This window comes from Aegilops tauschii, chromosome 4 (assembly GCF_002575655.3).
Source record: "Aegilops tauschii subsp. strangulata cultivar AL8/78 chromosome 4, Aet v6.0, whole genome shotgun sequence".
Taxonomy (NCBI): domain Eukaryota; kingdom Viridiplantae; phylum Streptophyta; class Magnoliopsida; order Poales; family Poaceae; genus Aegilops; species Aegilops tauschii.
This window is the reverse complement of record NC_053038.3, coordinates 507,653,767-507,725,577: the sequence shown is the minus strand read 5'-3', so window position 1 is coordinate 507,725,577 and position 71,811 is coordinate 507,653,767. Positions and strand designations below refer to the sequence as shown.

At 47.4% G+C, this 71,811-nt stretch overlaps 3 protein-coding genes and 1 pseudogene across 3 annotated transcripts; all 4 read left to right on the top strand.

Moving 5' to 3' along the window:
* Window positions 1-4,187: 4,187 nt before the first annotated feature.
* On the top strand, window positions 4,188-6,001 carry LOC109776993 (phragmoplastin interacting protein 1). Its single transcript, XM_020335657.4, has 3 exons — window positions 4,188-4,656; window positions 5,334-5,380; window positions 5,472-6,001. The coding sequence occupies exons 1-3, from the start codon at window positions 4,291-4,293 to the stop codon at window positions 5,815-5,817; spliced, it is 759 nt and encodes a 252-aa protein (XP_020191246.1). The 5' UTR covers window positions 4,188-4,290; the 3' UTR covers window positions 5,818-6,001.
* A 9,957-nt stretch (window positions 6,002-15,958) lies between these two features.
* LOC109776994 (protein FIZZY-RELATED 2) lies at window positions 15,959-20,212 on the top strand. Its single transcript, XM_020335658.4, has 10 exons — window positions 15,959-16,672; window positions 16,844-16,966; window positions 17,060-17,164; window positions 17,688-17,867; window positions 18,105-18,167; window positions 18,274-18,468; window positions 19,026-19,127; window positions 19,215-19,277; window positions 19,409-19,477; window positions 19,574-20,212. Exons 1-10 carry the CDS (start codon window positions 16,094-16,096, stop codon window positions 19,631-19,633), a joined length of 1,539 nt encoding a protein of 512 aa, XP_020191247.1. The 5' UTR covers window positions 15,959-16,093; the 3' UTR covers window positions 19,634-20,212.
* A 4,217-nt stretch (window positions 20,213-24,429) lies between these two features.
* Window positions 24,430-25,096, top strand: LOC141022022 (uncharacterized). The gene is made up of 2 exons (XM_073497898.1): window positions 24,430-24,519; window positions 24,650-25,096. The coding sequence occupies exons 1-2, from the start codon at window positions 24,430-24,432 to the stop codon at window positions 25,094-25,096; spliced, it is 537 nt and encodes a 178-aa protein (XP_073353999.1).
* Window positions 25,097-44,975: 19,879 nt separating this feature from the next.
* Window positions 44,976-51,687, top strand: LOC120962629 (uncharacterized; annotated as a pseudogene).
* Window positions 51,688-71,811: the final 20,124 nt, after the last annotated feature.

The following is a 71,811-nucleotide window of genomic DNA, read 5'->3' as shown; positions in this document are numbered from 1 at the left end:
GTCGTAGATGCGGACCCAGATCGGCATATGGCCAACATCGACGTCGCCGGGGCTGACACTCCCGTCAACCGCCGTCATCAGGAAGGCGTCCCCCTTGTGAGTCCAGGGGCCGCTGTTGAGGATGAAGCGGAGGTCTCCCTGGCGCTCGAACTCGACGAGGAAGCGGTTGTTCTTGAGGGGTGTGTAGTTGACACGCCCTCTCAGTCCCCACTTGAACTTGAGCTCCTGGAATAGCCCCACGATGTTGAAGACCTGCATCGAGAAGAACAGCCCGACGGCTATCCACCTCGATCGCATGGCCGCCCTCTCTCTGGACGGGTTCAGCTGGACCAGATTCCACGCCTGCATCTCCATGCTGACGGGAAAGACAGGAGCCACGACATGATCATTCACTCCGTACCTTGCACTTTGGTTGGCCCCCACTCCTTGACCTTCAGGAGTACGGTATAGATCCCCGCGGTCCCGTGATGAACCGCCGCGAGCTAACGCCCTCGATCCCAGGCCTGGAGTCGACCTGCTCGCCGCTGTCCATCGGGGCCTTGTTCTTGCCAGTGCCTTGGTTCGCCATTGCAGAGAAGCACACGATCTCAATGCTCTGTGGTGTTTGGTTGTGGTTGGACGTCTCCCTCAGGCAGACCTTTAAACTCCCGTGTTGCTCTCCCAATCTTGGGATCGCCTTCGTTGGATTTGACAAGATTTGATCCTCTTCCTTAGGCTGTGCTCTATCCGTATCAGGCGACCGATCCTCACATATTCCTTTGTCCGGTGGATCTGTTTCCTCCCGGCCCCTTCTATTCCCATCCGTGGTACTGCCTTGACGGCAAGCAGCTGGCGCTCACGGCCTTTCACGTCGTCGCTGCACGTTGCCGGGCTGGTGCCGTCCGCCGCTCGTGGCCAGCTGCATGCCTGCATCAGCACCGTCAAGGCCATTGGACGTCAGCGCATCATGCTCATGGGCGGGGCGCTCTTCCTCGCCGGTGGCGCCATCACCAGCGTGGCCATGCAGCAACATCGCCGTGCTTACCGTCGGGTTCACCAACCAGGTAAGTATAAATCGCCATCCCCGGTGCAGTTATTTAATCTATCTACGTGCATACCACGCCTGTGCCAGTGAAGTCAAGTCTTCGGTTCACATATACACTGCGTATAAATCCAGCCGTTGTTCGCTGGACTCAGTCGATCTTGCAGTGGACTTTCTTTTTTTGAAACGAGGCAAAAGATTTGCCATTTTCATTGATTAAGAAGAAGAGAATTGCCTGGTTAATTGACGGAAAACCGGGCTAAAACCGATACAAACTCAACCCACATGGCATGGGCACCACCGGCCAACTTGGCCACCGACATGGGACACAAAGCTGCAAAGAAGAAAGGCATTCGCCAAGGAGTCGCAAGCGTCATCTTCATCACCGGTTGCCTCGAACGAGCGACTCCGACTTCACCATAGAGCTCCAACCTCGAAGCCAACCCACAAACAGCTGCATAGAAGCCACGACGGCACATGCCACCGGATGGCCACACGCGCAAGCAACCGACAGCTCCGACTTTGACGACGAGCCTCACCAAGGAAATATGCAGGACTTGCGCCGACCGTGCCCTAAGAGCACCTCGGACACGCCGGGAAGAACCGACTACCAAAGTCCACGCCGCGACCCGAGCTCCTTTTGACGCCATCATCGTTGCCAGATAGAAACCAGCGCGCCGCCTCAGCAAACCACACGGCGAAGATGCCGCCATCCACCAGTCTCCCAGTCGTAGCCGGCTCCGAGACGATGCCCCCAAGGAGGAGAAAGACGCGAAGACGCCTCCATCGCCTGATCCAGCGGATCTGAGGTTTTCCTCCGAAGCCCAAGCCGTGGGGAGGAGGAGCCAAGATATCTTCGGCGCCACTAACCTCGCTTGCTTAATTTTAAGTACAAGTGGAACCATGCATGGCTGGACTTGACCCAATAACAATAGATTGAGTGACGAGCCTTCAAAGTCTCTAGTTGACCTCGTGGCACAGCTGGCTGTTTGGTCTCAGTTCCTAGTACAAACATGACTCTTTTAAATTCAATTGATTCTTATTCTCTTTCCGGATGCACTTGAAATGATTCTGTACTTACGCTGAACCTCAACAAGTTCCAACTGATACCTCATATGAGGAATCATATGACTATCGAATAGCAATGGACCGCTTGGCGAACTATATAATACTCCATCCGTTCCTAAATACAATTCTTTTTAGGCATTCCACTATAGAGACTGCATTCGAATGTATATAGACATCTTTTAGAGTATAGGTTCACTCATTTTGCTTCGTATGTAGTCTATAGTGGAATCTCTTAAAAGACTTATATTTAGAAACGGAGGGAGTATAAGTCATTGCAATGAAATAAAAAGGAACTATGGGCAAATGAATCGTCAGCAATCATGTCGTCGATCATTGTTCTGATCGCTTTAGAGTTTTATTTTTCATTTTCCTTTTCCTCCGCTAAGGCAGAGATGGTGTCTTGTACGACTTTGCTCTTTGCTGGTGTGATTCTTCATATATGTGTATGTGTTTGTTATAGTATTGATTGTATGCATCCAAGTCATGCAGAGCCCGATTGTGTGCTCATTGAGTTTGTATTACTTTGATGCTTCATTTTAAGTTCATAAAATCCACATTTTATCTAAAGAAACACCATTTCGTAGTGCAGAATGTTTCATGTGCCTTCGGCAATATTTCGCGTTGGAGCATAAGAGCATCTACAACCGGTTTTCTTTGTTTCCTTCTCGAGTTTGACTGTTTTCATTCTTTTGCATTGGTTTTGTTTTTTTTGGGAGGGGGGGGGGGGGGGGGTATTAGTTTCTCCGTTTTTCTTTCATTTTTTGTATCATAGGTTTCTTTTTTTTAACACATGTCTACTTTTTTTCAGTACACAATGGACATTTTTAGTGCATACATGACTTTTTTTATGCACGTTCAACATTTTTCGAGTACATGATTTACATATTGCTTTTCATATATGTTCTGAACACCTTTTGAATATATGGTCAACATTCTTCCAAGTATATGTTGAACATTTTTATGGTAATAAAAAAATTAAAACTACATGAAACTTTTATTGCATGATATAAATATCTTTTAAATGTTTTCAGTAGACAATGTACATTTCTAGTGTATACGCGAAATATTTTTTTGATACACATTGAATTTTTCAAAAATAAATGATGTACATTTTTATTTATTCATGTTTTGAACACTTTATTGCATACATGGTCAACATTTTTTCAAATACACGTTGAACATTTTTATTGTAATAAACATTTTGTAAAACTATGCAAGTTTTTTTACATTGTACAAACATTTTTAAATGTCACATTGTTTTGTGCAACACGAGAATATTTCTTTAAAATATCGTGCACACTTTTTAATGGTAAGAAATATTTATGCATTTTTTTACATTGTATACACATGTTTCAGAAATTTCACACATAGCTTTTTGAAACGCAGGAACGTTTTTCATTGTCGCCAACATTGTTTTTGAAAGCTATCAAGATTTTTTTTAGTTGTGCTAACATTTTTTTACCGTGTTAACATTTTCAAATTCATGGTTTTATTTTAAAAATAAATTGAACTTTTTAAACTATATAAAAAAGAAAAAGAAAATTAGGACGTCAACATGTCATCAGTGTGGGAGACCCCTACTGGGCCAACCCAACCCCTACGCGGCTGCCTTCCACTTGCTATAAGCGAGGCATAGGCGCGCGGGCCCATCTGATCGAAGGAGTATTTCTTCAGGAAAAGGCAATCCTCCTCATGGCCCATGTGACCCCGTTGAACCTGGCCCTAATGACACCTGAGGTATGAGAAAAATAGAAAATGCTTAATGAAACACCAGACCATAAGAGTGTCCGAGAATGTTACAATTATTGACATACCGCGAGAAAAATATGCTGCACCGATAACATTCAGGAAACCATTCAGCAGGAAACTTGTATGCTGCAATGTCAGGTGTTCGAGATCTTACGTCTAAATGAGATCAGACGACGAATGTTGATATTTTTTTTTATAAATTTGGTCAAACGTGAGAAGGTTTAACGGAAGGCAAGCCGAATATGTTAATGAAATGAAGTTACCATAGTGATAGTGTCACCCGAAAAAAAAAACCGCAGTGATAGTGATTGTTTTAGTTAGACAGCTTAAACTCAATAGACGGTGGAGATTTCATCTCCTGCCGCACTGCCGCGGACCACCCTGTCCAGCAAAAGCACTTCTTTCGGCGGCGGCGGCGCGAAGGCAAAGCCGGAAGAATTAGGGTTTAAGCCATGGCGGCCGAGGACCAGATCCCGCGAGCGCAAGCCAACCCCGAGAAGACCAAGAAGCGGAAGAAGCCCAAGAAGGACAAGTGGGGGCAGCCCATCGCCGCCGCGGCCGACGAGCCGGCCGTCGAGCAGGTGCAGGAGCAAGAGGCACCTGAGGAGCCTGTCGCAGCGGCGGCGGCGGCGGCGGAGGGTGGGGAGGGCGCGGGGAGCTATGAGCGCGGCAAGGTGGTGGCGAGCGGCATGCCGTACACGACCACCGAGGAAGAGATCCGGGAGCTGTTCGACCAGTTCGGCCCCATCCGCTCCCTCCAGCTCTCCCGCTTCCCGGACTCCGGCAACTTCCGCGGCCTCGCCTTCGTCACCTTCGAGGTTACTACTGAACTTATTCTGCTATCTTGTTGTAGAATCGTCTTTCTGTATTTGCTCCTGGTACAAAGGTTAAGAAAGTACCAGTAGCTTGTTTGTACCTTAATCAACATGTTGTAAGACAAATTGGATATTGCACTTGTTGGCACTACCCTGCTAACCATTTTGTTTATGCCACACTGTCACCTTATTCTGTCAGTTTGTTGAATGGGCTATGTACAATACAGTGGTGTATGTGTTTGCCCGTGTTCGATCCCTGATCCTCAATTTTAGTTGTGGACTCCCTTTGCATGATTCGTCACCATATATGATTACCAATTGCAGACTGGTAATCATTTGACGGCATTTAAAATTTTGGAATTCCTTCCATCATACAAGTGATATTCCCTTATCTTGTTATCGAGCAAATTTGCTGTTGCTGCTCTATGCAAGTACTACAAAGTAAACTGAAGACGTTTTAGAATTTGGAACATGTAATTAGTTGGCTTCTTAGTTCGTTTAACTAAAGCTACTTCACTGTATTATGTCATTTACGTCAGCTGAAATGAATTTACCATGAAATCTCTGTGAGATCTACTAAGAAAACTGAAGAAGTTTTAGAAGTCAGAAACAGATAACTAGTTGGCTTTTTAGTTCGTTTGAACAAGGCTGATTCATTCTGCTTTATTATGTCATTTCAGTCAGATGAAGTTGCCATGAAATCTCTGGAGCTTGATGGATCCAAAATGTAAGTTTCAGTCTGACTATTGATTTGTGTCTTACTCATGTCATCGCACAGGTGAATTCCCTTGTCACTGACACATATACTGCTTGTACAGCGGTAACAGGTTTATGAGGGTCGAAAGATGCAGGGTAACTGCTAGCTCGAAGAGGCAAAAGAAGACAGAGTTCCAATCCGATCCTGAGAAGCCTGATGGCTGCCTCTCAGCTTATGTCGGCAATCTCTCATGGAACATCACCGAGAAGGACTTGAGGGATTTCTTCAAATCATCAAGGATTGCATCAATAAGATTTGCCATCGACAATCGAACCGGAGATTCTCGTGGTTTCTGCCATGTTGATTTCGAGGACGATGAATCGCTCGAGAAAGCTGTTGGGATGAATCAATCTGAACTGCGGGGAAGACCTGTGAAGATAGCGTATGCTATCATCAACAGGGCTTGAAGGCTGGCTAGCTGGTGCTCAACATTTCGCATTATTGAGCTAGTGAGATTCAGTTGTAAGGTCTTGCCCCCTTCACTGTTTCCATTATGTTTCTATAGACCAAACATGCCATATATTGGCCAGAAGTAATGATCGTGTAACAAATACTTTTGGGCTGCATCTTATCAATCTATCTTAAAAATCATGCTGCTCGTTGTTCTGTCCAGCACAGTTGCAATGGCTTTGTAGTAGAGTTGTGTAAACCTGTCTGTCTTATGTTTGTATGAGAAAACCTATGTCTGCACATCCTCTTAACATGTACTCCCTTCGTCCCAAAATAAGTGTCTTAACCTTAGTACAACTTTGTACTAGAGTTAGTACAAAGTTGAGACACTTATTTTGGGACGGAGGGAGTACCTTTTAGCAGGGGATGTCTGTAGAGCGGAAGAGCGGAACCGGATTCTCTAACATTGTGAAGGAAAGTCATGGTGCTACAGTGTTTGTCTAGTGTAAAATGAAGAAGAAAAGTTAGGGACTGTTAGTAGGTAGGTTGTTTACTGTTGGTATTTACTGTAAATATAAATAATTTAAAATTAATTTTATGTCACCGTCAATTTGTTTGTATGTAATTACTATAAATGTACACAATAGATCATCAATTTGTAAATTAATTTAAGTCATTTTAGCCATAATCATATGGATAGAAAGAAGGAAGTTAGGGTATTGTAGCTTCTCTAACTTTCCTTCTCAATGTTAGAGGATCCGGTTATGATGTTTTTCGGTTATTGTTGAGAGTTTATCTCTGATGCTCCACTTTGACAATACCTGTAACCATTCATGTAGGGGGCATATCGTGTCAACAAGGATTATTCAGTATAGGATTAACTTATTAAGTAGGGTCATGCTGGTTATGCTATATTTATCCTGGTGGTCCTAGTGTAGGAAAGAAAATAAGGCAAGTGCATTGGAGACCACTGTCACCTTTTTTCAGTCTGTTCGTGGATCAAGAAGCTAAGAACTACTCCCTCTGTAAAGAAATATAAGAGCGTTTAGATCACTACTTTAATAATCTAAACACTCGTATATTTCTTTACGGAGGGATTATATATGCATTTGAGGTGATCAGTTTGCGTGTTATTGTGAGGGCCTAAAGGGGCTGATGACTAAAAAGGAAGAGGTGCTCGGCGTTTAGCATTAGTCTGCTACGGAGCTTCAGTATTCTGACTTCAGTGTTTGGTTTTGGCCCCCTCCACGGTGATGTTTTGTTCACCAAATGTAATGCTTGTGTTTCAAACAATTGGTGGCTACATTTTTACAAGTCTATCAACGTTCTCTGCTCGCCGTTTAAAGTCTAGCTGATACACCACGCTGTTCATGTTCAGCATGGTTGCGACGACTTAAAGTTTGCACAGCTGCTGAAATGCTTTTCTTTTTTCTTTTGAGAATATAAGACTGTTCTTTAATCCAAGTCAATCGTAGAGTTATGTAAACCTGTGTCTGGTAGGTTTTTTTAACATCCTCCCTCTGTAGCTAATTTATTCACATGTTTGTTTGCAAGAATGTCTGTCCCTGTGATGCACCTGCTGCCCAGTGTCCGACGATGACATTTTCCGGTTCCTTTCAAGAGACATCACATCTCTGGTATATGCAGCACCTAGAGCATCTCCAACAGCCGCGCTAAACAAGCGCCGCGCCGCAAATTTGGTCATTTTAGCGCGCGCGAAACCGGTAGAGTGGCTCCAGCGGACGCGCGCGGCATATGGAGTTGGACGCGCGGTCCGAATCGCCAACTCGCGCTGTGTATTTGGGACGCCCGCTTCCGCGCGCGGCACATACGAGCGCTCGCGCCGCACTCTCTCCTCCCCGCCACCTTCGCCCTGCGCGCGCCGGCGCCGGCGAACTGGACCCGATGGACGCACGCGCCGGCACCCCGCTCACCCCATCCTACAGCCGCGACCCCTCCACCGCTGCCGCCGCCGCCGCAAACCCTAGTGCGGGGAGCGTTGGCCTCGCCTCCGCCGGAGCTCCTCCGAGCATCGGCCTCGCGCGCGGCCTCTTCATGCCGTGCCCCCCCCCCCCCCCCCCGAAGCTCCCCAATGCGGCGCGGCCGAAGAAGGGCAAGACATCCGCGAAGAAGAACAAGGCGGCGGACGGCTCCGGCACCTCGAAGGCGAGGAGGAAGAAGCTTGCAGGGCGCGGCGGCTACCGAAGCGCCGGCGAGCTCACTCGTTGAGCCGGCGGCCGACACGCACAACGTGTTCGACGATATGCCCCAAAGGTAGAAATTTTTTCCAACTTTTCTTTTCTTGTTATTTTTTGAATGCATTCATATAGATAGCTTATTTGCATTGTTCTATATATTTTGTAGTCTCAACGATGATGCATACATGTCGACTATAGGTGTTGGCTCCAACAATTCGCATTGTCTCAAACCAATGACATGCATTTCGAAGACCATGAGTTCGAGGTGGACGAGGATGGTGAGGGCATTGTCGACGCGCCGAAAGGAAGAGCGGGCAATTACACCAACGTCGAAGACATCTTACTATGCAATACTTGGTTGCAAGTGTCGAGGGATCCATCCGTTAGAGGTGATCAAAGTAGGATGCTTATTGGGGGCGGATGAAAGAACACTTTGATGTTCGCAACGTGGGTGGAATTGACCGCTCCGAGCGATCTCTTCGGTCCCGGTGGTCGACAATCAACAAGGATTGTCAAAAGTGGGCGGCTGCACAAAAGGCGGTTACAAGTTGAACCCAAGTGGCACCAATGAGGACGATAGAGTAAGTGGCATTTCATCCATGTTCATCATACTTGTTGTTGGTGTTTAAAGTGCTAACTTGTTTTGTTTTCATGTAGTACAACATTGCACAAAACTTGTTCAAAGGAGAGGAGAAGAGAACCAAGAAGGGGAAGATCAAGAAAGGAAGGATATTTACCTTGCCTCATTGCTATGAAGTGTTGAAGGATGATGAGAAATGAAAGAAGCATGATGATTTGGATGATTTAGATTTGAGCAACAAACGCAAGCGAACAATTGAATTGGATGATGATGAGGAGGATGATGATGCATCAAGTGATGACGGCAAGAGAAGCCCCACACACAACTCGGTTTCATACTCGAAGCCAAAACGACCGGATGGGTGCAAGAAAGACGCAAAAGAAAAGAAGAAGAGGAAAGGAGATGATGAGCTCAAAAATGCTATGGAAGCTATTATGAAGGCAAGAAAAGAAGCCAACGAGGTGAGGAAAATGGCAAGGAACCAAGATGCCGCGGCCGAGGAGAGGAGGTTGGCGGCCGAGGAGAGGAGGGTGGCGCCCGAGGAGAGGAAGGTGGCTTTGGAGGAGAGGAAGGTGAGCAATGAGGAGCGAACTAGATTGTTGGAATGGGAGAAGCACTTGTTCTTCTTGGACACATCTATCCTTAATGAGGCGCAAAAGGAGCGGGTCAATCTTGCCCGTGAAGAAGTCTTGATCCAAAAAAGAGCCATGATTCGCGCAATGGGTGGCGGTGGCCTTGGCACCATGGGAGGCATGGGTGGCTTCGGAGCTACCGTGGGCGGCTTAGGTGCCATGGGTGGCTTTGGAGCTACCATGCATGGAGACCATGGGAGCCATGGGTGGCTTTGGAGCACCGCCCGGCGCCATGGCGGCCATGGGAGGCATGAGTTTTGCTTCTCTCATGGGAGGCATGGGTGCACCTCCGGCCGCCATGGGCGGAATGTCTTCCGCTGTGCCTCATACACCTTCCCATGAAGATGTCGTTTGCCAACACCGTCCGAGCTTCACGTGATGCGGTGCGCGACAATGATGATGAGGAGGAGGAAGAATCATCTTCGGAGGAGGAAGAATCGTCTTCCGAAGATGAGGACGAAGACGAGGACGAGGCTTGATGTGTCTTTCGTTTGTGTCATGAACTTGGTTTGCATTTTGAATTTGGTTGGATGAACTTGTGGGCATGATTTTGAACTTGTGGGCATGAACTTTTATTCATCAACTTGTTTGTGTGAAATTTATATGCCATGTTCATCGTATTTTGAATGTTTGAAATTCATTTTGTGTCTAAAATGCAATATATGGCAATGTCCCGGCGAGTCGCGCGCGCTGCATTTTCTGCACGTGCGCTGCATTTTAGCGCGGCTGTTGGAGCCAACGCTGCCGGCCGCGCAAAATCAGGCGAAGGGCGCGCGGGAAAGTGGTTTTTAGCGCGCGGCGCATTGGGCGGCTGTTGGAGATGCTCTTAGACACTACATCTAACTATTCATGTTAGGAGACGCGCCATGTCACGTAGGGGTGGTTATGCCGTCTTTATCAGATTCCTGGCTGTCACTTTGTTCTCAGTTTTCTGGTCCCTCCATCATGAAGCTACAATGCATTAGAATGAGTATGTTCGTTGCTCCAGTCAAGCCCATCCTTTATAGTAAAGCTAACGTGTGATTTAGCATCTATCTATCTTTTTTCTTTTTTGCGGAATTAGCATCTATATCCATCTGACCGCGCGGCTGAAGCATCTAGCTTTAGGCTTCGTTTGGTACTGCAATGAACATTGGTAAGCTTGTTGGTCGAGGTACATTTATTTTCTTTCTTTCTTGCGCTTATAATAACATTGCTATTATCGATGATCTGAACATACATGTTGATCAAGATTGTATTCATTTCCGTGAATGCAGCTGAAGAGTAGTCTTGGGTACCTTTTTTTTCTTCGAAACGGAGGCATAAACTTTGCCTCGTACGTATTTTAAGGGGGAAAGGAGAGTTGAGGTTACAACACGACCCAAAAGCAAATGCAAAAGAGGTCAGGCATGAGTTGAGCCAAATGCTTTGCGCCCGCGATGACCCAAAGTCTTGCTTCTTTCTTAGAGGATAATTGGTTTGATGCCAATATTTGGCATTGCCAATACTTGACAAGCCAACAATTGGCAATATCAAAAGTTGCCAATAATTGACAACTTTTTGTGAGGTTGGCAAGTAAACATGGTAGCCAACCAAGCACTAGCCAATTTTTGGCGTCAAACCAATTATGCTCTTAATGTCCTCCATAAGAATTGTCGTAGGGGAGGATTTGATGTCGAAAGACCCTTGTGTTCCTCTCATTCCAAATGGTCCAACACATGAGCATGTTGATAGATGCCATTGCACTCCTATTGGGAATGCTGCTTTCGGACATTTTGATCCACCAATCTTTTGTGGACCTCTCCATAGCCCAAATGGTGGTGTCAAGGTGCACTAGTTGGACCCAATATCTAACCATATCCCAAAACCTCAAGGTGTAGCGGGATTTGTAGAGCGAGTGGGAGAAAGTTTTCCGTCTCTCTTTTGCATAAAGGGCAAAGGCCACAATTTGGCCAACCACGCTTGGCTAGCCTATCTACCGTTCAAATCCTACCTTGGATATCCAACCACGCAAAGAATTTGGCCGCGGGGGGGGGGGGGGGGGGGGGGGGGGGAGGGGAGGGGGGCAGGGCTTCCAGACAGTGTTGTTCATAGTGGTGCGGATTGTCCCCAAGAATTTCGTCTTGTACGCAGAGGCTGCCGAGTAGCACCGAACTATCATGTGCTTCCAAGAGATGGCATCATTGATGTCCACGAGGAGATGGATGTCACGGAGCTCCAACCAAAGGGAGATGCACTCGCGAATGTGATCCATGGAAACTGTGTTGGGAATTTTAATCTTTAGAACCCAATCATTGTCCTTCACTGCATCCTTGACCTTCCAATTCTTTCTAGTTGAGCATTCATAGATGAGTAGAGCAATCTCCTTAAAATTTCTTGCCATTCAACCATGGCGAGTCCCCAAGATGGGTGCGGTCGCCATTTCCCACGGGGATGGTGGTGGAGGCATGAAGAAATTCTTGTCTTCATCGTCGCACGGGTTGCCCAAGCCCACCCAAAGTTTGAAAGGCTCCTCCCCACTCAAACCACAACCACCGCAATTTGGGAGCCCGAGCGAATTTTTTGAGGTTGAGCACTTCGAGGCCCCCGGTGGCACAATGTGTGTGTGCGTGCGTGTGTGTGTGGGGGGGGGGGGGGGGTGATGTGGTAGATTGTTTGCGAGGTGAGGACGGACTTGACAAGGGCTGCCCTGGCAATGGTGGTGATATTTCTTCCGCCCCAAACGGCGACCTTGGAGGCAATGTTCTCTTCAAGATATTGGAAGTCCACCCTTTTGAGTTGCCAAACCAAAAGGAGTAGCCCCACACACTTGATTGGGAAGGCCACCCTATCTGTCGGCAAGCTAGAAGGACTTGTCTCAAGGTTTTGATGGCCACACCGGATTGGAACAACCACGCTTTCTTAAAAATTTGCGGGCAGCCCTTACATCCCCAAGACGCCCCCTCGGCCCTGAATTTTGTATAGAAGACCGTGTTGAGTGGTCGACTCAAGGATTTTTTGCAAGGTGCCAATTGCAATGATGAATAGGAGCGGTGAGAGGGGTTCCCCCTGCAGGAGGCCCCTATCATGCGTGATACGCAGCGCGAGGGGGGGGGGGGGGGGGGGGGGCACTCTGCTGAGCAGAATCCGGGACGAGGACATGTGTAGCAAGGGGGCAATCCAGTCCCTAAGTTTGGCCGGGAAGCCGCGGTGTTGGAGAAGATGAAGCAAATACTCCCACTTCACCTAGTGAACCAAAAGCCTTTGGAATGTCGAGCAGGGACGGATTTTTTTGATGTTGTGCCTGTTAGAATGCTACTAAGAGAAAACAAACCGCGAATAGCAATACTGTCTCATCTCACTGAAATGGTTGGTGAGCTCATCATTGCCAGCCAGCAGCCGTGCGCACCTACGATAAAGGTGAATCGAACCTCAGGCTGCCGGTCCTTGCAGTCCGCTCCCAGCTGAGGCGGGGCTTTGAGGTTTCCTCTTCCCCTCCTGTGCATTCATTCATCACTTCACACAAGGCCACGTGGGCGGAGCAAGCCAGCTACCCGTAACTGACGTTGATTTACTTTTCAGGTTAGGAATGATGGTGGTCTCTCTTGTTAGAGGAGGCGTCACCGACCGAGTTAATTTACCGTCTTTTGTCTCTGCCTGCTTTCAAGGTCAGAGCTGCTGCCGCGGCCAGTGACCCTTGCCGGAAGTGCTCTTGTGCCGTGTCCGATCCAGATCTCCCTCCGTACCCCAACCCACACCGCACGCAAGACAAGTTGAGGAGGCCTGGATGGACGCATGCACGCATGCATGCATGCGACATGATCGACCCCCCGTCGCCACGCCACGTTGGCCGGACCTCCTTCCAGGCGACTCCACTCATGATGATTCGATCGATCTCCATCTCCACGGCTGTTTTTGGCCGATCTAGATCGGGAGGAGGACTCTCGATCAAAAACAGCAACAAAAGAAAAGATTGAGAGAAGAAGAATCGGATCGTGCCCCCGAACATCGCGCCGCAGCACGCGTCCGAACATGCATGGGACGGGACGGGAGCAGAGCGAACATCCCCTGATCGGCCGGGACTAGGCACATGCACGGCGGACTACGTGGGCTCACGGTCACCAGATTGATCGATCGATAGATAATTACCACCGACACAACCGTGGAAGAGTGTACTACTGCTAGTACTGGACCATGCACCGGAGCGCGCTGCCTGCCTGGTGAAGGACGACGTGGCCACCGCATTCGCCTTGAATGGGTCCGGATCCCCACCAATCAATAATCCAGCTCAGACTCATCACGTCTCGGGCCCCGGCCAACGCCAATTCAAGGCCTACTTTGATCCGATTCTACGGCACACGTACCACGTATGCCCCCAGGACATGCACCGGGCGTGTGTGATCCCAATGTTTCCGAACCGAACCTATCTGGGCTTCACCCCCGTTCCCAACAAGGTAAAAGTGCCACTGTACGCTGAATGTCAACGCTGTGGTCTGGTCATGCGGTTCGCAATCACCGGGAGGGAAATCGCATCGTGTTTCGTCGGCAACGCACCTGAACCTGAACCTGAGCTGACTGTGCTCGGCGTCGGCGTCGGCGTCGCGTTGGGCCGCCTGAACCTAATGTCTAACATAAATGTGCCTTGCCAGATGACCGTGCTCCAGCTGGCGCCATCAAAGAACAAAAGCTTCCATTTCAAGAAAAGAAGGAACAAAAGCTTCAGAGCCAAATTTTGTACTACCCCTCTCTCAGTTTACAAGGCGTGCGCGTACCCCTAGGTCGTTAATTTGACCAACCTAATACAAATCATATATTACAAAAAATATAACAACAGAGTGTCGGGATCCACACTGAAATGAGATCGAACAAAGGAAGGAAACCGTGCGGAGGAAGCCAGATGCAGATCTCTTTTAACCGTCACCACGCTGCTACGGCAGCACGAGCAATTAAGTGCGGGCACCGATGTCACACCATGCCATGTTCCCCTGTGAGACGCTCGATTGACTGAATGGATGAATGATGAGGAGCTAATTTTGGAACGGATCCAGATCGGACGGAGGGATCGCCCGACCCTCGTAGCCCCATCGCCATCGTCACGCTACACACCACGAGTGAGTGGGATGACGGACATCCTCGTCTGCTAGCATGGACGGATGGGCATGCCTGCAACTACGTGCACTTAGATCTTTTTTTTTTTCGGTTGAACGTGCACTTGGATCTTGCATATTAGGCCAACTCCAACGCAGTGATCCTTTTGTCCGCGCATGTTCGTTTGAGTCCAGACGACCAAAAACGATGACCCGACGCAACAGCCAGCGACCCATCTCATTGTTCTTGTCTGTTTTGTGTTCGGTTGGACCTATTTCCGTCTCATTTTTTGTCGGATTTGGGTCTGAAGTGGAAACAAACCGACGTTTCCTACGTACTCCTCATTCGTCTCTGTCCGCTGCATGTCCGACCTGGCCCACCTGCCATGCACCCATCCACCTTCTTTCTCTCCTTCCCCACCATTTGCTCATCCAATGAGCCGCTGCCTCTGCGCGTGATGTGTGGGAGACATGGCAACCGCGACATCGTAGTAGCGCCGTTGGAGACCCTGCACTGTCGTGCTACCAGGAGGTGGGTCACCGGCCTGCTCACTGGTGCCGTCGGGGGCGTGCCGGCCGCTCCTCCTCCTCCAGCACGAGGAGCTGGAGCTCCCGTCAAAGACAACCATGACACCCGTCGCCGCCGCCGCCCCATGCTTCTTCTCCGTGCGTTGGGCAGCTAGAGCACGGGGCGTGAACTTGGTGAACCGAATCTCCCACGTTGAGTCTCTGTGCGTTGGTTGCAGGACAACCATGGCACCCGCCGCCGCCGCCGCCCCATGCTTCTCTCCGTGCGTTGGGCAGCTAGAGCACGGGGCCTGAACTTGGTGAACCGAATCTCCCGCGTTGAGTCTCTGTGCGTTGGTTGCAGGACAACCATGGCGCCCGTCATCGCCGCCGCCTGCTTCTTCTCGAACAGGACAGCCATGGCGCCCGTCGAAGCTTGCGCCACCTTGCCTCACAATCTCGACGCCGGCTACCCTACACGTCGGATTCGGCCTCCCGCTCGTGTGGAGCTCGGGAGCCTATTGCCGATCGTGTAGAGGCCTTGCTCGTGAGGGAAGAAGGTCGCGCTCACCCTCGCCGCTCGACCCCAAGACGCCATCGCTCCGCTCGCCGCGCTCTGCCTTGGCCGTGCCGCCCCCACTTCGTGTTCAGCGAAACGCCGAGGCGGGCATCTCACCAAACGAAGCAGCATCGTTGAGTTCAAAGGCTCTGTCCGGACGCGTCCATCTGTCGGCTATCCGTTTTGCTGATCCAAACGTACAAAACGCGGAGAAAAGCGGACGCGATTTAGGTCTTCCGTCGGAGTTTCCCTGATAGGACTATATATATGTAGTAAAAAAGCTGTACATATAACCTCCACTCGTTCGTTCAGATACGATCAACGTGCTCGTTGGAGACAAAGAGCGTCCGTTGGGTCTGCCCTTTTTCGACCCGAACAAACAAGGCGTCGTATTTGCGCCACTTGGCTCCACGCCGCTTCCCACCCGGACCGGGCCGTATCGCCACTAAAGCAAAAAATTTGGTTTTTTAAGAGAGAAGAGAACAAAAACGGTTGTGATATCTGCTAGAGAACAAAATTTCCCCGGGTGGCCCACGGCGCAGCGACGGTGCCAGTACGAAACCGAGTAAACAACGCCAGCCAGCCAGCCAGAGTAATAATAAATAAATAAATAAACCGGCCCAAAAATAGCACCCTTACCCGTGAGCGTGAGCGTGAGAGAGGAGAGAGAAAGCGCGCGAGAGAAACGACGCCATCAACAGCAAGCGGCGCGAGAACCCATCACACCCCACCCCCCACCCCTCCTTCCCCCCGATCCCCAATCCGCCTCGCCATGGACCACCACCAGCACCAGCAGCCGCCGTCGCCGGCGGACGCCAATTCGAAGCCGCCGACGCCGTCGAGCACGCACGCCTCGCGCCACGCCTCCGGAGCGGCGCCCTCCTGGCCGCCCTCCTCCGCCGAGGGCGCCCCGGCGCGCGGTCCGGCGTCGTCGTCCGCCTCCTCGGCCCCGGCCACGCCGGCCTCCCGCACCGTCTACAGCGACCGCTTCATCCCCAGCCGCACTGGATCCAACCTCGCGCTCTTCGACCTCGCCCCCGCCCCCTCCTCCTCCTCCGGATCTGCCGCCGCGGCCGCGCCCCCCTCGCCCTACTGCGCGCTCCTCCGCGCGGCGCTCTTCGGGCCCGACACGCCCGACCGCCTCGCCTCCTCCGCCGGGGCCTCCTCCTCCTCCGCGGCCTCGCCCGTCGGGTCCCCGGCCGGCGGCAACATATTCCGGTTCAAGGCCGAGGTGCCGCGGAACGCCAAGAGGGCGCTCTTCGCCGGCGGGGACGACCAGGACCTCCTCTTCCCAGGCATCTTCACCCCCAAGGGCTCCGGCCCCAGGAAGATCCCGAGGTCGCCCTACAAGGTTGGTCGCTTGCTTGCTTCCGATTTCACTTCTTTATTTGCTTTCTTGGTGTGGGGAATTCCTCTTTATCTTCCTCCCTGGTCGCCAAAGGTTCGATTTTTCCTCATAATTTTCATGCGCAAAGAGAGAATCTCACGGGAATGTGATTCTCCTGCCTTCTGTTGATGCCAGGTGCTGGATGCGCCCGCATTGCAGGACGACTTCTACCTCAACCTCGTGGATTGGTCTTCGCACAATGTCCTCTCGGTCGGATTGGGGAATTGCGTCTACCTGTGGAATGCATGCAGCAGCAAGGTGTGTGTGCGCGCAACCAATGTCATCCTCGCACGATTCCTTTTCTGAGGATTGGAGAGAGAGATCCTAATAAACAAGTTTATGGCTCCGCAGGTCACCAAGCTCTGCGATTTGGGGGCGGACGACACCGTTTGTTCCGTCAGTTGGGCGCAGCGTGGCACCCACCTTGCTGTAGGGACTAACCAAGGCACCGTCCAGGTTTTCATCTTGCTCCCATCTGAAATTGATCAAATGACATGTTCAGGATCTGTCAGAGTTTAGGATGATACTTCAATTTATTTTTGCCGAAAGCTTCAATTCAAACACAAAATAATACAGTAGTAAACCTTGCATTGTGGAAACGACATCGAAGTAAGATTGTGGGAGTTTCAGAAATTTGCAATACTACTACAGCTCACCAGCAGGGTACTTTCATCAGGGGTTACTTAGTTGATGATAATATTTCTTCCTGCTTATACCAATTTCTTCTAGAAAAAATCATGACCAATACGTCAAGTCAGTGCTGCGCATATACCACCAATGAACGAGGGAAACGATAAAGTTTTGTAAATAACCTGAATTAATGTAAACATCATCTTTATCAATGTGTACTTTAGCCCATATTTCGGTTGGTAAAACTTAGTAATCCTGTTAATGTTTGGTATTGGTATAACAATTTGACATTCCAGGGGTGTCTAAATTCTGAGTTTCTGATTATCATCTTCGATGTTATCTTATTTAGATATGGGATGCAACACGCTGTAAAAGAATGAGAACCATGGAAAGCCATCGCATGCGAGTAGGTGCTCTTGCCTGGAACTCTTCATTGCTTTCTTCTGGCAGTCGTGACAAGAACATCCTTCACCATGATCTCCGTGCTCCGGAGGACTATGTTAGCAAACTCACCGGGCATAAATCTGAGGTAATATTCCCCTGACTATTCATATAATATGGCGTGTTATGTATTCCCCCCGTAAAGAAATATAAGAGTGTTTAGATCACTAAAGCAGTGACCTAAACGCTCTTATATTTCTTTACAGAGGGAGTACATCATTACAATCTTTTACCAGTCTGTCCAACGTTTGGATCACCATATTGGTCCTCCATTTTGCAGTTCCAAATAATTTATAATTTACTTACAAATTTCTGAACTTATCAGGTCTGTGGGCTCAAGTGGTCTTATGATAACCGCCAGCTTGCATCTGGTGGAAACGACAACAAAGTAAGATTCATACCAATAAGTTTCCATCACAGTAAAGTGCATGGCACATGGTATTCAAGATCTTGTCTTCTTTTGCTCATGCTATTTTTTTTCTTTCTTTTACCAGCTTTTTGTTTGGAATCAACATTCAGTACAGCCAGTGCTGAAGTATACTGAGCACACAGCAGCTGTGAAAGCTATTGCCTGGTCACCTCATCTACATGGCCTTCTTGCATCTGGTGGTGGAACTGCAGATAGATGCATAAGATTTTGGAATACGACCACAAATACACACTTGAGTTCCATGGATACAGGGAGTCAGGTAATAATCTAGTTATCTAGTTCATCTATCAGCTACATGCATCCCTTGTTTGTGTTTTTGAATTAAATTGATTTCTTATTTGCACTTCAAGTTTCAAGTATAATCATATCATATCTACTCTTAATCCGGGAAAGTCTTGTAGCCTTTTAGCACCGTTACTGACTGAATACTTCAGCCATACCAATTCACTAGTTACCCTGCAAAAATCAGAAAAGATCTAGACTGGCTGAGCTCTGTTGTACAAAAACTGAAGTTTTAGATCACCTGTACAGCTCTTATATAATGCAACCGAATTACTTACAGTTCCATCCTCCTAAAAAGCGCAAAATTCATATAAAATGGTATCATGGATTCCTTTTGGAAATAGTCCATGGATATTTTAATTGCTATGCTTTAGTAGCTGTAGACAAAATTGATTCTTTTAGTTGTTCATGTTAAGAGACCTGCACAGATATCATGTTTTCTGAAGGCACGGGATTGCTTATGTAGAATTGTGAATGGGTAGAGTTAAACACGCTGTTCTTTACATGTACTGATGATGCTAAATGTCTTAACAGGTGTGTAATCTTGTGTGGTCAAAGAACGTGAATGAGCTTGTTAGCACCCACGGATACTCCCAGAATCAGATAATAGTGTGGCGGTATCCAACGATGTCAAAGGTATGTCACAAGCTTACACTGCAGCTCATTTATACCATACTGTCTCTCATTAGTTATTAATTGTGTCCATTCTCTCTATTTGTATAGCTTGCCACGTTGACAGGACATACATTCAGAGTATTATATTTAGCCATCTCCCCTGATGGACAGGTGAAATACTCCCTCTTTGATCCCTATACTATGGACCTGACATTTTTTTAGTTCTGTTCTTCTGTTTGAGGTATCTAGTGTACTTTGTTCTCACTGTTTTTTTTTTCTCTTATCAATATCGACATCAACAGACAATTGTTACTGGTGCTGGTGACGAGACGCTCCGGTTTTGGAACGTGTTTCCGTCTCCCAAGTCCCAGGTACTTGCTTGATCTTTGAAAATATGGTTTTCCTGTCTATATAACTCCACTTCAGGCGGCGTTCCTCTTAACTGTCTTCCTTTTCCTGTTATACAGAGTTCCGACAGCTTAAGTAGCATTGGAGCGACATCATTTGTTAGGAGCTACATCCGGTGACTCGACGAAATGTAGTTTCATCGAGCTTGTAAGTTATTGCGGCAAGTGTTGATGGTGATCAGCACCATTCAGTTCCCACACGACCTCCTCCGGTCCATCTGCCGCCAAAGCCAGCACCATTTTAGAGATTGCACGGCAGGGGATGATTGACTGGCTGGCTTGCGCGGATCCGATCCCCTCCCCCCGCGCCGGAAGCGGCGCATATCTATTGTTGTAGGATCGAAGTTGGGAAATGTTCATGTCAGGGAAACATGGACCTTATAGATCCCCACAGTTACGCGTCGAGAAGACCATGCACTCCGTCCTCCTGTTTATGCTCCTTATGTTCCCCATTGGAACTGCCCTGCGAACCAAACTGTTCCTTAACATTGACTTATTCATGAAGCCCTTTTGATTTCATTTGTTCTGTTCTTTAGAGGGAAATTCTTGTTTTAGGAACTGAGAAATCTGTTGGTGTGTTGTTTCCTGCACTTGGCTGATGATATACAAAGCTGTAGCTCTATTCAGAACGTCATGAAATTCAGAACTGGACCTCAGTGGCCTGTGTCAAGGCCTGTGGAGGAATTCAGAATTTGGCCATGTCCTCTGACGGATGCAGTGAGTGAAAATTACCAGTCTGGGTGAAAATCCACATGTTGATCCACCGATTTTTCGGGTACCCCCTAGTGGTGGCAGTTACTGTTGTGTCCGTGAATGTGAGAGTGATTGGTTTTGGTAGGACGTCGCGATCGGACAGTGCGTGACAGCATCTCTTCCTCTTGAAGAGGCGAATAAAAGATGGGGTTATCCGGTTAGCAGCAGCTAAGGTCCCCTCCGCTGCCCGTCAACACCAGTACCAATCTATCTGTCTATTTTCTGAGGTTCTCCACCTGGTCTAGTCGCAACTTTGAGAACATCAGCACAGTGCACAACTAACAGTGATACTCCATGGCCATTGCACAGGAAGATGGTGTATGATTGGATCACTGAGGAAGTAGCACAGGGCCGAAAAGTCCTACTCTGAGCTCGAGCTCAAATGCTACTGGCATGAACAGTAAAATCAAAAATATATATGAAAAATAATCTGTTTTTCTTTTGGTGACAAATATTAAGGAATGTTTTGAGTGCTTGCAAATTTCATCATGGAATCACATTCGTGAAAGTCGTGGCAAAGATAATATATATTAAAATCAACGCTTCAAAATGCTTTCGAAAGTAGCATCTTTGGAGCATCGATTTTGTTTTCTTGCCATGACTTACACAAATGTATTCCGTGATTAAACTTTGCAAGCACTCGAAACATTTCTTAATGTTTGCCACAAACAAAGATTGAATTTAAAAAAAATGTTTTATGATTTTACTGTTCATCCAGGATCATTTGAGCCTGGCCTAAGAAACTCCATGTCCCACAGGGACACTTCTCTCTTGTCCTAGTGACCATTCATCACGTATTGTATGTGGCCTCGTCGATCCAGAGATGCTAACTGACCGAACCAGACGTGACTCCACCATCATGAAACATGGTTTTCGACGAACAGCTGCGAACGGAAACCATGGCGTCGTCTCGTCAGCAAGACACTCATGGGAGTCAGCAAGACTGCTTTCTTTCTTACACGATTACGGCGAAAGCAACTCGTGTACCAGCACGAGCCGTGTTGTCAATCGACTAACAACCAAAGCAGGTCGTGTTGATGGCTCGACCTCGACTCAATGTGGTAGTTTACATATGGTCCCTTTTGGCGTTGTACCGGTGGTGACATCTTTGGTGTTGTGCTCTTCTCTCTATGTAATTTGTAATGGATACACACACAACTCTCCTGCGTGTTTTGAAGAAAAAATGGTCTCTCTCCCTTGACTGAGAATCGAACTGGTTGTCCAACCAAATGTGTGATGGAATCTCTGTCCCTTTCCTCTTTCTTTTAACTCTCCTACCATCTTTTCGTGGCGAGCCTCCATCAAATCAAATATATGTGGCCGCTACGAAACATGCTAACCAATCAACTGTAGCATCTTCAATCTCCTTGAAACATGGTTTTTGACAAATAGTTGCAAAGCCATCGTTTCGTCAACAAGAAACTCAAGCAGTGCCAAGACTGCTGTTGTATAGTAAGTGAGACACAAGCAATAGGCGCGAACGGTACGTCTTATCACTGAACAACTAACCAAAGCAAGCTGCGACATCATGAACGGCAGGACAATCACAAGATGACAATCAGAAAAGGATGGATATATGCAGTGGGTCTTCTCTCTGGACCGCCGTGATGGGCCGCGGCGAACGTCGAGGCCTGCCTGGTTCTTCTTCCCAAGGATGATGATGTGTGTAGAGTGTAGAGTAACGTTGAAGCCCACGGCTACAGGGAATGAAGGAAGGAAGGAGAATCAAGGGAAATGTGGGTGGATATATAATGGGTGTAGGTGGACCAACCAGGCGATGGGGATTGGCAATTTGGCACCCTTCTTCTTCTTCCTCCTCTTCTTCTACGCCCCCAACCAACACCTCTCTATCTCTCTCTCTCTCTCTCTCTCTCTCTCTCTCTCTCTCTCTCAACAACCGAGGGATCATTTTCCTCCTACGCCATTTTCGGCTGCTCGTCGCCGTCGACACATACTTCCAATACAATGCTACATACGTCCATCGTCCACACGCAAGTTGCTGAATTGATCCGTAAGCTAAAGGACCCGGCCGAGCTTGCTTCAGACTTCAGACAGTAGCTAACAAAACAAAACTATACGCGTTGCAATGAGTCTGTAAATTAAGAGTCAATTACACTGGTGGTGCCACAACTTGGCGCAAACTGTCACTTTAGTGCTACAACTTGTGGTGTACATCGAAGTGGTGCAAAAACTTGGCTTGAGCGTGCAAATACGGTGCTAATCGCGTTTGTATACGAATGCGACGGTGACGAGGCATGGCGCGTGGCCCGCTGGCAGCGACTCAACAATGAAGATGGGGCGTCTGCGTGCTCTTTTTTCGAAAAATGCCTCATTTTTTTTTGTTTTTTCACGCAAAAGCACTTGATAAGAGGGTCCCAGCTGTCAGCAGAATAAATTTTAGTTGAGCAAAAAACGATCTTCTCAGGCCTCGAACCTGCAACAACGAGCTAAACACGAGTGCAGCTACCCACCTGAAGATACACACGCTTTATATCCATTAGTTAGACAGCATAAATTAATATTTGAATTCGAGAATAGAGATGCAGTAGCTGGGATCGAACCAGCACCTGAGGTAAACAAGCAGGCTCGCCAACCATTCCAAACCAAAGTTGTTCCATATAAATAAAGGATTGTCACTCTTTATGTCTATAACACAATGTGGTCGTGGGATAAAACGGACAGAAGCTAGTGCGGCCCATTTACAACATGTTACTTTTTTTTTTCATTTTGTGAAGTTTGTAAAAGGATTTAAATTATAACTATAAATAATAAGTAATATACATATAATTGTAAATGTGTATTAGAGGAATTGCAGTCTGATGGTACAGTACGGCCATATTTATTTCTCCATACATATATTAATTTTTATGGCCTGGATAATTTTATATGCTATACTCATTCCAAGGGATGAATATTTCATTGAAAACAGCTTGAATTTACTTAAATATAAATATGTATATATAGAAATTGAATTAAAATACTGAATTAATATGGAAACAGTTTCTAAAATTAGTTAATACTTTTTATATTTCATAATTTATTTTTTCGATTTTTATGAATTTAATAGGTGAACATTTTATGAAATTATATGGAAATTTAATAATGTGATTTACTTTATTTATATGGATATTACTTAAAATTTTAATTCAAACATTTTATGTAATTTCTGAAAAACTAACATGTTGAAAATTGGCTGCACTAACTGAATTCCGTTTTAGCCCATGAGCGCGTTCTGCTATAGACATAATACATGACAATTCTTTGTAAACATGTAATTACAATTGTTGGTGTGGTAGCTCTGCTCGTTCTTGACCTAAGGTTGCATTTTCGAATTTCAGCGGCTGCATACGTTTTTTTCTTTGAAAAATTTAAATTCTTAATTTATGTTGTCTAAGTGAAGATATATAAAAGTTGTTTCTATTCTATACTGAAACGACGACCTTGATGGGGTAGTTAGCTGCACACACAGGGTACTAGAGGTCCTCGGGTCGGATGCCCACCGCACCATTTTTGTCGGGGGCATTTCCGTGGAAGAAATAAAAAACCGAGGTGTTTTTTTGTCAGGGGCTTTTCTATGGAAAAAAATAAAAAAACCGAGGTGATTTTCGCAAAAAAGCATTGTATTGTCAGGCCACCCCCAGAAGGTTGTGCCGGTTCCCCCAAAACCTATTGTCTCACATGGTATCACGCTAGGTTACGATCGCTTCTGCTAAACCCTAATACCCGCACCGCCGCCGCCGCCGTCATCACCGCTGCCGCTCCCGATCGCGCCGCCGCCATGTCGAGCGCCGCCACGTCTGGTTCCGCCGCCGCGGGGTTCCTGCCGGCCTCCCTCGCGGCGCCTGTCCCTCCCGCTGGACGCCGCCGCTATGCCGGCCCCGCTCGGGACCCGGAGCGTAGGCTCCTTCTTCTCGACTCCTCCAGCGTCCTCGTCGTTCGGGCACGAGCTCGCGGTGCACACCGCTGGTGCGTCGTCCGCCTCTTCTGCTGCGGGTGCTGTCCCGTCGCTACCGCCGGTGGCGCCCGAGTCCGCCTTGATGGCGGGGCTGTCAGCGTCGGGCCCGGCTGCGACGCCATCTGCCCCCGCGCCCTTTGTTCCTCCGGCCGCGTCCCCGGTCATGCTGACGGCCTCTATGGTGCCCTCACCCTAGGCCGTCTCCTCGATGGGATCGTCGCCGCCGCCGCCGTTTCACTTTGGCCACCTCATCACCATCAAGTTGTCGTCGGACAACTACATCTTCTGGCGTGCGCAGGTTCTTCCGCTCCTTGGGAGCCATTACCTGCTTGGCTACGTCGGCGGCTCTCTCCCTTGCCCCCCCCGCGCCGGTGGACAGCGTGCACGGTCCGGTCTACAATCCGGCCCACCGTGTTTGGACGGGGCAGGACCAGGCAAACCTCTCCTCCATCCAGGGGTCGCTCTCTCCGGTTGTCGCCGGGCTTGTTGTCTTCGCCAAGACGTCTCATGAGGCCTGGACCATCCTTGAGCGCTCGTTTGTGGCGCAGTCTCAGGCTCGTGTCTCTGCGCTCCGTCGTCAGCTTGGCGAGTGCGAGAAGCTTGACTCCACGGCCACGAAGTTCTACAACAAGGTCAAGGGTCTTGCTGACACGTTGGCCTCCATTGGACAGCCGCTCACCGACTCCGAGTTCAACTCCTTCATCGTCAACGGGCTCGATGAGGAGTATGATGCTTTGGTCGAGATCATCAACGAGCGGGGCAACTCCACTCCCATGATGGCACATGAGGTCTACTCCCGCCTTCTCCTCACCAAGCAGCGTGTCGAGGCGCGCCAAGGCCAGTCACGGCTCCCTCTCCGCGAACGCCGCCACTAAGGGTGGCCGCAGCTCGTCCAAGGGGCCGCCCCCGGCTTCGTCTTCGTCATCTTCGGCTCCCCCCGCGTCCGCAACCCTACCAGGGGCCGGTGGTCGACGCGTGTGTCAGTTGTGTGGCATTGAGGGGCACTGGTCCTCCAAGTGTCACAAATGCTTTCGGCGGAGTTTTCTTGGTCTTGGCAATGACGGCAAGGACACACGCAACTTTGCCCGTCAGGTTGCCATGGCTGATCGTCCGGTGCCGCAGAAGCAACAAGGACACACTCAGTCCTACTCCATCGATCCCCACTGGTACATGGACTCTGGGGCGACGGAGCACTTGACAAGCGAGATGGGGAAGCTTCACACTCGTGAACCCTATCATGGCTCCGACAAGATCCACACCGCCAATGGAGCAGGTATGCACATCTCTCATATTGGTCAAGCATCTCTTCTCACTAGACATGCCAATAGGAGTCTTCATCTTCGCAATGTTCTTAGAGTTCCATCTGTGACGCGTAATCTTCTTTCAGTTCCTAAACTCACACGTGATAATAATGTGCTTTGTGAATTTTATCCTTTTGATCTTTTTATTAAGGATCGGGGCACGAGGGACATTCTTCTTAGTGGGCGTCTGTGCCAGGGCCTCTACCGTCTGGAGCATCCTGGCGTCGCTCGCGTTTTCAGTGGAGTTCGGGTATCTCCGTCACAGTGGCATGCTCGTCTTGGTCACCCGGCCACACCTATTGTCCGTCATGTTTTGCGTCGTCATGAGCTTCCTAGCTTGTCTAGTAATAAAGATGTAGCAGTGTGTGATGCTTGTCAGCAGGGGAAGAGTCATCAACTTCCTTTTTCGGAGTCCAGTCGTGAGGTGAAACATCCTTTAGAACTTGTGTTTTCAGATGTATGGGGTCCTGCTCAGACTTCTGTCAGTGGTCACAATTATTATATTAGTTTCGTTGATGCTTTATCTTATTAAATGTAAATCTGATGTGTTTGACATTTTTGTTCAGTTTCAAAAACATGTTGAACGCCTTCTCAAGCACAAAATTGTTCATGTCCAGTCGGACTAGGGGGGGGGGCGAGTATCGCAACCTCAACTCCTTCTTTCAGTCGCTTGGGATTGCTCACCGTTTGGCATGTCCACATATACATCAGCAGAATGGTTCAGTAGAACGTAAGCATCGTCACATTGTTGAAGCTGGTCTTACTCTTTTGGCCCATGCATCTGTTCCGTTTCGGTTTTGGAGTGATGCTTTCACCACTGCATGTTTTCTCATAAACCGTACTCCCACTCGTGTTTTGAACATGAAGACTCCCATTGAGGTTCTCTTTAATGAACAACCCGATTACACCTTCTTCAAGGTTTTTGGGTGCGCTTGCTGGCCACATCTCCGTCCATATAACAAGCGCAAGCTTGAGTTTTGCTCCAAGAAGTGTGTCTTTCTTGGCTATAGCTCTCTTCATAAAGGTTACAAATGTCTTCATGTTCCCACCAATCGTGTCTATATATCTCGGGACGTCGTGTTTGATGAGCATGTTTTTCCCTTTGCCAAACTTCCCGTGTCCACCGCTGAACCACCATCCATGCATTCATCCTCTATTGCTTCTGACAATTTGATGATGTTGCATACTCTCCTATATTGCTGCCTAACCATGGTGCAGGCACTGGACGTGGGGCTCGTTTGGAAATTTTAGAGGCGCCATCGCCTCCTTCGTCGTCATCGCCTTCCTCGTCGGCACCACCAGTCATGCACGATGACCCTATGGCATCCTTGCATGGTCTCGGTACCCGTGCCCATGCACGACCAGTCGATGCCCCGGCGCTCTCGCCCGCTTCGTCGCCCGTTCGGCCCGCGACGCCGGCCACGCCAACGACGCCTGGGCCGGTCTCGCCCGTCCCTGTCTCATCGCCCACGATGGCTGGGCCGGCCTCGCCGTCCTCGCCTCGCCGCCCACGGCGACTGGGCCGGCCTCGCCGTCCTCGCCTCGCCGCCCACGGCGACTGGGCCGGCCTCGCCCGTCCTCGCCTCGCCGTCCACGACGACTGGCCGGCCTCGCCCGCCCTCGCCTCGTCTACGGCGTCTGGGCCTCTGTCACCCGGGCCGGCCTCTCCCGGGCTGTCTTCAGCACCATGCAACCCGGGGTTGCCTGGCACTGGGACGCCTCCGTCGCCCTCGCCTTGTTCTGCTGCTGCTGGCTCCTCTGGCGCCGCTCCATCGTCGTCCTCGACTTCGCTGGCTCCTGCTGCTGCTCTGCGCCCTCATACACGCAGTCGCAGTGGTATTGTTCAGCCTAAGCAGCGTCATGATGGCACCGTTTCGTGGTTGGCTGCATGCATGACTGCAGCGCTTGCGGATCCCTCATCCGAGCCGCGCACGTATCAAGCTGCTATGCACATTCCTCATTGGAGAGAGGCCATGGAGCAAGAGTATCAAGCTCTTATTCGCAATAAGACATGGACCCTTGTTCCTCCACCGTCACGGGCTAAGAAGCATTGGGTCCATTGAGCGCTACAAAGCTCGTCTTGTTGCTCGTGGGTTTCGACAGCGCTATGGTCTTGGCTATGAAGACACCTTCAGTCCAGTGGTCAAGCCTACTACCATCAGGCTTCTTCTCTCTCTTGCCGTTACTCGAGGTTGGTTTGTTCGTCAGCTGGATGTACAAAATGCCTTTCTCCATGGTGTGTTGGAGGAAGAGGTTTATATGCGCCAGCCTCCGGGTTTTTCTGATCCGGATCGTCCTCATCATCTCTGTTGTCTGTCCAAGGCGCTTTATGGTTTGAAGCAAGCTCCCCGTGCTTGGCATGCTCGTCTTGGCATGGCTCTTCGTGCTCATGATTTTGCATCGTCGACTGCTGACTCCTCACTGTTTCTTCTACAGAGGCCTGAGGTTACTATGTACTTGTTGGTCTATGTGGATGATATTATTCTTGTCAGCTCCTCTCAGTCGGCTGCTACAGCTCTTGTTTGCTCACTTGGTACTGATTTTGCGGTCAAGGATCTTGGGAAGCTTCACTACTTCCTTGGTGTGGAGGTTACTTCTCGGGCTGATGGTCTTGTTATGACGCAGAAGAAGTACTCCTTGGATTTGTTGCAGCGAGCTGGGATGCTTAAGTGCAAACCGACGACTACACCCATGTCTACCACTGACAAGATCACTGCTGTTGATGGTGAGCTTCTGTCTTCTGCTGATGCAACGGAGTACAGGAGTATTGTTGGTGGTCTTCAGTACTTGACGATCACACGACCGGACATCTCTTTTGTTGTCAGCCGAGTTTGCCAGTATCCGCAGTCACCCCGTGACACCCATTGGTCTACTGTTAAGCGCATCTTGCGCTACATTCGATTTACGGTGTCTCACAGCTTGCATATTTGACCGACCTCCTCTGGATGTCTCTCGGCGTATTCTGATGCGGATTGGGCTAGCAGTCTGGATGACAGGCGATCTACGGGGGGGTTATGCTGTGGTCTTTGGCTCTAATCTGATCGCCTGAAGTGCTCGGAAACAGGCTACTGTCTCACGTAGCAGTACTGAAGCTGAGTATAAGGATGTGGCCAATGCGACTGCGGAGATTATCTGGGTACAGTCTTTGCTTCGGGAATTGGGTATATCCCAATCACGGTCTCCTTTTCTTTGGTGTGATAACATCGGTGCTACATACCTCTCTGCAAATCCGGTATTCCATGCCTGAACGAAACACATCGAAGTTGACTATCACTTTGTGCGTGAACGTGTCTCTCAGAAGCAACTACAGATCAAGTTCATCTCTTCCAAGGATCAACTTGCAGACATCTTCACCAAGCCATTGCCTCTACCACAGTTTGAGGCTTGTCGGCGCAATCTTACCCTTCTAGATTCTTTAGGAAGTACGTGGCTAAGATTGAGGGAGGGTGTTAGACGGTATAGTCTCTGTATTTACACGTGTATATTGTAACGTTGTATTCCACTCATTATATATATATGTGATAGGCCACCCATAGAGGGTTGTGCCGGTTCCCCCAAAACTTACTGTCTCACACTTATCGATTTCCTAGCCGTGCAAATGCAACCCAAAGTGTAATGCCATTGTTGCACAGTCTAGCTACCACCTTAATTTTGTGATGCTTTTCAAAATATGGCGTTCGCGTACACACTAACTAATTCGACGTGGCGACAGGACCAGACGGGTCCACTCGTGTCACCATTTATATGTCTGCTTATGGTGGCGGCATTTGCGCGGCTTCAGTTAGCGTCCGGTGTGAGGTTTTTGGTCAAGTGCTGCTCCTTTCAACTGTTCGTTCACGTAACGTATTGGTGCATGAAACTTTCTCTGCCTAGCTGTTGATATAGTACTGTGCAAGCAAAACACGTCTTCAGCCAGAAACATTTTCTGTAGGTGGTGTCTGAAAGTCACCGCAGAAAACAATACAGATGGAGCGACCTTGTCGGTCAGCCTCTCAACCATTCTTAACGTAACGTATTGATGCATAAAACTTGCGCTGCCTAGCTGTTGGACAATTCAATTTGATACTATATAACAATGCAATCGAAAAGCTGATATATGGTGTACGTGGTTTGCTCATCTAGTATGAAGAACCGAACACATCTTTTTTGTTTTGTTTTCTGTAAGCAGTGTCAGAAAACAGGACAGATAGAAAGACTGCCGTGCCGATCAGTGTAGCTAACAGCCAGGTATGATTGCTGAAATCATGCATGTATGGGCCAGTTCTCATAAACGAGTGCTTTGTATTTCACCTCATTGTAATTAAACAGCAGGTTCAGAACCCAGAGGATACAAAAGACGCTGATGATTGCCAACCGCTGGTCGTCCTAAACAATATTGAAGAGCCTCTTGCATACAAGATCTCTAGTATTGATGCGTATGGGCGTCTCTGTCAACCACCTTTCTCCTAAACATTTCCTCCTAGAACGATCAGAGAATGTAATGAGCTTGTCAGGGAGTTTTAGAACAGACATGCCATAAGAGAAAAGAGAGGACAAAGCAGAATTAATCAACTGCGCACAACCATCATATGCTAACCAAATTGCAGTACCAATTAATCTTCATTCAATGATGTCAGACCAAGGGCATGAGCTCTTGCGCATTTGCCCTACCGTTCCTAGAGGAAGGCCTACATAGGTAAACGACATGGAGCCAATTTGGCACCGCAAGACTCCAACGAGCTCAATTTTTGTTACACAGATATTGATAGGGATAAGTTGTGATTGTGATAATTGATTTTAGCCAGTTGCTTTAGCATTAGAATCAAACAACTGTCTGACAGTTAGGAGCTTAGAAGATTTAGTAGGGAGCGAGGATCAAAATTGCGCTGCCGGCATATTGGATAACCAGATAGTCATCAAAAGTAGGCTGATTGATCGGAAGGTCCAAGTAACCTTCATGCCAAGCTTTGTTATGTAGTGACTGTAACAAATGTGCAGCAGCCAACACGAAAAGTAAAGGCGGTAGCAGATCACCCTGCCGCATGCCGCATTTACATTTCAATTCAGTCCCAGGAGTCCCATTCAATAGCACCTAGGAGGAACCTAATTCCAGCGGTAATTTCACCCACATGATCCGGTGGTCGTCAAAACCCCTATGACTGAGAATGGTTAGGATTGAGGAGTGTTCCATCTTGTCAAATGCTTTATCAAAATCGAGTTTTAGGAATAAAATTTCCCTGCCGGGGATTTGCACCGATACAAGTATTTGAAGGCCCATCAGAGGCATTCCAGTATCGTGGAACCTTTGATGAATCTGTATTGGTTAAGTGCACTAATTTAAAGAATCCATTTTTGTTATTTCTCAGAGAAAATCTTAGTCAACACCTTGAGCGCAAAGTTGAGCAATGTATCGGGCGGAAATTGTTAACCTTTTCAGGCGATACTTTCTTTGGCACGAGGGACAGTGTAAGATAATATTTCCATCCAAAAACCAGCACATGATCTTTAAAAATCTGGGGCTATAATGTGCGAACAATATTTAAGAAGTTTTCCAGTAAATTCATCAGGTCCTAGTGCCCTATCTCCGAGAATAATTTTGATAACATCATCTATCCGTAGAAAAAGGAGCATATATTTCTTCAAGTCTAGGGACTCTTCGGTTAAGATCATTAAGCTCTAAATCAATCACTAGTGCCCCCCCAAAAAAACACTAGGACATTGGAAACACCCATCCTATTTTTGAAATAGGAGTGAAAAGCAATGTCCTTTTCATCATGGTTTTCAATTATATGACCATCCTCAAGCAGAAGAGTAGGTACCATGTTGACCATGTATCTCTCAGTAGACCTTGCATGTAAAATTTTAGCGTTCTGTTCCCCTAACTGGGCCAATGAAAATTGCACCTTGTTCCCCAGTATGCATTCTAATAACTTAATAGACGAGGAGTATGAGCTTTTAGGATGTTTCAGAAATTTGTCTAGAGTGCAGTGATCTAACGTGATTCTTCAAGACTAAAGATGAAGTAACATAGGGCTACAATTCTCAATTAGCAAACTGAGCTTGGAAATATATTTACTCAATTTTTAAGTGCATATGCAAATGTTTAAGCTCAGCAGAGATGTTAGTGGCACTTGTGGTAGCATGCATGGGAGCATTCCAAGAGTTTTGCACTACTTCCAAGAAGCCCGGAAAAGATGACAAGAAGCTTCCAAAGCAAAACAATTTACTCTTTCGAATGGAAGTTTCAATAGAAAATATGAAGGCACATGGTCCGAGATAGGGTACGCAAGGGGCTTTACCATAGTGTTAGGGAATACCGAAATCCATTTAGTAGATGAAAAGAACCAGTCAAACTGTTTCAAAAGCGTTTTTTCTTGCATATTGCTCCACATATACCACCTTCCCTTGTTCATAATTTTGAACAAAGCCAAGCCACTAATGCGTTCATTAAACTTCTTTTTGAGTTGACGATTTCATTAAACTTGATAATGTCATCAACACTTCCTCTAGGAAGATATATGTTTTCCACTTAGAGCAGAAAACCAAGACCCAACATATATAAATAGCCAAAGCGCCTCAATTTCAATGTCCAATGACTCAAACCAATCCACAAAATCTTCTCTATGAGGCTCATCACACAACCCATATATATTTGAAAGGAAACATACTTTATTTAGTTGCACCAAGACAAACTGCACCGTTAGTGGCGGTGCCAGAACTATAAACCTGTGATGGTAACTGTAATTCTTCTCTAACTCTTGTAGTGTTACTAAACTGATCCATGGAATTTTACTTGTATATGTAAAAGGTTATGATCAAAAGTTGTACAGTCAGTTGACTCCATAGCCATTATGTGGTCTCGCTACTACACACCGTGATCACAAAAGAATCGTTATGAATAACTGTGGCCGAGAAAAGACTATTACACCAAGTATTGACTAGACCCCTCGAGGCCTCATTTGATGCCATAACTCAAATCTGTCAAAACGTCTCGGGCAACTAAAATTGGATGCCATAAAGCACATAGCATGTTGCCACTCAACTAACAACCAATGCAAGTTGCTTTAATTGCTCGACTCAGTCTGTTAGTTTTCATATGGTCTCTTCCCCTTGGACATATAATCGAAGAACTGGTACATTGGTCTTATCAATCACGTGTCCAAATGCACGATGAAAAAACTTTGTTCCATTCCTCTTTCTTGTAACTCTCCTCCTCTTTCGTCGTGGTGAGCCTTCATTAGATATATATGTGGCCACTAGTAAACATGCTAACTAACTAACTAACTATACCATCATCGCCATGAAACATGGTTTTCGACAAACAGTTGCAAAGCCACCGTTCCGTCAACAAGAAACTCATGCGGTGTCAAGACTGCTTTCAATACCAATAAGACACAAGCAATTGTTGCGAACAGTACGTCTTATCACTGAACAACTAACCTAAGCAAACGGACCATCATGAATGGCAGGACAATCACAAGATGACAGGAAGAAAAGGGTGGATATATGCAATTGCTCTTCGCTCTGGACTGCTATGGGCCGTGGACTCGAGGCCTAATTTTTCCTCCCACATAGGATGTGTTGAGTAACGTTGAAGCCCACATCCACAGGGAAGGAACACGAATGAAATGTGGGTGGATAATGGGTGTAGGTGGACCAACCAGGCGATGGGGATTGGCAATTTAGCGCCCTTCTTCTTCCTCTTCTTCTATGCCCCAACCAACGCCTCTCTCTCTCTCTCTCTCTCTCTCTCTCTCTCTCTCTCTCTCTCTCTCTCTCTCTCTCTCACCAACCAAATCATTTTTCTCCTATGCCATTTTCTGCTGCTCGTTGTCGTCGTCTCGTCGACACATACTTCCAATACAATGTCCGTCCACACGCAAGTTGCTAAATTGATCGGGAACCAAAGGACCCAGGCTTGCTTCAGAGTTCGGACGGTATAGCTAGCAAATTATAAGTATACGAGTGCATATCATATTGCTGCAACGAGTCTGTAAAATATTGTACAGTTAGTCGCAGGCCTACGCGTGCACTCGATCTGTTGATAATGTTGCACCTGCAACCTTCGACATGAAGTTTGTTCCACGTAGGTTTGTAGAGTCCACACTCAACACAACATGGTGCAATTCGTCAAAGCAAAAGCAAGGAAGCAAGCGCACTTTCGTACCGGGCTATGATCATCTGATCATTACGTGAAGGAACCCTGCAGTACCACAGCAATCTAGCACCACAACATGAGCTAGTAGCAAGCACAGTTGCCCTAGCAAATGGAGATGGAGGTCGGTATACGCCGCGTCCCTCTCCATTTTCTCTTGGGGCTTTCACTTTGAAGAAGCAGAAGCACTCCGCTTTCTGTAAAGCTTCATCAGGTCCTCCTACTACCCTATGTACTACACCGCACTGTCCATTTCCGGGACTTGAAAAGAAGCGTGTGATGTGAACATGATGCTACTTTTCGACTTCCATCCCATGAATGATGCCATGCAAATGCAATCCAAAGTGTAACGCTTCTTGCTCCAAAGTCTAGCCACCGCCTTTTCTGATGCCTTCTGAGTAAAATTTTGGCGCGTGTGGATTGGAGGCGTACACTCTAATAATTCGATGTGGCGACCGGGCCACACCACTCCACTCGTGTCGTCATTTATATACAGTATCTCCCTGTAGATGTGGTGGTGGCATATTTGAGTTGAGAGTTTGGGTGAAGTGGTGCACCTCTCAACTCTTCTTTAACGTAACGTATAGATGCATGAAGCTTTCTCTGCCTAGCTAGCTGTTGATGATATACAATGCAATTGGCAGGTACGTATGTGACCGGCTTTGCTCCTACTCCCTCCGTCCCATATAATTTAGCACAAATCCGTTTGAGCGTCAATTAATATGTGGAGGAAGAAGTACATTATGCAGAGCACGGCTTCGGCCAGAAACATTTTCCCGCATTTTTCTGAAAGTGTCGCTGCAGAGAACATGACAGATTGGAGGAAGACGGTGTGGGTCAGTATGATTGCTGAAATCATGTATGCAGGGGTAGTGGTCACCGCCAAAGCCTTAAGAGGATGAAGCTGCAGCAACGTTCTCACAAGCGAGTGCTTTGCATTTCAGATTATTTTTGAAAGCAGGTTCAGAACTCAACCACAGAAAAGATGGTGATTGCCCGGCACCAATCTGCAGTCACAAATTCGAAGCAGGATTCCGTCCAGGGATGATGATTAGCAAGGCCACAATTGTCGACAGGAAAGCATCGTTCTGAAATACTTCCTCTGTAAAAATAATATAAGATGTTTTAAATCTTTATAACACAGAGATGATTGGTATAGTACTGCTCCAGATGATTGGTGTGGCTGACTGCTTTGCAATCAGGTAGAGATGCTCTGGTACGGCCGCGCGCGCGACGTGGACGCGTGCGTGCGATGCATACACGCCTTTCGCGGGGGAATGAGTCGGTTGCCCGATCTGACAGCCATGGATTGGAACGGTTGCACTGCGCCTATCATCGTCGTCACATCATGTAGGAGCACGATCTTGTACGGAGCTTGAAACAGCAGGTAGGTCGAAAACGTGTTGATTACTAGCGTACGTACGTCTCCCACTCGCGCCATCTCAGACGATGGATGGGGCTGCCGGCTGCCGGCGGTGTTCCGTTGGCAAAGTTGGGGAGTTTGAAGCCGGCGAGGATCCGGGCCGGCGGCGGCGAGAGAGGGTGCTGGAGAGCGCGCGGCTGGCTGGCGGCAGCGAATGCGGATGGACGCGCCCGCGTGGCATCGAGAGACGGGTGGCTGCGGCGTCGCTGTCGCGGAACTGCACGAATGGATTTCATATGGTGTTCCAGACACCTCCTAACCACCGTGCCGGAGGCCGTGCAGTGCGGTGCCAGACCAAGGCCAACCACCGCCGCCTCGGCGGCTGCGCGGCCATTCCGTCTCCACCGTAGGATAGGGTAGCCCCGCCTCAGCCGGGGGGATATATCATATCGCTGTTAGTTAATCGTACGTGCTTGCCGTTGCCGGGCCGGCGGATGGATTTCGTTGGGATTCGGAGGACGTCGAGTCGTCCGATCGGCGGCTCCTGTCACCCCCTGTACTCCCTCCGTTACTGACCCAACTTTATATTAAAGTTAGTATAAAATTAGGTCATCTATTTTAGAACGGAGGGAGTACTAGGACGGTAGGAGTACTATGGTAGTGTAGTACACTACGCTACCTGAAAAACAGTTGTAGCGTCGAATCACGAGGTTGGGCTTGTGAGACTCCAAGTTCATTGAGCATAGACCGAAGGCAAATGACGTATGTTATTGTATTTGCTAATGCTTTATACTCTGCTTCTGTAGTTGACTTCGAACCAGTGGCCTGCTTCTTTGCACCACATGAGATTAAATTTGGTCGATAGAAAATAGCAAATCCAGCCGTTGACCTTTTGTCATCCAAGCAAGCAACCCATTCCCGTTCGGATAAGGCACTAACAAGTGTGGAGGATGACTTGCTGAATGTGAGACATATAGTCAATTTGTTCTTTATATTACCATAAGATTCGTTTGGCTGCTGTCAAGTGAGCTGTGGTGGGTGCATGAAGGAATTAACGTACTCTGTTAACTGCAAGAAAATTGTCTTATCGATTAAGAGTCAAGTACTGAAGACCATCAATTATGCCTCTGTAAATAATGATGTCCTCTTGGTTCAGAAGTTCTCTTCTGTCAGAAATAGAGGTTCTGAACTGGATAGTGGTGTTGGTGACGATTTGCAGTTTTGTATGCCAATTCTATTCAACAATTCAGTTGCATATTTTGCTTGAGATAGGTGAATGCCATCACTGTTTTTCTTAACCTTAGTACCCAAAAAGAAGTGCAAGTCTCTCAAGTTTTTGAGAGCAAATTCAGAACCTAAATCCTTGAGTAATGATGTTATTGCTCCATTAGATGAACTAGTAACAATAATATCATCAATCAACATACATAAGAACATATATGAATGTTTGGAGCTTGGAATAAATAAACAGAGAGGTGTTAGAATTTGATGGAACAAACCAAAGTGTTTGGAGTTTTATACTCAACCGTGAGTACCATGCTCTGGGTGCTTGTTTAAATCCATACAGGGTTTTGTCAAGCTTGCAGACATGAAACAGGGCATTTTTATCTTCAAACCCAGGAGGTTGTCTCGTGTATACTTCCTCTTCTAGAACACCATGAAGAACACATTCTGCACATCTAGCTGTATAAGGCTCCATCCCCAGGACACAACTATTGATAGTACAATGCAAATTGTTGCATGTTTAACAACATGACAAAATGTATCCTTGTAATCTATGACATACCTTTGCTTGAAGCCTTTGGTCAGAAGCCTTGCCTTGTAACGATCTATGGTGCCATCTAATTTTTTCTTGATTCGATATACCCATTTGCAGTCAATCAAGTTTCCGCCTTGTTGAGGAGGAACTAGATGCCACATTTTATTTTTTTCGCAAAGCCATATACTCATCTTCGATGGCCACCAAGTGCTTCCATTAGATTGTTAGGTTCACCAGTGGTACAGGACAAACCAAATATGGAGAAATTTTTGTTATTTAAACGAGTAGTAACTCCCTTTTGTAGTCTTGTGCGAGGTGTTGCAGGAGGGATCACATGAGGTGGTGGCGTAGGAGATTCACCTGCAATGTCAGCGTTAGGTGCTGTTTACCCCCAATCCCGAGGAGGATCCTGCCATTGTTGCTGTCACGGGGGACCGAGTGGACCTAGCGATGTGGGGCCAAGTGAATCTGGCGTCGGTCCGCGAGCCCCAAGCTGCCATGCAGCGTCATCTAGCTGGCCCGGGGGAGCGGCATCGCTTTCGCGGCCGTCTGCATGCGTGTGTGTTCCCGCGCCGTCGTTGTCCGGATCTGGACACACAGATGCCAAGGCGGGACCAGGTGCTATAGGGGCGGATCCCGGAGCGGATCGACCTATCTCCCGCTGGAGGGATCCCGAAGCGGATCCAGCTTGAACTCTGACGTCCACAGCTGGGGCAGGGCACATGAAATGAGGTCCATTTTCATTGTAGTTTCCACTGTTTGTATCCAAATTTGAACCTGTGTTTGAACCTGCAGCAGTAGACTCAAGCAAAACGTGATGAGCAGTCAAAAATTTATTAGTACTATTGCACAACTAACCACGAGTGAAATACATCACTGGTCCATTAACTCAAACTAATTGCACACTTTAGGCCACAAACTCGGGAATAGATCAATTTAGGTCATAAACTCGTTAATTTGATCAAATAAGGCCAAGTCCGATACCGGAGAGGAAAAACTGGCCACATGGCTATCACATCATCGTTCCCTAGACCGCTAGTGAACTAAATATTATTAATAGTGGTCTATTTGCAAATTGGCCAGTTTTTCTCATAAACAATGCTAACGGCGTTCATATGAAAAACATATAAAAACTTCGTATTTTTTCTACAATTTGATCCTGGGTTGGCAGCGTACTCAAAGACCATTGGAACATGACCCAGTTTGCGTCTTATTATGCAGCCCACTCTGTATATTAGACTGATATATGTGATGTTAACCTTTCTAACATTATGTACAATCTGCTCTGCCGATTTCCTTATCGTTTTGCACGTTCAGTTTCCTTCTGGCTATCGTCCATGTTAGCTCGTTTCGTTCTTCTGATATTAATTATTTTGAAATCACTTTTAGAAAGATAAAAATATATAAGCCCGTAATGCATTTGGGTAGGGCTTGAATCCACACCCCAAGATAAGGAGCAAAGTGTACTGACCACCTGGGTTTAGGAAAGTTTGTGGGTTCGCCCAATCGAGTGGGTTTTGGAAGTAGAAAAACTAAGCATGGATCACGTTGCCAGGTGAACATATACCGTATATATGCTAATAGAAATTACTTTAGCTATATGTGAGTCAACTGAATTTTAAATTTGGGTCAATCAATTTCTTGGCCGTTGATTTTTCATCCGAGATTAGTGTTGTGTTTTTGTGTGTGTGTGTGTGTTTTGTGTCTTGTTTCGTATTGGGAATAATTGACTGGTCTCTAATTGGGTCAGTCAGTTCCCTAATGGGCAGAGATTCATTAGATGCGCGACCTAGTCTTTCCCTCTCTACCTTTGTTCTTTCTCAGATTTTCTGCTTTTCTGCTTTTTTTACTTTTTTCCTTTTCTTTATTAGACAGTTTTCCATTTTTCTTATGTGAGTCTTCTTGGATGTTGGGTGAGTATAAATGTACACACACAATACTATACAATATGTGTGAAATTGCATGATTATATGATTATTCTTTGCTTAGTACAAAAAGTTCAATTTCAGTGCAAAGTTGCGTGCAATGTTTACATTTTTTATTTAATTTTATTTTCTTCTTAAAAGGAAATACCAATGCCACTACTCCAATGTTCCTCATAAAACTTAATTATTTTGATTTATTTAGTTATTGTTTCATTTTCTTTCTTCTTTAGTAGCAATACCAATGTCATTACTATATGCTTATTCGAACATATTTTAAAAAAGTGCAATTTTTTGGGTATATTGTGTGTAAATTTTGTCTTTGTTTTTTTAGATTTCTTTTGTCTTAAATGGTAACACCAACTTAATTAATTAATTCTTCCTTTGAGAATTCATTATTTGATTTTGTTTTAGTTTTTATTTCATTTTCTTTTTTCTTAAAGGGTGATTCCAAAGCCACTATTTTTTTCTTAGAAAACTTCATTATTTGATTTTCTTTTAGATTTTGCTTTATTTATTTTGTCTTAAAGAGTAATATAAATGCCACTAATTCATTCCTTCTTAGGAAAATTCTTTTTTCGCAAAAAAACTCATTATTATATGCTTATTCAGGGATATTATAAAAAAGTGCAATTTTAGTGTTAACTATGTGCAAATTTTGACGTTCTTTGTTTTTTATTATTTTTAATTTTCTTTCTTCGTAAAGGGTAATACAAATGCCACCAATTCATTCTTTATTAGAAAACTTCATATTTTGATTTTGTTTGAGTCCATACTTCATTTTTTTATTCTTCTTTCATTTCTTTCTTCTTAAAGGGTAATACAAATGTCACTAATCCACTCTTTCTTAGAAAACGTTTTTTCTTTGATTTTGTGTTAGTTTTTTATTTCATTTTATTTCTTTTTAAGCTAATACCAATTCCACTAATTCATCCCTTGTTTGGAAACTTCTTTATTGTGTAAATTCCACTATTATATGCTTATTCTTGCATATTATAAAAATGCACAATTTTTGTTTAAATTGTGTCCATATTTTAAAATTGGTTGTTTTAGATTATTTTTTCATTTGTAAAGGGTAATATAAATGTCACTAATTCATTCTTCTTTGGAAAACATCATATTTTGATTTTGTTTTGGTGTTTATTTCATTTTATTTTTATTAATGGGTAGTACCATTGTCACTTACTCATCTTTCTTATAAAACTTAATCATTTCAATTTTGTTTTAGTTTTTTTATTTTCGTTCTTCTTTAATGGTAATACTGCCACTAATACATTCCTATTTAGAGAACTTTTTTGCAAAAAAAAACACTATTATATGCTTATTCTTGCATATTATAAAAAATTACAATTTATGTGTAAATGGTATACAAATTTTTTTATTATCGGACTAGTTTTATATATTTTGTTTTTCTGAAGGGTAGTACCAATGCCACTAATTCATTCTTTTTTAGAATTTTTTTTGTTCAATTATTCTATAAGGTGACAGCACCACAAGTATTAGAAGCTCAGGCGACCGACCCTTTCTCTTCTTTTGGGTTGTCAGGTAACAACTCACAGTAATTAAATCCATGGTAATTAAAATTTTGTGTTATAAGAATATTTAGAAAATATTTTGCTACCAAAAAGGGCTTTATTTATATATGATAGGGAGAGTTGTGTTGTTGAAAGAAAGCCACTTCTCGATATAAAGATGATCGGTAGCATCTCGTTGCAGCCTTAGCATTTTCAGAGAAGCTCCCCCGGCCGTCTTGATGTTTTTGACCAACGAGACGGAACCCGCTAGCACGGGCATCGCTAGCGTGTGTGGTCGTGCTTGCAGTTAGCTAGCCGGCCAACCGGGTATGTGTCAAGAATATCACTGGCTACCTCGGTTGAACTGTTGATCAACCAGAAAACAGCTAGTTATAATTTAGGAAAAGCCTTGTTCAAACAAATTTTTTGTGGATCAAACATGACCTAGCTCCTATCATCATTTGAGTCAAATGTGCTGCATGTTTGACTGAATCGTGTTTGTGGTCAGTCAACTGACCGAAAATTTATTTTATTTTCAGGCGGCTGACCTCTAGCCGGTCACAATAGATATAGAAACTGTTTATCCATCTAGTGGTAGCCAACCTTTGTTTCAATGTTGACAGTGTGTGTTCTAGGCCATGTAATCTCATAATTTTTTGGCTTTTTTGGAGAAGCAATGAAAATGAAAGTTTGCAAAGAAAGACCTTCGTTGTATTAACCCAAGCGTAAACTGTCAAATGCATGATGACCTGGCTACCACCTGGCCGGTTCTCCGGGATCGGTTTTGGCCTTATTTGATCAATTAACGAGTTTATGGCCTAAATTGATCAATTCTCGAGTTTGTGGCCTAAATCTCATAATTTTTTGCCGTTTTTGGTGAAGCAACGAAAATGAAAGTTTGCAAAAAAAAAAGACCTTCGATGTATTAACCCAAGTGTAAACTGTCAAATGCACGATGACCTGGCAACCACCTGGCCGGTTCACCTGGATCGGTTTTGGCCTTATTTGATCAATTAATGAGTTTATGGCCTAAATTGATCAATTCTTGAGTTTGTGGCCTAGAGCATGCAATCAATTTGAGTTAATTGACCAGTGGCGCATTTCACTCAAAGCAAACGAACCATCATGAATGGCAGGACAATCACAAGATGACAGGAAGAAAAGGATGGATATATGCAATTGCTCTTCGCTCCGGAGTGCTCTGGGCCGTGTCATCGAGGCCTAACTTTTCTTTCCATGGGGTGTGTGTTGAGTAACATTGAAGCCCGCATCCACAGGGAAGGAGCATGAAGGAAATGTGGGTTGATAATGGCTGTAGGTGGACCAACCAGGCGATGGGGATTGGTAATTTGGCATCCTTCTTCTTCTTCCTCCTCCTCCTCCTCTTCTACGCTCCTACCAACGCCTCTCTCTCTCTCTCTCTCTCTGGAACGAACATGCTAGAAGCGTCCGGCTTTAAACTAATAAAGCCACAAGGCAGCATCCACAAAGGTTCCGATCCTTACAAACCAAAGATTTCGAAAGACACAAACCAGCACAGTCTCTCTCTCTCTCTCTCTCTCACCAACCGAATCATTTTTCTCCTATGCCATTTTCTGCCGCTCGTCATCGTCGTCGTCGACACATACTCCAATACAAAGCTATATACGTCCGTCCACACGCAAGTTGCTAAATTGATCCGTAAACTAAAGGACCAGGGCTTGCTTCAGACGGTAGCTAACTATAAAGTTATACGCGTGCATATCATACTGTTGCAGTGAGTCTGTAAATTAATGAAAAGTTAGTTGCATGCCTACGTGTCCACTCGGTTGATAATCTTGCCCTGAAATCTTTGGATGAAGTTAATTAGTAGTACTACGATATAGTAATAGGTTTCTAAAGTCCACACTCAACACAATATGGTGCATATAGTAGTAGGTTTCTAGAGTGAGGGAAAGAGTCCACTGTCCACACTCAACACAATATGGTGCAATTTGTCAAAGTGTCAACTCTATGATCATCTGATCATTTGGTGAAGGAACCTGCAAGTAACCCTGCAGTACCTCAGCAATCTAGCTAGCTAGGTAGCACCGCATCATGAGCTAGCAAGCAAACACAGTCGCCCTACCAAATGGAGATGGAGATGGAGGTCGGTATACGCCGCGTCCCTCTCCATTGTCTCTTTGGGCTTTCACTTTGGTGAAGCACTCCGCTTTCCGTAAAGCTTCAGGTCCTCCTACCCTACGTACGCACTGTCCATTTTCGGGACTTGAAAAGAAGCTTCTGATGGTGCTTTTGAGTTTTGAGTTGCTAGCTTGCGCACACACACAAACACTCACTGCATGCCATGCCATGATGATGCCATGCAAATGCAATCCAATGTGCAACGCTTCTTGCTCCAAAGTCTAGCTACTGCCGCCTTTTGTGATGCTTTATGAAATTTGGCGCGTGTGGATTGGAAGCGTACACACCAACTAATTCGATGTGGTGACCGGACCACACCACTCCACTCGTGTCGCCATTTATATACAGTATCTCCCTGTAGATGTGGTGGTGGCGTATTTGAGTGAGAGTTTGGGTGAAGTGCTGCACCTCTCAACTGTTCTTTAACGTAACGTATCGATGCATGAAACTTTCTCTGCCTATCTAGCTGTTGATATACAAATGCCATCGGCAAGTACGTACGTGATCTGCTTTGCTCATCTATTACGGAGAACACGCTTTCGGCCAGAAGCATTTTTCTGCATTTTCTGAAAGTGTCGCTGCCGAAAACATGACAGATAGGAGGAAGGCGGTGTCGGTCAGTCTAACAGCCAGGTATAAGATTGCTGAAACCACGCACGCAGGGGGGATAGTGGTCAACGCTAAAGCCTTGCGAGGATGAAACTGCAGCAGCGTTCTGCATTTGAGATTCTCTATTTTTGAAAGCAGGTCAGAACTCAGACCACAGAAAAGATGGCGATTGCCCGACACCAATCTGCAGTCACAAATTCGTTGCAGGATTCCGTCCATGACTCCATGGAATGGATGATGATTAGCAAGGCCACAATTGTCGACAGGAAAGCATCGTTCTAACTTCTAAGATAGTATAGTACTGCTCCATATGATTGGCATGGCTGACTGCTTTGCAATCAGCTAGAGAGATGCTCTGGCCTCCGGTACGGCGGCGCGCGCGAGGTGGACGCGTGTGTGCGATGCATACGCGCGGCTTCCGCGCGGGAATGAGTGATCTGACAGCCATCGATTGGAACAGTTGTACCACGCCTACCGTCGTCATCGTCACATCATGTACGTAGTTCGCAACAGTTCATTAGAACAAGTTCGTATGTGCACGTCGAAAATTTGTTGATCACAAGCGTTTGCCTCCAGCTCCTTGGGAGAGCAGCAGTAATGGATAGATGGAGCTGCACATTCCAATAGAAAAGTTGGCCGGCGAGCGTCCGGGAGAGAAAACGCGCGGTTGCCTTGCGGTCGCGAGCGGATGGACGCGCGTGGCACCGACGGGACACTCCCTCGACACGACAGACGGGTGTGGCTGCGGCGTCGCTGTCGCGGAACTCCACGAGCGGATGGGTTTCATATGGTGTGACCCAGACACCTCCTAACCACCGTGCCGGAGCCCGTGCGCGCGGTGCCAGACCAAGACCAATCACCGCCTCGGCGGCTGCGCGCGCGGCCATTCCGTTCCGCCGTAGGGTAGCCCTGCCGAGCCGGGCGCGCCCCCGCCTCAGCCAGGGGATAATATCATATCGCTGTTAGTTAATCGTACTTGCCGGCCCGGCGGATGGATTTCGTTGGGATTCGGAGGACGTCCGATCGGCGGCTCCTGTCACAGCGTCACGTAGGGGTACTATGGTAGTAGTAGTACTACGCTACCTGAAAAACAGTGGTGGCGTCGAATCGCGTACAGTGCCGCAAAGGACGACGACTACTGCTTAATGGCAGCAATGCAACGAAACTGCTTTGCGTACGATGGTTTTCTCGTCCGACCAGTACGAGCAGAGAGTGCTTTCGTCTGTCAGAGTACGCTTGTAGGGCAGGGCGGCAGGCACTCCTTTTCCTCAGCTCTAATTCAACAGTTTGACAGCACCTAGGTACGATGTTCCTTCTGATGCAGTTCATAAACAGCAGGACAACTCTGCTGCCCAAATGTCCGAACTGACAAACCCGGACACGCCTGGCCCATATCTGGGACGGATATAGGGAAGCCCGAACGCGCCCGGGAACCGCTCACATCAGACCGGCCCGCTCTGGCCCACCCCGCCCCTACCACCGCCCCCACAAAAACCCCACCCGCTAGAAAAAAACCTAGTCACTATCAGTCCTCTCGCCCTCCCCGCTCCCCTTCCTTCTTCTCCGCGTCTCTCCCAATCTCTCCACCTCCTCCGTCATGGCCTGGGACGGCCTTGTGAAGGAGGAGGACGTCGACTCCGGCAGCGATGCTCCAGGCGACGAGGCGCTCACGCTCCGCATCGCCATCCAGCGCTTGTGGCTGGACACTAACTGGAGTTCGAGCTCTGTCGCGTCTGCCGCCAACTCCTCCGGATCCCATCGGTGCAATGCGGGCTGTGGTCGCCCGTCCTGCTCCGCGCCGCTCCAGATTCAGAGCAGGTCGGTGGTCTCCCCTTCCCCTCCGGCGCCATCACCGCCAGGGCAGCACTGGGTGCTCGTGCCCGTGGCTCCCGTGCGGATGCGCATGTCGGAGTCGGAGGTGAAGACGGCCCGGGGCGAGCGATAGCGGGCCGCAGCTCCGACGGAGCACAACTCTTCCCGCCAACACGCATGCTTCGTCCCCTCGACCCGGAGGAGGCGCTCCTCCGCGAGGTCATGAGGCGCTCGCTAACCACGACGGAGTTCGACGCTCGGCGCCTCCGGCTCATGCTCGAAGCTTCCGAGCGCCTCGCGAGGGAGAAGGAGAGCGCTAAGGCGAAGGCAGCACGGCATGCGAGGGAGCAACCCCGTGCCTTCCTCCGCATGTCCGACTACACCTCTGTCAATGGTAAAACCGGCAAACCTCGGGGTAGGGGGTCCCGAGTTGTGGATCTCGGATCAATAGGTAACAAAGGACGAAGGAGACGGTGTTTACCCAGGTTCGGGCCCTCTCAAAGAGGTAATACCCTACGTCATGCTTTGATTGTATTGACGGTTGTCTATCGAGTACAAGCTTGATCTACCTCGAGATCTAAGTTGTGTTCTAACCCTAAGGCTAGGTGGACGTGATTATGATCGAATCGCCCCTACAGACTAAACCCTTTGGCTTATATATATACACACCGGGGGTACCTAGAATTACATGGTCGGTTGTTGCTCTAAGGATGCACATGGCGGCGGCCGAAGATGTCCTTGGAGTACACATCAAGTCTTCGGCAGAGGCTGTCTTGATCATGTAGAGGGCGAGGCTTTCAGAGTCCTTCCTTGCGAGAATGATGGCCCATGATCTCGGCCTAAGGACTGTGGGCCAACTAGGTTGGTACCCCTAGTCCAGGACCCCGTCAGTAGCCGGCGAACTGGTCTTCTACGCCGAGGACGACGCTCTTCTTCGGCAAAATGACTTTGGCTTTGGAGTCTTCGACTTGATAGACGAGTTCCTCCCTCAAAGATTTGGGATCGTTCCACGCATCGTGAGCTTTTACTGGGCCCTTTCTCAAAGGAATCCGCCCCCGAACAGGGCTTCTCCAAACTCGATAGCATGCGAAGACGCGGGATAACTTAGCCTCGAAGGCCACCGTATAGGTGTGAATATTACCTATAGGCTGACAACTTTACCGAAGCGGCACCACCTGTAACCAGGCGACCCAGTTACGGTTGCTCGAATCGCGCCGAAGTGTTTTTTTGTAGTGCTGGCGGAGGGCCAGATTTATGGCGAGCTCGCGAGCGAGGAGGCCATGGCCGCGGCAAACCCCAACTTCGTCGCGGAGCAGTGTGCCATCTATGATGTCGTTCACACTCAAGCCGCCGCTCGCCAGGAAGTGGCAGCCACGGAGGCGCGGCTGAGGGAGTCCTACAATAGGTGTCCTCGGGCATCCGGCCTGTTAGCCATGGGCCAGACTGATGGGCTGTGAAGATACGAAGACCGAAGACTCTCACCCGTGTCCGGATGGGACTCTCCTTGGCGTGGAAGGCAAGCTTGGCGATAAAATATGAAGATTCCCTTCTCTGTAACCGACTTTGTACAACCCTAGTCCCCTCCGGTGTCTATATAAACCGGAGGGCTTAGCCCGTAGAGGATATAGACAATTATAGTCATACAGGCTAGACTTCTAGGGTTTTAGCCATTACGATCTCATGGTAGATCAACTCTTGTAATACTCATATTCATCAAGATCAATCAAGCAGGAAGTAGGGTATTACCTTCATAGAGAGGGCCCGAACCTGGGTAAACATTATGTCCCCCGTCTCCTGTTACCATCGACCTTAGACGCACAGTTCGGGACCTCCTACCCGAGATCCGCCGGTTTTGACATCGACATTGGTGCTTTCATTGAGAGTTCCACTGTGCCATCCCCAAAAGGTTTGATGGCTCCTTCAATCGTCAACGACGATGTTGTCCAAGGGGAAACCTTCCTCCCCGGACAGATCTTCGTGTTCGGCGGCTTCGCACTGCGGGCCAACTCGCTTGGCCATCTGGAGTAGGTCGACAGCTACGCCCCTAGCCATCAGGTCAGATTTGGGAGCTTGAACTACGTCGCGGATATCCGTGGAGACTTGATCTTTGACGGCTTTGAGACCACGGCAGCCGCTCCCTGTTCCTACGATGTACATGACTTAAATCCGTCATCGGACCATGCTCAGGAAATTGCATCTATAACTACTCCGGCCTTAGACCGGAGCAGACCGCGCCATCCAAGGACGGGTAGCTCAACCACGCCACGGAAGCCGCAGATTCCGCGGCATCGGAGCCGCACACAGACCTAACCTCGAGTGATGTCTGTGTCACCGGAACCTCGGACTCGTTTCCGGCGATAAGTTTCAAACTATGTGCGTCCGCGTATGTCGAGCTGGATCGTCCATCGATCGCCGAATTCAGCGCCGCGGACGTCTTCTGGCACTCGCCTTTGGGCGATGCGCTGAACTCATTAAAAAATCTATCCTTAGCGGGGGGCTCACAGCCGAACTATATCCGGTTCGAGCTGAAGGCTAATGACGGGGAATTTCGCTTCCCACCCGCCACCCACTACATAGCCACTGTCGAGGACTTAACCGACATGCTCGATTACGGCTCTGAAGACATCAATTGTATGGACGATGATGCAGATGAGGAGCATGGCCAAAACCCGCCGTTTACCGGACGTTGGACGGCCACTTCTTCGTACGACGTGTACATGGTGGATACACCTAAAAAACCTAACGACGACGACAAAGAAGATCTAGTCGAGGATAAACCCCCTAAGACACAGCCCAGACGTCGGCGTCAGCGGCGCCGCTCTAAGTCACGTCGTGCAAAAGACAGCAATACCGGCACCGGAGAAAACAATACTCCGGACGATGCCGAAGACAATGAAGACCCTGTTGGCGGCAAACCTCCGAACAGGAGGAACGGGAATACGGGCACGTTAGCCCTGATGAACAGGCCATACACGAAGACTCGGAGAACAGTAATTATCTTCCGCTCTCCGAGGACGAGGATTTCATCGTGCCTGAGGAACCTCTCGAGCAGGAGCGCTTTAAACGTCGGCTAATAGCCACTGCAAGGAGCCGGGAAAAGAAACAGCAGCAGCTTCAAGCTGACCAAGACCTGCTCAACGATAGATGGACAGATATCCTAGCAGCCGAAGAATACGACCTCAACCGCCAAACCAAGGGTTACCCGAAGCGCAGATTGCTACCTTAGTTCGGTGAGGAGGCGACTGAACCTGCACCACGCGGTCGGGACAATGCGGCTGACCGACCACAACGCGGTCGGGATAAAGCGGCAGCTCAAGCCGAACAGCAGCCCGCCTCACCCCAACGAAAAACAGAGATAAAACAGCTCTGGGTCATACATACGACCCTCGGCAGGACCTGGACAGTAGAGCAGGACATATCAAATCGATCTAGGGATCGCGAGGACGTGCCTCGACACGCAATCGTCGGCTACTGATACGTCTCCAACGTATCTATAATTTTTTATTGTTCCATGCTACTCCCTCCATCACAGTATATAGGGCGCCGATGGCGTCGCTCTGGGACCAAGGTGCCTTCTGATAGGCAGGGATTAAGGAGTCGATTGTGCTGCGAAATTGATGGCAAGGCGCCTAATGAATCGCTAAAATGACGCTTGGTAACCTCCCCGTCCAATAAAAACTGAAACAGAGTGCATGCATTGGTGGAGCCGTTTCTGAGCGAAATTTTAGCGGGTTTCTTCCTCCTCCCGCGCCATTCCTTCCTCCTCCCGCGCCATTCCTTTCTCCCCCGCTCGGTTTCCATCTCCCGCCGATCTGCTACCAAATACAAAACGAAAATTTCGGAGTTCAAAGCTCCCGCCGATCCGCTCTATAATTAGCTGCGGCGATGGAGGGACACGTACAGACGGCATCTTCTCTCCTCCCTCCTCTCTCCAATGGCGCCGCCGCAGCAATGTGCAGATTGCCGGCCTCCTCCTCTTGGCCTCCGTGGGCTTTCTAGGGTTGCTTTCCAGCCGAGATCGCCGCCGCCCGGAGGTCTTCCTCCTCTTGGTCTCACCGGACGCTCTGGTGCTCCTTCGTTCTCCATCGGCACGGCAGGTTTCGAGCGTCTTCCTCCTCCTACAACTTTGCCTCGACGGCGCGTCGGCCTCACACGCCCATCTCGCGCTCCGGCACCTAACGAGGCCGGTTCCTCGAACTAGAGTGCCTCCGTCGGCGAGGCCGGTACAGGCAGCGGAGGGTTCGTGGGGTTTCACCTCATCAATGGCAGCGGCGGGATCTCGTTTGGCGGTGGCGGTGGCGGCGTGATCTCGTTTGGCGGTGGCGGTGGCGGTGGCAGCGGGATATCGTTTGGCGGCGGCGGCAGCGAGTCCCAGGACTTCACGTTCAGAACCGGCGCCGGTGCCAATCGGAGTGAAGGATCCTCCCATGGTGGAAGCAAAGAAGGTAAACCCTAGAAACCCTATAGTCTCATAGATCATGCAATTTTTGTCTGTCACTTTGAATCAAGATTAAACCCTAGTTGTTTCGGTTGATGTTGATGGAGTACTCATGTTTCTGTTACTCCATGAGAATTGCATGTTTCTGTTGATGGAGTACTCATGTTTCGGTCATGATGGAGTACTCATGTCCAGATCAATAGAGATAATTGTTTCTAAAATCACATAAACAGATTAAACCATGGAGTACTCATGTTTCTGTTGATGGAGTACTCATGTTTCGGTCATGATGGAGTACTCATGTCCAGATCAATAGAGAAAATTGTTTCTAAAATCACATAAACAGATTAAACCATGGAGTAAACATAAACAAAATCATAGAAGTACTGGCTTTTGTCCTTGTTCTTGTATAGACAGATCATAGAGATAGTGTAGACATAATTTCTATAGAGATAATTTAGTTCATAATGTAAACATAAACAGTCATTTTCATGCACATTTGTTTCTAAAATCACATGGTTACTATGCTTCATTTTCACAAGGTATTGGTGGAAATGAGGGTACCATTGGCTACCGAGGGCCTGGATACAACCCAAATTTTTCCCATGCCGACGAATACCCTCCTAGTCAAGAGGCTGTTCAAACCCAAAGACAACCTATCGATTTGAGTAAGCTCATTTAGCACATTTCTGTCTTTCACTAACCTTCCATATTTTTTGTTTGTCTAATTATTTTTCCAATGCATCTAGATGTTTTGTCGAACAAGGAGACAAGAAGACAGTACCGTATCGATGATAGGCGTCACATATATACTAAGATCATTGCCCGTAATGGTACGGGTAATAGGTTGAAGCATGGAGTTTCTAAAGCTGTTGCACTAGCTTGTAAATGTCCTAGGAGGATAGTGCAAAGGGTATGGCAGGAGGCTAAAAAAGGTGGCGGCATTACTGGGGTAAAAAACAATCGGAAGCTCAAATCAGGAAGGAAGAAGATTAATTTTGACTTAGATGCATTGGAGGCCATCCCACCTGGAGAGAGAACAACATTAGAACAAGTTGCTGGACATATGAACATGTCAACTTCCATTGTTTGGCGGAAGTGAGTGTTATACATTCATATATGTCAATTTTTTACATGTCAAATGTCTATGTCATTGATATATTGGTTGTTATATTTTCTTGTAGGTTGAAGATGAAGGAAATTAGACGAATAACGAGTGAATTGAAGCCTGCCTTGACTGCTGCAAATGAAAGGGCTCATGTGGAGTATGCTCTAAAGCATCTTGAGCCATGTAGCCTAACGTCCCTAGGCGGTATCAAACCCACATTTAGGGCTGATATGGATGTGGTTCATATAGATGAGAAATGGTTTTATCGCACACGGAAGACCCAGAACATGTATTTGAGCCATAGAGAGAATGCACCACACCGGGAATGTAAACATAAAAACCACATTCAAAAAATTATGTTCTTGTCCGCAATGGCTAGACCGAGGTATGATGCTCAAGGCAATTGTGTTTTTGATGGCAAGATTGGGGTTTGGGCTTACACAGAAATGGTGCAAGCTCAAAAGAAGAGTCAAAACAGGTCCGCACTTGTTTTTGTTACTACTCCTACTTTGTGCTAAACTTTTATGTGCACATTATTTACTTTGTTTCTATATCCATAAGGTTGAGAGGGACATGGGAGCTCAAGCCTTGCCATACAGTGGATAGGGAGAAAAGTCGGGAATACTTAGTGAAATACGTACTGCCGGCTATAAAGGAAAAGTGGCCTGAGAGCGATAGATGGAACACCATCTACGTACAGCAAGACAATGCTAGGACTCATATAAAACCAGATGATCCACTTTTTTTGCAGGAAGCTGCTAGGGGTGGTTGGGATATTAGGATGATATACCAACCACCTAATTCTCCCGACACAAACATATTAGATCTTGGTTGGTTTGCCTCAATTCAAGCCATGTTCCATAGAAAGATGCCCAAGACCCTAGCCGAGATTGTCCAAAAGGTCTTGCAATGTTCCATTTGAGTATTTATATGTTATTTGTGATACATAGCTATTTGCTTATGTAATGATTTGAGTTTTCTTGCTGTTATGTGTCATAGGTTAATCAATCCCTAGCTGAGTACCCCCATCAAAAGCTCAACAGGATCTAGTTGAGTCATCAAGCGTGCATGAGAGAGATCATCAAGCACAAAGGGTCTATCCACTACGCAGTTCCTCACTTGAAGAAAAAAGCATTAGAGAGACAAGGACTTCTCCCGGTTCGTTTGACGATTCATCTAGAATATGTTGAGCAAGCAATTGAGTTCTTGAACTCAACATGATTTGTACTGCCTCATGTGATGGTGCTACTATTCGAGTATTAGTTTCATTAATCTTATCAAAAAATTTGTGGACTGTTTTGAACTGAAAATTTACACCGTAGGGTTTATCATGGAACCATTTTCATATAACATTACATGACAAGATCATATAAAACAGCTCTTCATATAAGATCATATAAAACCATATTCATACTCATTTTCTTACATAAGATCATGTAATGTTATAAACTTGAAACATATATAACCATTACAACTCACTTTTTTTTCATCATCCGGTGAATCTAAACTTGACTATCCGGCACATTATGCGCTTTCTTTTCCTCCTCGAGATAGATAGATGGGTTGCGACGGCACCTTATGCATATCCCATCTTTGTTTATCGCCGCCGTAATCGCACAATCCTTGCACCAATAATTGTCACACAGGCAAGGATTTCCACACGAGGTGCAAGAACGTAAATCTTTTGGAACCGGGAGCCTACACCCCGAGCAAAGGAATATAGAAGCCTCACCACGGATGCCACACTTGAGGCACAAAGCCGGATGAATGCACACCTCACAAGTTGATGTCGGGTTGGAGTAGGTTTTGCGTACCATCTCTTGCTCTTGCACCATCTCCTTCATGGCATGAACTTCCACCACGCCTTGCACCTCCTCCATGGCAGCAACCTCCACCACGCCTTGCACCTCCTCCATGGCAGCAACCTCCACCACGCCTTGCACCTCCTTCATGGCAGCAACCTCCACCACGCCTTGCACCTCCTTCATGGCAGCAGCCTAGGGAGCCGAAGGAGAGAGAGAGGGAGAAACTGAAAGAGAGCAAACTCCACCACGCCTTGCACCTCCATGGCAGCGGTTTTATACATGTTGCATGCGGGAGCCGAAGGAGAGAGGGAGGGAGAAACTGCATGCGGGAGTAGGCTCATGTTCACACTTGCATGCCTCACATGCACTCATGTTCACACCTGCATACGGGAGGCAAAAGAATTCATGTTCCCACTAGCCAAACCATGCATGCGGGAGTACTAATGCTAAGTAATTAATAGCCTAATTAAGGAGGTGCGCCCTATTTCAAAGGGATTGTGAAAAAATCTGGTTTTGAAACTGCGCCCTATATACTGTGATGGAGGGAGTATATTATATTCTGTTTTGGACATTATTGGGCTTTATTATACACTTTTATATTATTTTTGGGACTAACCTATTAATCGGAGGCCCAGCCCAGAATTGCTGTTTTTTTGCCTATTTCAGAGTTTCGCAGAAAAAGAATATCAAACGGAGTCCAAACGGAATGAAACCTTCGGGAACGTGATTTTCAGAACGAACGTGATCCAGAGGACTTGGACCCTACGTCAAGACATCAACCAGGAGGGCACGAGGTAGGGGGCGCGCCTACACCCCTGGGCGCACCCTCCACCCTCGTGGGCCCCTTGTTGCTCCATCGACGTACTCCTTCCTCCTATATATACCTACGTACCCCAAACTATCAGATACGGAGCCAAAAACCTAATTCCACCGCCGCAACCTTCTGTACCCATGAGATCCCATCTTGGGGCCTGTTCCGGAGCTCCGCCGGAGGGGGCATCGATCACGGAGGGCTTCTACATCAACACCATAGCCTCTCCGATGAAGTGTGAGTAGTTTACCTCAGACCTTCGGGTCCATAGTTATTAGCTAGATGGCTTCTTCTCTCTTTTTGGATCTCAATACAATGTTCTCCCCCTCTCTTGTGGAGATCTATTTGATGTAATCTTCTTTTGCGGTGTGTTTGTTGAGACCGATGAATTGTGGGTTTATGATCAAGTTTATCTATGAACAATATTTGAATCTTCTGAATTCTTTTATGTATGATTGGTTATCTTTGCAAGTCTCTTCGAATTATCAGTTTGATTTGGCCTACTAGATTGATCTTTCTTGCAATGGGAGAAGTGCTTAGCTTTGGGTTCAATCTTGCGGTGTCCTTTCCCAGTGACAGTAGGGGCAGCAAGGCACGTATTGTATTGTTGCCATTGAGGATAACAAGATGGGGTTTATATCATATTGCATGAGTTTATCCCTCTACATCATGTCATCTTGCTTAAAGCGTTACTCTGTTCTTATGAACTTAATACTCTAGATGCATGCTGGATAGTGGTCGATGTGTGGAGTAATAGTAGTAGATGCAGGCAGGAGTCGGTCTACTTGTCTCGGACGTGATGCCTATATACATGATCATACCTAGATATTCTCATAACTATGCTCAATTCTGTCAATTGCTCAACAGTAATTTGTTCACCCACCGTAAATACTTATGCTCTTGAGAGAAGCCACTAGTGAAACCTATGGCCCCCGGGTCTATTTTCCATCATATTAATCTCCCGTCAACAAGTTATTTCTAGCGTTGTTTTTATTTTACTTTCTTTACTTTGCATCTTTATCATAAAAATACCAAAAATATTATGTTATCATATCTATCAGATCTCACTCTCGTAAGTGACCGTGTAGGGATTGACAACCCCTTATCGCGTTGGTTGCGAGGATTTATTTGTTTGTGTAGGTGCGAGGGACTCGTGCGTGGCCTCCTACTGGATTGATACCTTGGTTCTCAAAAATTGAGGGAAATACTTACGCTACTTTGCTGCATCACCCTTTCCTCTTCAAGGGAAAACCAACACAGTGCTCAAGAGGTAGCAGCTACTTATTCGGACGTGACAAGTCTAGTCACGCCTGGGCCGAAGACCGCAGACGGACTCCATCTGAGCTACGTCGCGATTTGGCCCAATATAGAGGCGCCGCGCACCCACTCTGCTTCACTGATGAAGTAATGGAGCATGAATTCCCAGATGGGTTTAAGCCCATGAATATCGAATCATACGACGGAACAACTGATCCCGCGGTATGGATCGAGGATTTCCTTCTTCATATCCACATGGCCCGCGGAGATGACCTTCATGCCATCAAATACCTGCCACTAAAACTGAAAGGACCAGCTCGGTACTGGTTAAACAGTCTGCCGAAAAACTCTATTGGCAGCTAGGAGGACTTGGAAGACGCCTTCCGCGACAACTTCCAAGGAACATATGTCCGGCCACCGGATGCCGATGACTTAAGTCACATCGTACATCAGCCCAGAGAGTCAGCCAAGAACCTCTGAACTAGGTTCTTAGTTAAAAAGAACCAAATCGTCGACTGCCCGGACACGGAAGCCCTAGCGGCCTTCAAACACAACGTCCGGGACGAGTGGCTCGCCCGCCACCTCAGTCAAGAAAAACCAAAATCCATGTCAGCCCTTACCGCTCTGATGACCCACTTTTGCGCGAGAGAAGACAGCTGGCTCGCTCGTAGAAGCAACAGCATTAGCGATCCGGGCACCTCTGAAGTCCGAGATGGCAACGGCAGGCCACGACGCAGCAAACACAAACGTCGCAATGATGACGAAAGAACGCATGACACAGCAGTCAACGCCGAATTCAGCGGTCCCAGACCCGGTCAATGAAAAAAACCATTCAAGGCAAAAAGAGACGGACCATCCAATTTAGACAAGATATTGGATCGGCCCTGCCAGATTCATGGCCACCCCGATAAACCAGCTAATCATACCAACAAAAGTTGTTGGGTCTTCAAGCAGGTCGGCAGGCTCAACGCCGAACACAAGGGGAGGAGGCCGCCTGGTGATAGCGACGACGAAGAGACTCACCAACCAAATACCGGGGGTCAGAAGCAATTTCCCCCTGAAGTAAAAACAGTGAACATGGTATACGTGACACACAACTCCACAGGGGAGCAGGAGAAGCACTCCCTCCGTACTGAGGATCATACTACGACAACCTCGGCCGAAGTACAAAGCGGTCTTATTAAACCGCATACCTTGTCGACCATTAAGCCACCAGTCCCCGTTCAACAGGATCGACCAATTTCAGAGCTGGATTAGCAGTTCGGCTTCCGCCATCCGCCTCATATACCTGCGAAATCTATACCGCGCATACATAACTATGCACTTAAAATACCCTGGGCATCGGCGTAAGCACAATACGGACGAGCCTGCAAGTACCCCCATAACCTCTTTTTTCTTTTCTAACTACTTTTCCTTTTCATTATCCTCTACACAAGCGGTTCAATGGCTGGCCACGGACTCTATCGGAGTTCGGGTTTGTATACTCGCCCAAAGGCAATTCCCTTCAAGGAGTCCATTCACCGAGGACAGGCGGCGCAGACGTGCGACAGGAGGTCCAAAATAACTTTTTGTAGACCGCACTCTCTATTTTCGAGCCTGTAAAGTGCCTTTTTCCTCCGCCTTCGACCCCTGGCATGTCAAATAGCCGGGGTTGCGGCTTTGTTATCTACAAAATAAAGATTGGCATATCACTCAGGTCCGAGTACACATAATCCGCATCCAGCATTCGCTTTTTTCTAAAATAATTGAATTTGGCTCCTGTGGTTGTTTCACACATACACCTCGGCATAACTTGCCAGGGGCTTGGTATGGGAACAAATGAGTTGCCGACAAGTCCGAACAGCTTTATAGCGTACTTCAGCATCACGAGTTTGGCCATATATGCATCAGCTCCGAATCATATCTTGGGTCAATAGTTGGGTTGCCCGGCTCCTGTGCTTGCTACCTTACGTTCCGCTCTATCGGCTAGGGTAGTAAAGGGAGAACTACTGCGATTGTGCTTCCGGTTCATTTGGTCAAGCACCTCAGTAGAGAAAGACGAAAACTGACTGTCATGATGCGGCGAGAGCTGGTCAACCACTCGATGACTTATCGGAATCTTTCGCGATTCCCTCCGTATAATACGAAGGACCTTTTTCTCCAGGTCATATATGTAACGCACCGTATTGGAATAAGACGTGTACATACCAGGGGCTATATCGTAGTCCCACCATAAAACTCCTATGGCTAAGTGAAAGTGTTAACGCCCGATAGTCCGATTGCCTGGTTCACCGCATTGACACCTCCTTAATGGACCAAGACGTTGGGTTAAGAGTGATCAAATGCTTTTCCGAACACCCCCGTACTTTATACGAGGGGGCTGAAGCCGACGACTGGAATACTTTCATATTAATACAAAAACGGCTGCATAGGAGGAACAAAAAGTTTTAGGCGAAACTACAAAAAATAGCCTTACTATAACATTATCTTTTACAAATTCCCATACATTTCACTCGAATATCATGTTTTTCGAGCATTGGCCCTCTATTAAGCGGGCACCCTCCAGGACATCCTCGAAATAATGCTCTGGTGCGTGATGGTCCTTGCCCTTGGGTGGACCCTTCGCTACAACATCAGTGGCCTTCATCTTCGCCCAGTATGTCTTGACACGGGCAAAGGCCATCCGTGCACCTTCAATGCACGCTGACTGCTTAACAACGTCGATACGCGGCACCGCATCAGCAAGTCTCCGCACCAAACCAAAATAACTATCCGAAATTGGCTTGTCCGGCCACAGCCCGATCACAGCGTCCTTCATGGCAGAACCGGATAGTCTGTGGAGCTCGGCCCATTGGGTCATCTGTTCGTTCAGCAATAGTGGGCGCTTTGACGCACCAAATTGTGACCAGAAAAGCTTCTCCGTTGCATACCATTCTCGCGCTTGGTAAAACTGTGCCGCATCGGAAGCACTCTTCGGCAAGTCCAATAACGCGTCTGGAGAACTCCACACTTGATTAAGCGGAGCATAATTCGGATCGCCGAACTTAGTTTGCAATAAAAAGGGATTACCAGCCGCGATCTCCCCAGCTTGTCGGATCTCCTCCTGGGCCGCTCTAGATTCGGACCGCGTTTCTTTCGCCTCTCGTAAGGCCTTGTCAAGATCAGCCGTTTTGGCTTTATTATCCTTCTCGAGGAATTCACAACGGCTAGCGGCATCCTTTATCTCACGCGCCATCGTGGATATTCCCTCCTCGCATTGGTGCCGAGCAGCCTGTTCGGCCTTTAACTCGGCAGATGCCTTCTCGGCAGCCGCATTACCAATCCGGGCCTGCTCCTTGGCCCGGGCCAGCTCAGCCCGAAGGATCTCGACCGCGGCGGCACCATCTGTATTAATGCATATCTCAGTATACAATATTTCGCGTCATGCTTACACTACAAAGCACGCGCTTGTAAGGACCGCCCCAAAAACATACCTTGCGACTCGTCAAGACGCTTGTTGATAAGCATTAGGTCATCTCCTGCCACATCAAGCTTCCGCTCTAGATCAACAACTTCTGTAGTCCGGGCGGACGCCAGGGATGTGACAGCCTACGTTTCAATTAATCATATTATTTTCTGGACATATCTTTTTTGATCCTCCGATCGCCTCCCTCGGGAAGCCAATCCGAGTCTCATGGGCTACTACCTATACACGGGTGCAGTTTGTGAATAAAGCACAATCAAAAATATTACATTACAAACCTCGAAGCCTCTTAGCAGGCTCGTAAAGGCTTCATTCAATCCACTTTTCGCGGATAGAACCCTTTCAACCACCGTACCCATCAAGGTACGATGTTCCTCTGATACGGACGCCTTTCGCAGCATGTTCGTCAATACATCTGGTGCTTCGGGATCTCCGGAAGCTGCCGTAGGAGTACGGCCTCCCTTTGAAGGGACCCGTTTATTTGTCCCTGTGGTTGTCTCCGGCTGTAGGCCGGACAGCTCGGGGCCTTTGTTGTTGGCCCCCGGACTCTGGGCCACCGAAGTATTACCTCCGGGTTGTGTCTTCGCCATCCCTCGCACCACTTGTTGATTAGGAGAGACCCTCCGCGGCGACACCTCAAAGTCGTCTGCCCTATTGGGCGAGGAGACCGGTGGAGGCGTCTCACTTTCCATCATCTCTGGGAGAAGGTCCCCCGAGGAAGAGGATTGTTGAAGACTGTTTGCCGAGCTGCAAAAAACATATATTCTAGATGTTACCTCGGTCGCAAGAAAGGAACGGGATATGTTTAAAACACCCTTGTTCACTTATGATTTGCCTGAAGGCTTGTCCTCTCTATGGGACTGCGCGATGACGTCGTCCTCCGAGCCCGAGCCACCCAACGGGGGCATCTTGCCTCGCTTAGGAGTCGTTTCCTCCCAACCCGTGGACGCGGCCCTTTTCTTACCATGGGGAGAAGGAATGTTGGCTTCTCCTTCACTTTGGCCTTCGGGCGGGGGAACCTTGATCTCCCCGGACACGGTGTCTGATGTACCCTCGGAAGGGAGGCCACCTTTGGCCTTCCCGCTCTCCACCTTGTCTCCCTTCGCAAGCACCTGGTACGATGTCGGGACCAGCATCCTTGTTAGTACGGGATCCGGTGAGTCTTCAGGAAGGGGGGCCGAACACCTAATTCGCTCCGCTTTCTTTATCCAGCCCTGGAGGAAGATAGTTTGCTCAGCAACGTATTGCGGCGTACTTAACTACAAAGTGTTCAACAGTTGAGCGCTTACCGAAGTATCCAGATGGTTGCAGTCGAGGCCGAGGTCCTCGGTGGTTTCTGGCCACTATTTTCGTTTCCCGAAAAACAACTTCCACATTCCTTTGTGCGAAGTGCCGAAGAAGTGTTGGAGGGTTTGTGGTCCTTCCGGATTAAACTCCCACATGCGGAGAGGCCTGCACTGACATGGCAGGGCTCGGTGGACTAGCATTACTTGAATCATGTTGACAAGATCGATGTCCTTCTCAAGGAGGGTTCAGATGCGGCTCTGTAGAGTTTGCACTTCATCAACTGATCCCCAGTCCAGCCCCTTATTAATCCATGATGCAAGCTGTAATGGAGGGCCAGAACGTAACGGAGGTATAGCTGCCCACTTGGTACCGCGGGGTTCTGTGACATAAAACCACTCCCGCTGCCATTGGTTGGAAGTTTCGGCGAAAGAGCCTTTTGGCCAGAGAGTATTGGTAAGCTTGCTCACTACAGCACCGCCGCACTCCGTTTGTTTCCCATCGACCATCTTCGGCTTCACACTAAAGGTCTTGAGCCATAAGCCAAAGTGTGGGGGAATTCGGAGGAAAGCCTCACATGTGATGATAAACGCCGAGACGTGGAGGAAAGAATCTGGGGCTAGATCATGAAAATCTAGTCCGTAATAAAACATGAGCCCCCGGACGAAGGGGTGAAGAGCGAACCCTAGCCCTTGGAGGAAGTGAGAGATGAATACGACCCTCTCACCGGATCTGGGAGTTGGAATAACCTGTCCTTGAGCAGGAAGCCTGTGGGGGATCTCCGCGGTCAGGTACCTGGCCGCCCGAAGCTTCGCAATATCCTCCTCTGTAACGGAGGAATCCACCCATTGGCCCTGTGGGCTGGGTCCGGACATGATTAGGAAGCTTGGAGTATCTTGGAGTATTCGGGAAAGGGAACCTGCCTTGCAATGCCGAAGACAATCTGCGTGCCGGACACCTCGTCACTGAAGCCTGGTTCAGGGGCTACTGAGGGAGTCCTGGACTAAGGGGTCCTCGGGCGTCCGACCTGTTAGCCCTGGGCCGGACTGATGGGCTGTGAAGATACGAAGACCGAAGACTCTCACCCATGTCCGGATGGAACTCTCCTTGGCGTGGAAGGCAAGCTTGGCGATCAAATATGAAGATTCCCTTCTCTATAACCGACTTTGTACAACCCTAGTCCCCTCCGGTGTCTATATAAACCGGAGGGCTTAGCCCATAGAAGATAGAGACAATTATAGTAATACAGGCTAGACTTCTAGGGTTTTAGCCATTATGATCTCGTGGTAGATCAACTCTTGTAATACTCATATTCATCAAGATCAATCAAGCAGGAAGTAGGGTATTACCTCCATAGAGAGGGCCTGAACCTGGGTAAACATTGTGTCCCCCGTCTCCTGTTACCATCGACCTTAGACGCACAGTTTGGGACCTCCTACCCGAGATCCGCCGGCTTTGACACCGACAGCGGCTGCAGGCGATCACGAAGGAGAACAATGCCAGCTGTGCCTCCCACGCGCTGTCGACGAACCATCAGGCGGCCCGCTGGGACGACGACAGCGCCGGCGCCACCATTTTCATCATGGACTTCACATCCATCCGCGACGGACAGGTCGCGGACTCCTCTGAGGATGTGTAGGCCACGGGAGGCGGCAGGGCCTTGTGTCCCATGTGGGCTGCTCCATCTACCGTGTTCTACTATTCCTCGCCGAAGACCGCACCTTCACTTTATCGGTCTTATCGCCGGTGCTCATGGACACGGCGGATGGAGGACGACACGGTCTTGGACGTTGGGCGTCGCCGTAGTATAGGTTTAGGGTCATGTCATTTTTTTGTACTAAATGTTCAAAATGTAATGAAAATCCCCCGTGTTTGTATGAAATCCGTCATGTTTATATGAAATTCGGCCTTGTTTGCACGAATTTCATCCTGTTTGTTGAAAATGAGTTTGAAATGTATAAAACTATGGTTGGATGGCGACATCCCGCATGTTGGGGAACGCAGTAATTTCAAAAATTTCCTACGCACACGCAAGATCATGGTGATGCATAGCAACGAGCGGGAGACTGTTGTCCACGTACCCTCGTAGACCGTAAGCATAAGCGTTATGACAACGCGGTTGATGTAGTCGTACGTCTTCACGATTCGGTCGATGCTAGTACCGAAAGTACGGCACCTCCGCGATCTGCACACGTTCGGTTCGGTGACGTCCCACGAACTCACGATCCAGCAGAGTGTCGAGGGAGAGCTTCATCAGCACGATGGCTTGATGACGGTGATGATGAAGCTACCGGCGCAGGGCTTCGCCTAAGCACTGCAACGATATGACCGAGGTGGATTATGGTGGAGGGGGGCACCGCACACGGCTAAGAACAATGTCTGTTGTGCTTCTAGGGTGCCCCCTGCCCCCGTATATAAAGGAGCAAGGCGGGAGGCCGGCCGGCCCGTGGGCGCGCCAAGGAGGGGAGAAGTCCTCCTCCTAGTAGGAGTAGGACTCCCCTTTTCCTAGTCCAACTAGGAGGGGGAAGGGGGGAGGAAGGAGAGGAAGAGGGAGAGGGAAAGAGGGGCTGCGCCCCCCTCCCCTAGTCCAATTCGGACTCCCCTTGGGGAGGGGCGCCACCTCCTGGGCTGCTGCCCTCTCTCTCCCCTAAGGCCCACTAAGGCCCAATACTTCCCCGGGGGGTTCCGGTAGCCCCTCCGGCACTCCGGTTTTCTTCGAAATCACCCGGAACACTTCCGGTGTCCGAATATAGCCGTCCAATATATCAATCTTTATGTCTCGACCATTTCGAGACTCCTCGTCATGTCCATGATCACATCCGGGACTCCGAACTATCTTCGGTACATCAAAACACATAAACTCATAATACCGATCATCACTGAACGTTAAGCGTGCGGACCCTACGGGTTCGAGAACTATGTAGACATGACCGAGACACGTCTCCGGTCAATAACCAATAGCGGAACCTAGATGATCATATTGGCTCCCACATATTCTACGAAGATCTTTATCGGTCAAACCGCATAACAACATACGTTGTTCCCTTTGTCATCGGTATGTTACTTGCCCGAGATTCGATCGTCGGTATCTCAATACCTAGTTCAATCTCGTTACCGGCAAGTCTCTTTACTCGTTCCGTAATGCATCATCCCGTAACTAACTCATTCGTCAAATTGCTTGCAAGGCTTATAGTGATGTGCATTACCGAGAGGGCCCAGAGATACCTCTCCGACAATCGGAGTGACAAATCCTAATCTCAATCTATGCCAACTCAACAAACACCATCGGAGACACCTGTAGAGTACCTTTATAATCACCCAGTTACGTTGTGACGTTTTGTAGCACACAAATTGTTCCTCCGGTATTCGGGAGTTGCATAATCTCATAGTCATAGGAACATGTATAAGTCATGAAGAAAGCAATAGCAACATACAAAACGATCACGTGCTAAGCTAACGGAATGGGTCAAGTCAATCACATCATTCTCTAATGATGTGATCTCGTACATCAAATGACAACTCATGTCTATGGCTAGGAAACTTAACCATCTTTTATTTACGAGCTAGTCAAGTAGAGGCATACTAGTGACACTCTGTTTGTCTATGTATTCACACATGTACTAAGTTTCCGATTAATACAATTCTAGCATGAATAATAAACCTTTATCATGATATAAGGAAATATAAATAACAACTTTATTATTGCCTCTGGGGCATATTTCCTTCAGTCTCCCACTTGCACTAGAGTCAATAATCTAGATTACATTGTAATGATTCTAACACCCATGGAGTCTTGGTGTTGATCATGTTTTGCTCGTGAGAGAGGCTTAGTCAACGGGTCTGCAACATTCAGATCCATATGTATCTTGCAAATCTCTATGTCCCCTTCCGACACTTGATGACGGATGGAATTGAAGCATCTCTTGATGTGCTTGGTTCTCTTGTGAAATCTGGATTCCTTCGCCAAGGCAATGGCTCCAGTATTGTCACAAAAGATTTTCATTGGACCCGATGCGCTAGGTATGACACCTAGATCGGATATGAACTCCTTCATCCGGACTCCTTCATTTGCTGCTTCCGAAGCAGCTATGTACTCCGCTTCACACGTAGATCCCGCCACGACGCTTTGCTTAGAACTGCACCAACTTATAGCACCACCGTTCAATATAAATACGTATCCGGTTTGTGAATTAGAGTCATCCGGATCAGTGTCAAAGCTTGCATCAACGTAACCATTTACGACGAGCTCTTTGTCACCTCCATAAACGAGAAACATATCCTTAGTCCTTTTCAGGTATTTCAGGATGTTCTTGACCGCTATCCAGTGATCCACTCCTGGATTACTTTGGTACCTCCCTGCTAAACTAATAGCAAGGCACACATCAGGTCTCGTACACAGCATTACATACATGATAGAGCCTATGGCTAAAGCATAGGGAACATCTTTCATTTTCTCTCTATCTTCTGCAGTGGTCGGGCATTGAGTCTGACTCAACTTCACACCTTGTAACACAGGCAAGAACCCTTTCTTTGCTTGATCCATTTTGAACTTCTTCAAAACTTTATCAAGGTATGTGCTTTGTGAAAGTCCAATTAAGCGTCTTGATCTATCTCTATAGATCTTGATGCCTAATATATAAGCAGCTTCACCGAGGTCTTTCATTGAAAAACTCTTGTTCAAGTATCATTTTATGCTATCCAGAAATTCTATATCATTTCCAATCAACAATATGTCATCCACATATAATATTAGAAATGCTACAGAGCTCCCACTCACTTTCTTGTAAATACAGGCTTCTCCAAAAGTCTGTATAAAACCATATACTTTGATCACACTATCAAAGCGTTTATTCCAACTCCGAGATGCTTGCACCAGTCCATAAATGGATTGCTGGAGCTTGCACACTTTGTTAGCATCCTTTGGATTGATAAAACCTTCGGGTTGTATCATATACAACTCTTCTTCCAGAAATCCATTCAGGAATGCAGTCTTTACATCCATTTTTCAGATTTCATAATCATAAAATGCAGCAATTGCTAACATGATTCGGACAGACTTAAGCATCGCTACGAGTGAGAAGGTCTCATCGTAGTCAACTCCGTGAACTTGTTGAAAACCTTTCGCAACAAGTCGAGCTTTGTAGACAGTAATATTACCGTCAGCGTCAATCTTCTTCTTGAAGATCCATTTATTCTGATGGCTTGCCGATCATCGGGCAAGTCAACCAAAGTCCACACTTTGTTCTCATACATGGATCCCATCTCGGATTTCATGGCCTCAAGCCATTTCGCGGAATCTGGGCTCATCATCGCTTCCTCATAGTTCGTAGGTTCGTCATGGTCAAGTAACATGACCTCCAGAACAGGATTACCGTACCACTCTGGTGCGGATCTTACTCTGGTTGACCTACGAGGTTCGGTAGTAACTTGATCTGAAGTTTCATGATCATTATCATTAGCTTCCTCACTAATTGGTGTAGGGATCACAGGAACTGATTTCTGAGATGAACTACTTTCCAATAAGGGAGCAGGTACAGTTACCTCATTAAGTTCTACTTTCCTCCCACTCACTTCTTTCGAGAGAAACTCCTTCTCTAGAAATGATCCATTCTTAGCAACGAATGTCTTGCCTTCGGATCAATGATAGAAGGTGTACCCAACAGTTTCCTTTGGGTATCCTATGAAGACACATTTTTCCGATTTGGGTTCGAGCTTGTCAGGTTGAAGCTTTTTTGCATAAGCATCGCAGCCCCAAACTTTTAGAAATGACAACTTTGGTTTCTTGCCAAACCACAGTTCATAAGGCGTCGTCTCAACGGATTTAGATGGTGCCCTATTTAACATGAATGCAACCGTCTCTAAAGCATAACCCCAAAACGACAGCGGTAAATCAGTAAGAGACATCATAGATCGCACCATATCTAATAAAGTGCGGTTATGACGTTCGGACACACCATTACGTTGTGGTGTTCCGGGTGGAGTGAGTTGCGAAACTATTCTGCATTGTTTCAAATGAAGACCAAACTCGTAACTCAAATATTCTCCTCCACGATCAGATCGTAGAAACTTTATTTTCTTGTTACGATGATTTTCCACTTCACTCTAAAATTCTTTGAACTTTTCAAATGTTTCAGACTTATGTTTCATCAAGTAGATATACCCATATCTGCTCAAATCATCTGTGAAGGTGAGAAAATAACGATACCCACCGCGAGCCTCAATATTCATTGGACCACATACATTAGTATGTATGATTTCCAACAAATCTGTTGCTCGCTCCATTGTTCCGGAGAACAGAGTTTTAGTCATCTTGCCCATGAGGCATGGTTCGCAAGTACCAAGTGATTCCAAAAGTCCATCAGAATGGAGTTTCTTCATGCGCTTTACACCAATATGACCCAAACGGCAGTGCCACAAATAAGTTGCACTATCATTATGAACTTTGCATCTTTTGGCTTCAATATTATGAATGTGTGTGTCACTACTATCGAGATTCAACAAAAATAGACCACTCTTCAAGGGTGCATGACCATGAAAGATATTACTCATATAAGTAGAACAACCATTATTCTCATATTTAAATGAATAATCGTCTCGCATCAAACAAGATCCAGATATAATGTTCATGCTCAACGCTGGCACCAAATAACAATTATTCAGGTCTAAAACTAATCCCGATGGTAGATGTAGAGGTACCGTGCCGACCGCGATCGCATCGACTTTGGAACCATTTCCCACGCGCATCGTCACCTCGTCCTTAGCCAATCTCCGCTTAATCCGTAGTCCCTGTTTCGAGTTGCAAATATTAGCAATAGAACCAGTATCAAATACCCAGGTGCTACTGCGAGCATTAGTAAGGTACACATCAATAACATGTATATGACATATACCTTTGTTCACCTTGCCATCCTTTTTATCCGCCAAATACTTGGGGCAGTTCCGCTTCCAGTGACCAGTCACTTTGCAGTAGAAACACTTAGTCTCAGGCTTAGGTCCAGACTTGGGCTTCTTCACTTGAGTAGCAACTTGCTTGCCGTTCTTCTTCAAGTTCCCCTTCTTCCCTTTTACCCTTTTTCTTGAAACTGGTGGTCTTGTTGACCATCAACACTTGATGCTCCTTCTTGATTTCTACCTCCGCAGCCTTTAGCATCGCGAAGAGCTCGGGAATTGTCTTGTTCATCCCTTGCATATTATAGTTCATCACGAAGCTCTTTTAGCTTGGTGGCAGTGATTGAAGAATTCTGTCAATGACAATATCATCAGGAAGATTAACTCCCAGCTGAATCAAGTGGTTGTTATACCCAGACATTTTGAGTATATGTTCACTGACAGAACTATTCTCCTCCATCTTGCAGCTATAGAACTTATTGGAGACTTCATATCTCTCAATTCGGGCATTTGCTTGAAATATTGACTTCAACTCCTAGAACATCTCATATGCTCCATGACGTTCAAAACGTCGTTGAAGTCCCGGTTCTAAGCCGTAAAGCATGGCACACTGAACTATCGAGTAGTCATCAGCTTTGCTCTGCCAGACGTTCACAACGTCCGGCGTTGCTCCTGCAGCGGGTCTTGCACCTAGCGGTGCTTCTAGGACGTAATTCTTCTATGCAGCAATGAGGATAATCCTAAAGTTACGGACCCAGTCCGTGTAATTGCTACCACCATCTTTCAACTTAGCTTTCTTAAGGAACGCATTAAAATTCAAAGGAACAGTAGCACGGGCCATTGATCTACAACAACATGGACATGCAAAATACTATCAGGTACTAAGTTCATGATAAATTAAAGTTCAATTAATCATATTACTTAAGAACTCCCACTTAGATAGACATCCCTCTAATCATCTAAGTGATCACGTGATCCAAATCAACTAAACCATGTCCGATCATCACGTGAGATGGAGTAGTTTTCAATGGTGAACATCACTATGTTGACCATATCTACTATATGATTCACGCTCGACCTTTCGGTCTCAGTGCTCCGAGGCCATATCTGCATATGCTAGGCTCGTCAAGTTTAATCCGAGTATTCTGCGTGTGCAAAACTGGCTTGCACCCGTTGTATGTGAACGTAGAGCTTATCACACCCGATCATCACGTGGTGTCTCGGCACGACGAACTTTCAAAACGGTGCATACTCAGGGAGAACACTTGTACCTTGAAAATTAGTGAGAGATCATCTTATAATGCTGCCGTCGAACTAAGCAAAATAAGATGCATAAAGGATAAACATCACATGCAATCAATATAAGTGATATGATATGGCCATCATCATCTTGTGCCTTTGATCTCCATCTCCAAAGCACCGTCATGATCACCATCGTCACCGGCGCGACACCTTGATCTCCATCGTAGCATCATTGTCGTCTCACCAACTATTGTTTCTACGACTATCGCTACCGCTTAGTGATAAAGTAAAAACAATTACAGGGCGATTGCATTGCATACAATAAAGCGACAACCATATGGCTCCTGCCAGTTGTCGATAACTCTGTTACAAAACATGATCATCTCATACAATAAAATTTAGCATCATGTCTTGACCATATCACATCACAACATGCCTTGCAAAAACAAGTTAGACGTCCTCTACTTTGTTGTTGCAAGTTTTACGTGGCTGCTACGGGCTGAGCAAGAACCGTTCTTACCTACGCATCAAAACCACAACGATTTTTCGTCAAGTATGTGGTGTTTTAACCTTCAACAAGGGCCGAGCGTAGCACACTCGATTCAACTAAAGTTGGAGAAACTGACACCCGCCAGCCATCTGTGTGCGAAGCATGTCGGTAGAACCAGTCTCGCGTAAGCGTACGCGTAATGTCGGTCCGGGCCGCTTCATCCAACAATACCGCCGAATCAAAGTATGACATGCTGGTAAGCAGTATGACTATTATCGCCCACAACTCACTTGTGTTCTACTAGTGCATATAACATCTACGCATAAACCTGGCTCGGTTGCCACTGCTGGGGAAAGCAGTAATTTCCAAAATTTCCTACGCACACGCAAGATCATGGTGATGCATAGCAACGAGCGGGAGAGTGTTGTCCACGTACCCTTGTAGACCGTAAGCGGAAGCGTTATGACAACGCGGTTGATGTAGTCGTACGTCTTCACGATCCGACCGATCCTAGTACCGAAAGTACGGCACCTCCGCGATCTGCACACGTTCGGCTCGGTGACGTCCCACGAACTCACGATCCAGCAGAGTGTCGAGGGAGAGCTTCGTCAGCACGACGGCGTGATAACAGTGATGATGAAGCTACCGGCGCAGGGCTTCGCCTAAGCACTGCAACGATATGACCGAGGTGGATTATGGTGGAGGGGGGCACCGCACACGGCTAAGAACAATGTCTGTTGTGCTTCTAGGGTGTCCCCTGCCCCCGTATATAAAGGAGCAAGGGGGAGGCCGGCCGGCCCTTGGGCGCGCCAAGGAGGGGAGGAGTCCTCCTCCTAGTAGGAGTAGGACTCCCCCTTTCCTAGTCCAACTAGGAGGGGGAAGGGGGAAGGAAGGAGAGGAAGAGGGAGAGGGAAAGAGGGGCTGCGCCCCCCTCACCTAGTCCAATTCGGACTCCCCTTGGGGGGGCACCTCCTGGGCTGCTGCCCTCTCTCTCCCCTAAGGCCCACTAAGGCCCAATACTTCCCCGGGGGGTTCCGGTAACCCCTCCGGCACTCCGGTTTTCTCCGAAATCACCCGGAACACTTCCGGTGTCCGAATATAGCCGTCCAATATATCAATCTTTATGTCTCGACCATTTCGAGACTCCTCGTCATGTCCGTGCTCACATCCGGGACTCCGAACTATCTTTCGTACATCGAAACACATAAACTCATAATACCTATCGTCACCGAACGTTAAGCGTGCGGACCCTACGGGTTCGAGAACTATGTAGACATGACCGAGACACGTCTCCGGTCAATAACCAGTAGCGGAACCTGGATGCTCATATTGGCTCCCACATATTCTACGAAGATCTTTATCGGTCAAACCGCATAACAACATACGTTGTTCCCTTTGTCATCGGTATGTTACTTGCCCGAGATTCGATCGTCGGTATCTCAATACCTAGTTCAATCTCGTTACCGGCAAGTCTCTTTACTCGTTCCGTAATGCATCATACCGTAACTAACTCATTAGTCACATTGCTTGCAAGGCTTATAGTGATGTGCCTTACCGAGAGGGCCCAGAGATACCTCTCCGACAATCGGAGTGACAAATCCTAATCTCGATCTATGCCAACTCAACAAACACCATCGGAGACACCTGTAGAGTACCTTTATAATCACCCAGTTACGTTGTGACGTTTGGTAGCACACAAAGTGTTCCTCCGGTATTCGGAAGTTGCATAATCTCATAGTCATAGGAACATGTATAAGTCATGAAGAAAGCAATAGCAACATATTAAACGATCAAGTGCTAAGCTAACGGAATGGGTCAAGTCAATCACATCATTCTCTAATGATGTGATCCCGTACATCAAATGACAACTCATGTCTATGGCTAGGAAACTTAACCATCTTTGATTTACGAGCTAGTCAAGTACAGGCATACTAGTGTCACTCTGTTTGTCTATGTATTCACACATTTACTAAGTTTCCGATTAATACAATTCTAGTGTGACGCCCCCGATTTGACCGTACACTAATCATGCACGCAAATGTGTACGATAAAGATCAGGGACTCACGGGAAGATATCACAACACAACTCTAAAACATAAATAAGTCATACAAGCATCATAATACAAGCCAGGGGCCTCGAGGGCTCGAATACAAGTGCTCGATCACAGACGAGTCAGCGGAAGCAACAATATCTGAGTACAGACATAAGTTAAACAAGTTTGCCTTAAGAAGGTTAGCACAAACTGGGATACAGATCGAAGGAGGCACAGGCCTCCTGCCTGGGATCCTCCTAACTACTCCTGGTCGTCGTCAGCGGGCTGCACGTAGTAGTAGGCACCTCCAGTGCCGTAGGTGTCATCGTCGACGGTGGCGTCTGGCTCCTGGACTCCAGCATCTGGTTGCGACAACCAGGTAGAAAGGAAAGGGGGAAAAGAGGGAGAGAAGCAACCGTGAGTACTCATCCAAAGTACTCGCAAGCAAGGAGCTACACTACATATGCATGGGTATATGTGTAAAGGGCCATATCAGTGGACTGAACTGCAGAATGTCAGAATAAGAGGGGGATAGCTAGTCCTGTCGAAGACTACGCTTTTGGCCATCTCCATCTTGCAGCATGTAGAAGAGAGTAGATTGAAGTCCTCCAAGTAGCATCGCATAGCGTAATCCTACCCGGCGATCCCCTCCTCGTCGCCCTGTTAGAGAGAGATCACCGGGTTGTATCTGGCACATGGAAGGGTGTATTTTATTCAGTATCCGGTTCTAGTTGTCATAAGGTCAAGGTACAACTCCGGGTCATCCTTTTTCCGAGGGACATGGCTATTCGAATAGATAAACTTCCCTGCAGGGGTGCACCACATAACCCAACACGCTCGATCCCATTTGGCCGGACACACTTTCCTGGGTCATGCCCGGCCTCGGAAGATCAACACGTCGCAGCCCCACCTAGGCTCAACAGAGAGGTCAACACGCCGGTCTAAATCCTATGCGCGCAGGGGTCTGGGCCCATCGCCCATTGCACACCTGCACGTTGCGAGGGCGGCCGGAAGCAGACCTAGCCTAGTGGCGTTCCAGTCCAATCCGGCGCGCGCCGCTCCATCGCTGACGACAAGAAGAGCTTCGGCTGATACCACGACGTCGAGTGCCCATAACTGTTCCCGCGTAGCTGGTTAGTGCGTATAGACCAAATGGCCAGACTCAGATCAAATACCAAGAACTCGTTAAGCGTGTTATGTTGAAGTAACCGCGGACGCCGTCCAGGGCCAGGCCCACCTCTCACCTAGGCGGTCTCAACCTGCCCTGTTGCTCCGCCACAAAGATCCACTTGCGGGTACTCCTACGAGCCGACCCGACTTTAGTCAGCACAGGTATCATGTGTAGAGTATATAAGTATATACCCGTGATCACCGCCCAAGTGATCACGGCCCGTTAGTATAGAACAGCAGACGGACAAGAATGTAGGGCCACTGATGGAAAACTAGCATCCTATACTAAGCATGTAGGATTGCAGGTAAAGGTAACAACAGTAGAAGCAAGGACAGGCTATGCATCAGGATAGGATTAACGGAAAGCAGTAACATGCTACACTACTCTAATGCAAGCAGTATAGAGAAGAATAGGCGATATCTGGTGATCAAGGGGGGGGTTGCCTGGTTGCTCTGGCAAGTAGGAGGGGTCGTCAACTCCGTAGTCGAACTGGGCAGGAGCAACGTCGGTCTCGTAGTCTACCGGAGAGAAGAGGGGGGAAGAAACAGTAAATACAATGCAAACATAAGCATGACGATGCGTGATGTGACAATGAGCGGTGCTAGGTGTGCCCTAACGCGGCAGTAGGTGGTACCGGCGAAGGGGGGGACATCCGGGAAAGTATTCCCGATGTTTCGCATTTTCGGACAGACGGACCGGAGGGGGAAAGTTCCATGTTCGCTATGCTAGGAACGTGTGGCTGACAAACGGACTACGTATTCGGATTCGTCTCGTCGTTCTGAGCAACTTTCATGTACAAAGTTTTTCCATCCGAGCTACGGTTTATTTTATATTAAATTTTAAAGATTTAAATCATTTTTAGAATTTAATAAATGAATTTAATTCGAAATTTAATTAATGCATCAGCGTGACGTCAGCATGACATCAGCAGTCAACGTTGACCGTTCACCTGGTCAACCTAACAGGTGGGTCCCACCTGTCAGGGGCTGTTAGCTAATTAACAGTAGTTAATTAGGTTAATTAGTTATTAGGTTAATTAATCTT

Bases quoted from the DNA above. Each gene is read 5' to 3' on its own strand.
- LOC109776993 (XM_020335657.4), top strand. From the start codon at position 4,291: ATGGCGGCCGAGGACCAGATCCCGCGAGCGCAAGCCAACCCCGAGAAG. The intron at 4,657-5,333 runs GTTACTACTGAA...ATGTCATTTCAG, and splicing joins TCGCCTTCGTCACCTTCGAG to TCAGATGAAGTTGCCATGAA. The intron at 5,381-5,471 runs GTAAGTTTCAGT...CTGCTTGTACAG, and splicing joins GAGCTTGATGGATCCAAAAT to CGGTAACAGGTTTATGAGGG.
- LOC109776994 (XM_020335658.4), top strand. From the start codon at position 16,094: ATGGACCACCACCAGCACCAGCAGCCGCCGTCGCCGGCGGACGCCAAT. The intron at 16,673-16,843 runs GTTGGTCGCTTG...TGTTGATGCCAG, and splicing joins TCCCGAGGTCGCCCTACAAG to GTGCTGGATGCGCCCGCATT. The intron at 16,967-17,059 runs GTGTGTGTGCGC...ATGGCTCCGCAG, and splicing joins GGAATGCATGCAGCAGCAAG to GTCACCAAGCTCTGCGATTT.
- LOC141022022 (XM_073497898.1), top strand. From the start codon at position 24,430: ATGGGATCGTCGCCGCCGCCGCCGTTTCACTTTGGCCACCTCATCACC. The intron at 24,520-24,649 runs GTTCTTCCGCTC...TGGACGGGGCAG, and splicing joins ACATCTTCTGGCGTGCGCAG to GACCAGGCAAACCTCTCCTC.